The sequence below is a fragment of the Salmo trutta genome, unplaced genomic scaffold (genome assembly GCF_901001165.1).
Source record: "Salmo trutta unplaced genomic scaffold, fSalTru1.1, whole genome shotgun sequence".
NCBI classification, from domain to species: domain Eukaryota; kingdom Metazoa; phylum Chordata; class Actinopteri; order Salmoniformes; family Salmonidae; genus Salmo; species Salmo trutta.
In genome coordinates this window covers 2,513,437-2,585,525 of record NW_021822911.1, presented here as the reverse complement: position 1 = coordinate 2,585,525, position 72,089 = coordinate 2,513,437, and the positions used below count along the sequence as shown (strand labels likewise).

The window sequence follows — 72,089 nt, the reverse complement described above, 5'->3', positions numbered from 1 at the left end:
GTTCATTCTCAGATTTCCCAAAACAAATGTACTAGAGCATGACATTGGGAACTGGGCCCCAATCCAACAACATATCTAGTGAACCCTGAAATGAGAGAGAAGCTCTGCCGTGAGGTGGAAAGTTACTACGGATATTGCAGGAGTTTCCTCTTGAAACCAGACATGTCTGTGGTGAGGACAACTTGGTTGCTGATTGTCTCAAGGGTGGGCAGTTAAAAAGTTTTGTGTTTAGCCATGGATCACAATTTATTTTGACTGCATGTTTTTCTGTATTGGAGATGAGTTTTGTTTGGGCTCGTTCCAAGGGGACGAGAGTTCTAGAAGCTAGTGGGATTTAGAAAGAGGAGAGTTCTAGAATCTAGTGGGATTTAGGAAGAGGAGAGTTCTAGAAGCTAGTGGGTTTTAGGAAGAGGAGAGTTCTAGAAGCTAGTGGGATTTAGGAAGAGGAGAGTTCTAGAAGCTAGTGAGTTTTAGGAAGACGAGAGTTCTAGAAGCTAGTGGGTTTTAGGATTCTATAGAAAGAAAAAGGAGAAACAAATAATCCTATTGTATATTATTTAGAAATACGTGTTTTTTTCTTGTTTTTAATTGTTGACAGCCAGTAGACACCATGTTTATATTGGTGAAGGTGAATCATTGTAGTTGATTATAATGTGAAATGGAAGTTGTTTTCTGTTGGTGGTGAGCAAACTTGTCCAACAAAAATGTAGGATATATTTGTTGTCTTAATGGGGAAGGTGTTACAGGCTTTGGTTTTTCCATTTATGTTTTAAGGTTGGACTTTAGCACGTCTAGCTCGTTAGCACGTCTAGCTCGTTAGCACGTCTAGCTCGTTAGCACGTCTAGCTCGTTAGCACGTCTAGCTCGTTAGCACGTCTAGCTCGTTAGCACGTCTAGCTCGTTAGCACGTCTAGCTCGTTAGCACGTCTAGCTCGTTAGCACGTCTAGCTCGTTAGCACGTAGGACGCACTGATTGGTGTCACCTCGTTAGTCAGTATGTGTTACACCTGTGCTGGCTTGTCCATCTCGTTAGTGGGAAGGTGTTTCACCTGAGCTGGTCCAGGTTCTATTTAAGACTGTCTGGCCCAGTGCTCCAGTTGTCTTGATACATGTGGAGAGTCAACACCTTTAGTTGCTCCACCTTTTTGGTTTGCTTCCTGTCTTTAAGTTTGTTGTGGGTTTTTCTTTTGTTTTCCTCTTCTTGGGCAGATTTAGTGGGTCTCATGGTGGGTGTCTTTTAGGTCCCAGTTGTTGTTACTAGTCAACTTTCAGTGGACACCCCCATAGTGTCTTTCAGAGACCCTCCTAAAAAACAAGGTTGTAGTTTGGGTTGGACATTGCATCCAATTAATATTTTAATCAATGGAATTTCCTTAGGGTGCCAATTAGTCTTTAAGATGTTAATTTACTTTTTATCCTCTTATGTTTGTTGTGTACTAAATATTTGTTTTTCTCCCCTGTGAAGCCATTGTGTTGCATCCATGTCTGAAATGTGCTGTATAAATAAAGCTTGATTTGATTTGAACATATTGCAAAACAAATTAACCCAATGACTGACCAATCAACATACTCTTGCAAAACCAATTAACAAATATTGGTCCATCTTAGTATAAAAAACAGTATAAATTCAGTATATCTTCCACTGTCAAAATAGTGCAAATGGTATGCATGTTTAGTATCACTTTCAACCAACCCAGTTCATTTGTTGAAAATGAAAAATGTTGAACTCAACAATACATCAGAGGATATTATGTTGAAAAGGATTCAACTACTGAAAACTGAAACAAACAAATGGATCAAACAGATCAATCCCACTTTTCCAGCCTGCTGAAGGCGTGGTGGAGTGGTAAACACCACCCCCGGCTCTACCAGGGGCTTGAGGTGGTCTCCCACAGCTCTGCTTATGTCATGTTCTGTGGCCTTGCTGTTCCATTTCTTGACTGCCCCTGCAACACAGAAACACATTTAGTCATATTATATAAAACACTCACAGTAATGGATATGGAGCATATATGGCCTCAGTTACACCTGGCACCTAAATGTGACTTCTGTCATCTGATCACTCCAAACTGCATTAGGTTCAGATCTACCAGGATGGGCCTTTGACATAGTCTGGATGCAGTCAGGCCACTGAATATGCATAAGCAATGTAAGGAGATGGGGTTAATGAGGGGAAAAATACATTTTACACAAATTACCTTCATAATAACAAAGAACAAATGTGTGTGTCTGAAGGGAAATTAACTTTCACACAGTCAAAAGGGGTGAGAAATTACACCAATATCAGTGGACAATTTGCACTAATGTAAATAAACATAGATTATGGAACATATTCCCTTTTGCTGAGGTGATGAACCGCTAAGGGGACATAAATATTTACCATCTAAACCATGTGTGACCTCTCACCTCTCTGGCTGTAGAAGTTGTTTGAATGTTAAATGACGAGACAGAGGCATGGATGCGAGTAACCAATCTTGTTCAGTATATTGCAAAACATCCGGGTATTTCAAGCACACCGGTAAAAACACTGGAGTTGCAGTAATTAACATTTACCAACAGATGGCATCACTGTGCCATCTTACACCCATAACATCTTTCCTTTTATAAAATAGGACAGGAGCTGTCAATTCACTAACAAAACAAACCTAGTAATAATTTCCAACATGAACAGTTTAGTTTTTTTTTTGTTTTTTTTCAGGTAACAACTTAACACATTTTGATACTCTCTTCACTTTTATCTCTGTCTGTCAACAATCCCTAATGGGAAACCTACAGATTAAGTGTCACCTGACTGTCTAAGGGGAGAATTGATGGGCGAGGGAGCGGCCGACCTGTGATCCCCTGGCTCTTCGCCCAGTGCCTCAGGCCCCATGTGACTTGCTGGGGTTCTGTCTTTTGTCATGCGACCCCTTTGACCATCAGGGTTCTGAGTAGGTGCTGGCTCAGCAATCCGAAGGTCAACCCTGTTACGACGGTACCGTGATCCATTCACCTCGACCAAGTAGGAGCGTGGTGCCACTTTCTGTACGCAGGATCCGAGTCTCCAGAGGCCAGTCCGGTCCCCTGGTAGTGGCTTCATCCGCACCGTTTCACCCACCCACCCACCCACCCTGAGCTCAGGTAAGTCTTTTGCTGATTTGTCATAGATGAACTTGGAGACCTGTCTTCTGTGACGTAGCTTCACCAGCACGTCTGTCACCACACATGAATGGATCATCAACAATGGATCATTTATTTATTTACTACATCAAATAAACCATGAATTATGTATTAATCATGCATCGTGAACACAGCATCTATGTAACAACACTTACAGCGCTCTTTATCTGAGGACAGAAAACCTCACAAGAAACAGACTTCATTATAGTCAAATTACACCACACTGAATATTATGTTACTATTATCTCCGTCCTCACTTCTAGGGACAGGAACTACACAAAAGTACCTGCCCTATCCAGAATAGCCTCCTCTCTCACTGACAGTTGGGGCTGCTATCCTTTCTGTTATGTGTGTAAGATGGCACAGTGATGCCATCTGTTGGTAAATGTTAATTACTGCAACTCCAGTGTTTTTACCGGTGTGCCTGAAATACCCGGATGTATTGCAATATACTGAACAAGACTGGTTACTCTGTCTCGTCATTTAACGTTCAAACATGGTGTCAGAGTCGGATAACTAACCATGCTCTCCGCAAATTAGAGCCACCTGTTCTGGTTTACCCCCTGAAAAATGCTTATTTGAGTAAAACTTCGCCTGACGCCGGAATTGTCCTTAGCTAGAGTGAATTTGCTAGTTAGCTTCAGTGTTGTTAGCACCGATTAGACATGGCAGCGAACATTCCCCCTCCCGCCGTTATGAAGCTCAGCGGAGACTGGAGCACAAACTGGGATACGTTTAGAGGTGAATGGGAGGACTATGCACTAGCAACGGGACTTCAGGAAAAGGACGATGAGGTAGTGGCTGCCACTTTGAGGACTATAATGGGAACTGAATGCCGACACGTATACAAACACAACCTGAACCTAACAGCAGCTCAGCAAGATAACGCTACAGCTATTCTTGATGCTCTTGAACATTACTTCAAGCCAGCAAAGAACGTTATCTACGAGCGTTATGTTTTCGGTTGTTGCAAACAGGAGGACGGGGAGTCCATTGACAGCTTTGTCACTAGGCTAAGGGAAAAGGCAGCTACATGTGACTATGGTGCTTTAAGAGATGAACTGATCAGAGATAAGCTAGTGCTTGGCATAACTGATGAGGGCACCCGCAGACGTTTGCTGAGAGAACGTGACCTGACGCTGGTCTTGGCAGTGGAGACATGCCGTACAGCAGAGCTTACTGATATACGGATAAGGTCCATGGAACTAGAAAGACAACATATGGACAATGTCAATGCTACATTCAGGCAGCCAGTAAGGAAATTCCCCTTTGCCACAGCTAATGCTAATACTACAGCCAACTCTGCAGCAGACAACCCCAATACGTGCAGATATTGTGGCATTTCTCATGGACGAGGAAAAGAATACTGCCCAGCCTATGCACTCCATTGAAACAAACACCGATGAAGGGAACAACAGCACAGAGGATGTATATGCTAGCGAGTGCATAGGGGCAGTGAGGGCAAAAGGACAAAAGTGGTTTGTCACTCTGCTACTTAATAATGAACCACAGCAATGCCAGCTAGATTCAGGGGCCACGTGTAACGTTATGACCCTTAAAGACAAAAGGAGGCTCGCGCCCAGAGACAAACTCACACAGAGTAGCACCAAGCTGAAACTGTATTCAGGACAGTTCATGACCTCTTTAGGCCTGTTTGTGACAGAGTGTGTTTTACATGGCCAGAAACACACCCTTGAGTTTGACATAGTTGAGGCTAGTCAACAGCCATTACTGTCAGGTTCTACATGCGAGCGCCTTGGACTTATTAACTTCACCATCCCAGCTGATCTTAACATTATAGACAATGTTCAGGCTGGGCCCCTGAGCAAGGAGACACTCCTAAGCAAGTACCATGATGTCTTCAACACACCGGTCGAGTCAGTTCCCGGCGAAGTCCACTTTGAGTTGGACGCAGCAATCCAGCCTGTCCAGTGTGCACTCCGCAATGTACCAGTGGCCATGAAAGCAGCTACAAAGGCTCAGCTTGACAAATACGAAGCAGATGGCCACATGATATCCGTCACCGAGCCTACAGACTGGATAAGTAATATGGTCATCGTCAAGAAACCAGACAAGCTACGGATATGCATTGATCCTAAACACCTCAACCGGGCTCTGAGACGCTCACATTACATTATGCCCACGTTGGAGGATGTTCTTTACAAGCTCCCAAAGGCCAGAGTCTTCACGCTCGTGGACGCCAGAGATGCCTTCCTGCAGTGCAAGCTCGACGAGCCCAGCAGCTACATGACCACCTTTTGGACACCCTGGGGCAGGAAGAGGTGGTTGAAGCTCCCGCTTGGAGTCTCCGTGGCTCCAGAGGTGTATCAGCAGAAACAGCATGAGCTGTTGATGGGACTCAGTGGCGTGGAACCCATAGCAGATGACATCCTCGTAGTGTGGGGACAGTGATGAGGAGGCAGAATGTGACCATGACGCCAAGCTGCTGGCCCTGATGGTCAGATGCAGACAGGTCAAGCTAAGGCTAAGCATAAAAAAGCTTCAGTTTAAAGTGCCAGAGGTCCACTTTCATGGGCACATCTTGTCCTCCACTGGATTGAAGGCGGATCCTGAAAAAGTGAAGGCTGTCTTGGAAATGCCCCACCCATCTGACGTGAAGGCAGTGCAGCGCTTCGTCGGATTCGTCACCTACCTGGCCAAGTTCCTACCGCGGCTCTCTGAAGTGTGTGAGCCACTAAGGAGGCTCATGGACAAGGACACCATCTGGCATTGGCTCCCAAAACATGACGCAGCGGTGAGGGAAATAAAACAACTGGTCACCCAGACACCTGTACTGCGATACTACGATGTGTCAAAACCTGTCACGATTCAGAGTGACTCAAGCCAGTATGGACTTGGCTGTTGCCTCATGCAGGAGGGCCAGCCTGTGGCATTCGCCTCTAGGGCACTCACCCCAACAGAGCAGAACTATGCCCAGATAGAGAAGGAGTGCCTCAGCATTGAGTTTGCATGCCAACGCTTCCACCACTATCTGTACGGGCGTGACAATATTACCGCAGAGACAGATCACAAGCCCCTTATTGCTATATTCAGCAAGCCTCTCCTGAATGCCCCGAAACGACTGCAGAGCATGCTACTGGCCCTACAAAACTACAACCTCAAGGTGGTGTATAAGCCAGGGCCAGAGATGTATGTGAGTGACACGCTCAGCAGGGCTACTGCATCAGGCACTCACACACGCTCCATGCATGAACGACACGCAGTGTGCAGCTTACAAACAGAGCAAGTGGATGTTGAACACATCAACCAGGCTGACTACCTCAATGTCACGGACCAGCGCCTTATACAAATCAGACAGCACACAGACAGGGACGAGCAACTCCAGGCATTGAGGTCTGTGATTCTGATGGGCTGGCCCGACTACAAGGAAGAAACTGCTTTAGCCGTCAGAGATTATTGGCCAGTCAAAGAGGAGCTCAGTGTTCAAAACGGAGTAATATTCAAGGGTCAGAGAGTCGTTATTCCCCGGTCTCTGCGCCCTGAGATGTTGGCGCGCGTGCACTCAAGTCACATAGGAGGTGAGGCCTGTTACAGACAAGCACGTGACACACTGTATTGGCCAGGAATGCAGAGCGAAATCAAAGACTATGTCAGTAAATGCACAATCTGCAATGAATATGCCACTGAGCAACAGAGAGAGACGATGATGTCCCACGAGCTACCGATGCGCCCCTGGCAGATAGTAAGTCTAGATCTCTTCCAGCACAGTGGCAAAGACTTTCTGCTGGTAGTCGATCATTACTCAGACTTCTGGGAGATTGACCTCCTCCCCGACCTCTCAGCAGAGACAACAATCAAACGCTGCAAGGCTCAGTTTGCCCGCTATGGCCAGCCAGATAGGGTAATTTCAGACAATGGACCCCAATTCTCCGGAGTCGAGTTCCGAAAATTTGCTGCAGATTGGGAATTCGAGCACGTCACTTCATCACCACGACACCCAAAAGCTAATGGGAAGGCGGAGTCCGCAGTCAAAATCGCAAAGAACCTCTGCAAAAAAGCTCTGCGAGAGGGCAAAGATGCCTGGAAAGCAATCCTGCAGTGGCGCAATACCCCGACAGAAGGCATGGATAGCAGCCCGGCCCAGCGCCTCATGGCACGGCGCTTAAAAGCAGCTCTGCCAGTAGCCAGCACTCTCCTGGAGCCATGTGTGGTGACAGACGTGCTGGTGAAGCTACGTCACAGAAGACAGGTCTCCAAGTTCATCTATGACAAATCAGCAAAAGGGCTCAGAGTGGGTGAAACGGTGCGGATGAAGCCACTACCAGGGGACCGGACTGGCCTCTGGAGACTCGGATCCTGTGTACAGAAAGTGGCACCACGCTCCTACTTGGTCGAGGTGAATGGATCACGGTACCGTCGTAACAGGGTTGACCTTCGGATTGCTGAGCCAGCACCTACTCAGAACCCTGATGGTCAAAGGGGTCGCATGACAAAAGACAGAACCCCAGCAAGTCACATGGGGCCTGAGGCACTGGGCGAAGAGCCAGGGGATCACAGGTCGGCCGCTCCCTCGCCCATCAATTCTCCCCTTAGACAGTCAGGTGACACTTAATCTGTAGGTTTCCCATTAGGGATTGTTGACAGACAGAGATAAAAGTGAAGAGAGTATCAAAATGTGTTAAGTTGTTACCTGAAAAAAAACAAAAAAAAAACTAAACTGTTCATGTTGGAAATTATTACTAGGTTTGTTTTGTTAGTGAATTGACAGCTCCTGTCCTATTTTATAAAAGGAAAGATGTTATGGGTGTAAGATGGCACAGTGATGCCATCTGTTGGTAAATGTTAATTACTGCAACTCCAGTGTTTTTACCGGTGTGCTTGAAATACCCGGATGTATTGCAATATACGGAACAAGACTGGTTACTCGCATCCATGCCTCTGTCTCGTCATTTAACATTCAAACAACTTCTACAGCCAGAGAGGTGAGAGGTCACACATGGTTTAGATGGTAAATATTTATGTCCCCTTAGCGGTTCATCACGTCAGCAAAAGGGAATATGTTCCATCATCTATGTTTATTTACATTAGTGCAAACTGTCCACTGATATTGGTGTAATTTCTCACCCCTTTTGACTGTGTGAAAGTTAATTTCCCTTCAGGCACACACATATGTTCTTTGTTATTATGAAGGTAATTTGTATCAAATATACTTTTCCACTCATTCACCCCATCTCTTTACATTGCTTATGCATAATCAGTGGCCTGACTGCATCCAGACTGTCAAAGGCCCATCCAGGTAGATCTGAACCTAATGCAGCTTGGAGTGATCAGATGACAGAAGTCACATTTAGGTGCCAGGTGTAACTGAGGCCATAGATGCTCCATATCCATTACTGTGAGTGTTTTATATAATATGACTAAATGTGTTTCTGTGTTGCAGGGGTAGTCAAGAAATGCAACAGCAAGGCTACAGAACATGACATAAGCAGCGCTGTGGGAGACCACCTCAAGCCCCTGGTAGAGCCGGGGGTGGTGTTTACCACTCCACCACGCCTTCAGCAGGCTGGAAAAGTGGGATTGATCTGTTTGATCCATTTGTTTGTTTCAGATTTCAGTAGTTGAATCCTTTTCAACATAATATCCTCTGATGTATTGTTGAGTTCAACATTTTTCATTTTCAACAAATGAACTGGGTTGGTTGAAAGTGATACAAAACATGCATACCATTTGCACTATTTTGACAGTGGAAGATATACTGAATTTATACTGTTTTTCATACTAAGATGGACCAATATGTGTTGCTTTTGCACATATTTGTTAATTGGTTTTGCAAGAGTCTGTTGATTGGTCGGTCATTGGGTTAATTTGTTTTGCAATATGTTCAAATCAAATCAAGCTTTATTTATACAGCACATTTCAGACATGGATGCAACACAATGGTTTCACAGGGGAGAAAAACAAATATTTAGTACACAAACATAAGAGGATAAAAAAGTAAATTAACAACTTAAAGACTAATGGGCACCCTAAGGAAATTCCATTGATTCAAATATTAATTTGGTGCAATATCCAACCCAAAATATAAGCTTGTTTTTTAGGAGGGGCTCTGAAAGACACTATGGGGGTGTCCACTGAAAGTTGACTAGTAACAACAACTGGGACCTAAAAGACATCCACCATGAGACCCACTAAATCTGCCCAAGAAGAGGGAAATAAAAGAAAAAAAACCACACCAAACTTAAAGACAGGAAGCAAACCAAAAAGGTGGAGCAACTAAAGGTGTTGACTCTCCACATCTATCAAGACAACTGGAGCACTGGGCCAGACACTCTTAAATAGAACCTGGACCAGCTTAGGTGAAACACCTTCCCACTAACGAGATGGACAAGCCAGCACAGGTGTAACACATACTGACTAACGAGGTGACACCAATCAGTGCGTCCTACGTGCTAACGAGCTAGACGGGCTAACGAGCTAGACGTGCTTAAAGTCCAAACTCAAAACATAAATGGAAAAACCAAAGCCTTTAACACCTTCCCCCTTAAGGGGAGAAGCTCCAGGTGGTATCTGATTTTAAGTACCTTGGAATCATACTTGATTCCAACCTCTCTTTTAAAAAGCATGTGAAAAAGGTAATTCAAATAACCAAATTCAACCTAGCTAATTTCCGATTTATACGAAATTGTTTGACCACAGAGGTAGCAAGACTGTACTTCAAATCGATGATACTCCCCCACTTAACATACTGCTTGACTAGTTGGACCCAAGCTTGCTATACAACATTAAAACCTATTCAGTCTGTCTACAAACAGGCTCTCAAAGTGCTCGATAGGAAGCCCAATAGCCATCATCACTGTTACATCCTCAGAAAGCATGAGCTCCTGAGTGCAATACACCGACGCATGTCTTGTATTCAAGATCCTAAATGGCCTGGCTCCCCCTCCACTCAGTATTTTTGTTAAACAGAAAATCCAAACATATGGCAGCAGATCCACAAGGTCTGCCATGAGACTGTATAGTTCCCTTAAGGAAAAGCACCTTTAGTAAATCCGCTTTCTCTGTGAGAGCGTCCCATATCTGGAATACACTCCCATCAGACACACATAACTGCAACACCTATCACACTTTCACAAAAAACATGAAGACATGGCTAAAGGTCAATCAGATTTGTGAACATAATCCCTAGCTGTGTATTGCCACTTTCCATGTTGTCTGTTGTCTGTAGCTTGTGAGGTGTGGAAACACTTTGTTTTTATGGATTTTGTCTTGTTGCTTTTTGTTCTATGTTGCTCTGTCTGTATGCTACATCTTGCTTGTCCTATGTTGCTCTGTCTGTATGCTATGTCTTGCTTGTCCTATGTTACTCTGCGTGTGCTCACTGTTCTATGATTGTCTATATTGTAATTGTTTTTAATAACCTGCCCAGGGACTGCGGTTGATAATAACCTGCCCAGGCACTTTTACTTAAACGTTGATTAATGTGCACTGTCCCTGTAAAAATAAAATAAACTCAAAACTCAAACAACAAATATATCCTACATTTCTTTTGGACAAATTTGCTCACCACCAACAGAAAACAACTTCCATTTCACATGATAATCAACTACAATGATTCACCTTCACCAATATAAACATGGTGTCTACTGGATGTCAACAATTAAAAACAAGAAAAAAACACGTATTTCTAAATAATAATATACAATAGGATTAATTGATTCTCCTTTTTCTTTCTATAGAATCCTAAAACCCACTAGCTTCTAGACCTCTCGTCTTCCTAAAACTCACTAGATTCTAGAACTCTCCTCTTTCTAAATCCCACTAGCTTCTAGAACTCTCGTCTCCTTGGAACGAGCCCAAACAAAACTCATCTCCAATACGGAAAAACATGCAGTCAAAATAAATAAAGATCCATAGCAACGCACTAGCTAAACGCAAAACACAAATCTTATATCCATTTGGGGGGGAAATCAGGTTGAACCTGCTCTTGAAATTAACATAACAAAACAAAAAACACATGGAAATGGAGATATCTTTTACCTCACTGGTTAGAGGACAACCTGCAGAAGACGGTCAGCTACATTTTGGAGTGACGCATTTAAATTTAGGGGTCGCTGAACAAAGGAACTCCTTTTTCTATAGAATCCTAAAACTCACTAGCTTCTAGAACTCTCGTCTTCCTAAAACTCACTAGCTTCTAGAACTCTCATCCCCTTGGAACGAGCCCAAAAATAAACTCAAATCAAATTGTATTAGTCACATGCGCCGAATACAACAGATGTAGACCTAACAGTGAAATGCATACTTACGAGCCCCTAACCAACAGTGCAGTTTCAAAAAAATACAGAAAAGAAGAGATAAAACTCATCTCCAACACGGAAAAACATGTCAAAATAAATTGTGATCCATGGTAACGCACTGGCAAAATGCAAAACAAATCTTTTTGACTGCCAACCCCAGAGACAATCAGCAACCAAGTTGTCCTTACCACTGACATGTCTGATTTGAAGAGGAAACTCCTGCAATATCCGTAGTAACTTTCCACCTCACTGCAGAGCTTCTCTCTCTTTTCAGGGTTCACTAGAAAGGCATGTTGTTGGATCAGGGCCCAGTCCCCAATGTCATGCTCTAGTACATTTGGGTTGGCACATGTGAGAATAAACCCTGATATTCATAAAAACACGGCAACAATGTGAATACAATTGTACCAAAAAATTGTCAGTTGGTTGCATAAATAATAATCATTACTAAATCTTACATGAAATATAAATATGAAATATTTGATTGCATAGTCTTATTTTCGACGTCTTTTCAATGGCATTTTGCTAGGTGGGATATCCCCAATGTCAAAACACAGTTTTAACGTGTCCAAATCAATAACCAATATGCAGAAACAGTTTGTGATAAATTGAAAACCTAAACATAACATGTGCTATGTACACAAACATCTGCCACAATAATCATATTACTTGTATTTTTTAAAACAAGCACCTTATAAACTGCACAAGCACCAGAAACGCTGCTGTTTTGACAAGTAGCAATAAATCACTGATATCCATTAGGGGGGAAATCAGGTTGTTCGTGCTGTTGAAACTAACAACTAAAAAAACACATGGAAATGGGAGATATATTTTACCTCACAGGTTAGAGGACAACCTGCAGAAGACAGTCAGCTACATTTTGGAGTGATGCATTTAAATTTAGGGGTCCCTAAACAAAGGAACACAACACTTATTTGTCATAACTCATCGATATCATGTTGACTAGCTACATCGTGATTCCAGTGGGTAACCAACATGGTAAGTGTAACACAACTCTTTTTGTGTTAATCACTTTTTGTTAAATCTCATAAATAGTAACTCTTCCATTTCAGAGCCTGGATTTTCCCCCTGAGGCTAATATCCATATCATGTTGAAATCAATAGAACAGGGGACAAACGTTTAGGGTTCTACATTGTGACATCATTAAAATACTCCTACTACAATGTTAAAACATTCTACATTGTGACATTAATTAATTGATATCATGAAACAACTCCTTCATGTATTTTCTGATGTTTAATCAGAGATCTTTTATCAGAGTATCTCTTCCCACATTGATCACAGCTAGGAGGTTTCTCTCCTGTGTGTGTTCTCTGATGTGATACTAGGCTGGTTAGCCAAGCAAATCTTGTCCCACATTGACTACAGCTATATTGTTTCTCTCCTGTGTGTGTTCTCTGGTGTATAGTGAGATAGCTTGACGTAGAAAAACTCTTCCCACATTGAGTACAGCTATATGGTTTCTCTCCTGTATGAGTTCTCTGGTGTTTAGTGAGAATTAGGTGTATAGTCTGTACCTATCATTATACAGTGAGGTACAGCTGCTACCAGTAGGGCTGAGTGGAGGGTGTATAGTCTATACCTATCATTATACAGTGAGGTACAGCTGCTACCAGTAGGGCTGAGTGGAGGGTGTATAGTCTATACCTATCATTATACAGTGAGGTACAGCTGCTACCAGTAGGGCTGAGTGGAGGGTGTATAGTCTATACCTATCATTATACAGTGAGAATTTTAGATGTAGAAAAACTATTCCCACATTGGTTACAGCTATAAGATTTCTCTCCTGTGTGTGTTCTCTGGTGTAATTTTAGGCTGTCTGGCCGAGTAAAACTCTTCCCACATTGATTACAGGTATAAGCTTTCTCTCCTGTGTGTGTTTTCTGGTGCTTCTTCATATTCTGTGAAGATGAGAATCTTTTTCCACAATCTGAACAATGGAATGGCTTCTCTCCTGTGTGTACTCGCTGGTGTCTAGTCAGATGGCAAGATGAAATATAAGTCTTCCCACATTGATCACAGCAATAAGGTTTCTCTCCTGTGTGTGTTCTCTGTACAGTCAGTTCACTAGATGTAATAAAACTTTTCACACATTGATTACAACTAAAAGATTTCTCTCCTGTGTGTGTCCTCTGGTGTGATAACAGGTTGCTTGACTGAGTAAAACTCTTCCCACATTGAGTACAGCTGTACGGTTTCTCGGTTTCTCTCCTGTATGTGTTCTCTGGTGTATAATCAGATAGCTAGATGTAGTAAAACTCTTCCCACATTGATCACAGCTGTAAGGTTTCTCTCCAGTGTGAATTCTCAGGTGTACTTTTAGTGCTTTTAATCTTAAGTAACTCTTCCCACAATCAAAACAGTGGTGAGATTTCTCTCCTGTATGTGTTCGCTGGTGTATTTTAAGTTCTGATGAAGATTTGCAATGTTTTCCACAGTCAGAGCAGCAGATAGATTTCTTCCCTGTGGGTCTCTGCTGGTTTTTCTTGAGGGGATAGAATCTGGACAGACTCTTCTCTGACTCGTTAGCATCATGATGTTGAGGCTCCCCAGAGGATCCATGATAGTCACGTCTCTCTCCTGTGTGAACAAGTCAGACAGATAGTTAAAGGCTCACAACAGCAGAAATCCACTGTAAAAGGTGATGCCAACAGCGTAGCCATGATACTGTACAACAATTGACGTCTGTAATGAATGTTAAAATTACTTGACAATTGTCTTAAGACAGTCAAGTGAGCAACAATAGTCATATTTAGTCTTGTTTTCACATTAGTAGTAACTAGAAATAAGTAAAAGGTGTTGAACTCCTAAGCAGTGTGCCAGGCGACTTTTGTTCTCAAATATAGGCACCTTTCTGTGTTTCCTAAAATTGCGACAAGGGCGATGCGCACACAATTTGATTGCAGAAACACCTCCCTGCTAATGCAGAAACCGCTAGTTATGGATGTAGTATATCTGCCTGGAGCAAAAATGGTGAGCAAGTGGCCTAAGCTGTGCCATTAGAGATTCTGGGTTCGAGTCCAAGCTCTGTTGCCGGCAGGGATATCCTTGTCTCATCGCGCACTAGCGACTCCTGTGGCGGGCCGGGCGCAGTGCACGCTGACCAGGTTGCCAGGTGTACAGTGTTTCCTCCGACACATTGGTGCTGCTGGCTTCCGGGTTGGATAGGCATTGTGTCAAGAAGCATCGCGGCTAGGTTGGGTTGTGTTTCGGAGGTCGCATGGCTCTCGACCTTCGCCTTTCCAGAGTCCGTATGGGAGTTGCAGCGATGAGACAAGACTGTAAGTACCAATTGGGGAGAAAAAAGGGGTGAAAAAAATATATATATTTAAAAAATGGTGAGCAAAGATTTTAGTTTTCACAATGTATTCTGAATATTACAGCACTAGATCAGGAGTGCTACTCAAGGAAACTCACATTAAGCTCTGTGTCTATTCACTAATTCACCACCATGGGGGAAACTCAGGGGAGTTCTCATAGGCTGACAGCAAATAAAGCCTCCATTTACAGGTTGATTATGATTATTATTATCATAATTTGACACTACTTTGGATTATAATTGTAAGGCTCGTTTGAATGTCCTGATTTAATATAATGTTTGTGTTATTGTCGAAAATGCACTACTTTATATTTAAAAACGACTTCAACCAGTAAAATGATCATTGGCTAGTTTTCCATCAGCCTGACATCAGCCTGACAATGAGATTTTGTCCACTAAGTGTATGCCAAAATGGTCTATAATCTCACCTAAATATAACATAGACCTACTGTAGGACCCATAACTTCACCTAACAACAACATAGATCTAGGACTATAAATCATTTAATATTTTAGGTGAAACAAGGAGACTAAAATGTCTTTGTCATGACAATTCATAACCTGATCACCAGATAATTTTGTGAATAATCCCACTAGGCTACTCTGTAATGTGTTGTCATTCTAAATGTCCTGAATAAAGGAAAATAGCTCTGTGTGTTGTACAATAGCCTATCCACCAAGGAACAGTTCTCTACACATTATGAGCTAAGTATCTCCGTTTCCAAACAGACTAACGAGACCCTACTGTAAATCAAGTAGACAATAACACATTATAAACATCAATTTGTTTGGGATGTTGGATCCAACGTGGAGCACGGCATAACTGTCTTTACCGGTGTAATGAATGAAGAACTACATTTGACTGGCATGAAGAAAATGATTTCCTGGATCAGCTGATGATAGTTGAACATGTGACTGTAACTAAACAGCTACAGTATTAAGTATTATGTGTAATTATATAAGAACCGCATTAATGACAGTATCCATTTTGGTGTTGTCAATAAAGTTAAGGTGACACTCGGTTAGAACCATTGGATTTAGTAAACTGAAATGATTTAGGATTTCTGTGCCCATGAAAACTGTTTTCCCAGCGTAACATAAGGAGACACTAAATGTTACGTTTTTAGAGAGCATTTCAGAGATCTGAATACAAAAAAACTGTCCGACAGCAAGATCCAGTACTTAAGTTAAAGTTCATCATATGACAAGCTTAACGTTATGACTATAACTACTGTTCCCTGAAGGAGGGAAACTAGGTACAACATACTATTAAATCCACACGTTATGACTATAACTACTGTTCCCTGAAGGAGGGAAACTAGGTACAACATACTATTAAATCCACACCTCGCTGGAAGCCCCGCCTTCCACAGGTGATGAGCGTGAGACTCGGATATATTCCTTAAATGATTTAATCCTTAAATTTAATACCTCACTTCCCCGACCCAGGAAGTGGCGGAGCCAAACAGGTGTTGTAACTCGTTCATAACTGGCACGCAGATCGGTAGAAATGGTAAGATAAATTGGCACTTCAAACGGAAATGGAAAAAGTTTGCCTATTTTACCGGAAACTCCAGGAGCATAACGTCAGAATTAACGAAGGCCAGCAGCAGGTGGGGAATTGGTTATTTTCTTCTGGTTATATTGACCTCTGGCTTCCTCAAGTCATTTGTGTGTGTTAATTATTTAATCAAACGCTTGAAGCATCAGTTCAGTTCAAGTTCTGCACATACAGTTGATTTTATTAAAACACATGGGGTGTGTCTATATGGAAAAATACACTTCATAACATTTCAACCAATCATATGGTAGAAAGAAAATACAATTTTTTTTATTTTTTAAATCTGCCCTAGAACATACAACATACATGCATTCAGACCCCTTCCCTTTTTACACATTTGGTTATTATAAAATTGATTTTTTTTTCAATTATCAATTTTCAGACAATACCTCATAAAGACATCACAATACCCCATAAAAGTGAGAAAAAAAGTTTAGAAATGCTTGTATATATATATATATATATATATATATATATATATATATATATATATATATATATATATATATATATATATATATATATATATATATATATATATATATATATACACACACATATATATATCTAGGTCATGCCAGTAGGTTACAGTACGTTGTAACTCTCTAGGTCATGCCAGTTGGTTACAGTAGGTTGTAACTCTCTAGGTCATGCCAGTAGTCTACAGTAGGTTGTAACTCTCTAGGTCATGCCAGTAGACTACAGTAGGTTGTAACTCTCTAGGTCATGCCAGTAGGTTACAGTAGGTTGTAACTCTCTAGGTCATGCCAGTAGGCTACAGTAGGTTGTATCTCTCTAGGTCATGCCAGTAGGTTACAGTAGGTTGTATCTCTCTAGGTCATGCCAGTAGGTTACAGTAGGTTGTAACTCTCTAGGTCATGCCAGTAGGTTACAGTAGGTTGTAACTCTCTAGGTCATGCCAGTAGGCTACAGTAGGTTGTATCCAAGTGGAAACAATTATCAACCCAATGTGGAAAGTGTTGAATTTGGTCAACAACAAAATGAATGGCTTATTTGCTACGTGAGGTTTACTTGATCTAACAGAAGTTTCGTAATGATTGAGTTGTTATGTGGACACGTGACATACCGACAACTTTTATAAAAACACTATAGGAGTTGTCTCCAGATCGCTATGCATATTCATGCTAGTAGCTTAGCATCTCTCTCCATTGAATACAGGCGGTTGACGTCAACAACCCTCATAGAATATAAACAATAGATTACAATAATAAGATGTATCCACCAATCCAAAGACAGGATAGGTGGGAGATAGACAACCCACAGTGCAGCTTTGTGGACAACGACTCCCCTTGTTAGGACGGAGAGACATCTTGTCAGTATATCCATAATCTTTGGTGTAGCCAACCCAACTCTCACATGGCTCTATTGGGGGTCACGGTGTGTAGTAAAACATCACTACATTAAAATCACTACATGCCGTGGCCCCCAGTCTGCGGTCAGCAGATAGACCCTCCTCAAATATATATGTTAAGTCACTTTTTGGAAACGGAACGGAGAAAACAAGGGGTAGCTTGTTCTCTACGTCGTCTGATTCTAGACATATCAGTCATCATCCCAGGGCCCTCCGTTGAAGAGGTATTGACGAGCCAACTCCGAATATCCACAGTTAAAAACTAATTGAAGGCGGTACTTACTGGTGTTACTCAGATCTCCTGTCTCCTCTTCATCTTCCAATGTGACAGTAATCTCTCCTTCCTTCTTCACTCCAAAAACAGCATCATCCTCTTCTTCCTCTTGTTTAACTGAAACGTCTTTCTCTTCACTTTTCACTGTAACAGCCTCACCCTCTACTTGTTGTTTTACTGAGACATCCTCCTCTTCCTTCTCCTCTTTCACGACAATGTTCAGCCCCAGAGCTTCTCTCTCCGTCCAGCAGACCTCCTCTTCTTTAACAGGAGGGGAGTAGTTTAGGGAGCTCATGTTCGGGGATGTTAGCTAGCTAGCTATCATTAGCGACCAGGCTAATGCTAACTTAACCAGCCAGCTACTATAGCTGACTAATAAAAAATAACGTAATATTAAATTAAATAGGTTAACAAGTAGATACGACAGAAGTGTGTCTAAAACACAGTAGCTAATATAGACCGAAAGCGTATAAATAGCTTGAATCTTTCGGCTATGTTGGCTAGCAAGCTACCGAGGTGGTTGACGAGCTGTTTATGAAGAACCGTCCACTAGATTATACGTCACGCTGCAGCATCGCCTGAAAGACGCATATCGCCGTCTGCTGACTGGAGGGAAACGCAGTTGAGGATCACATTTTATATTCAGACTAAGATTATTTTACATGGATTTAATTAAATAATACTATTATATTGAGACATACAAAGACAGGAATGTGTTGATTGATTAGTGAGAATAAAAAATGTTTACTACAGCACATTTAAGACAGTTTCATTCAGTCAAACAACATATAAATAAGTAGCCAGTTACTGTAGGTCTATACTGCTCCTACATGGTGTTACAATACATCATGTAGATGTATATAATGAACAGACTAGGTCTATACTGCTGCTACATGGTGTAACAATACATCATGTAGATGTATATAATGAACAGACTAGGTCTATACTGCTCCTACATGGTGTAACAATACATCATGTAGATGTATATAATGAACAGACTAGGTCTATACTGCTCCTACATGGTGTAACAATACATCATGTAGATGTATATAATGAACAGACTAGGTCTATACTGCTCCTACATGGTGTAACAATACATCATGTAGATGTATATAATGAACAGACTAGGTCTATACTGCTCCTACATGGTGTAACAATACATCATGTAGATGTATATAATGAACAGACTAGGTCTATACTGCTCCTACATGGTGTAACAATACAACATGTAGATGTATATAATGAACAGACTAGGTCTATACTGCTCCTACATGGTGTAACAATACATCATGTAGATGTATATAATGAACAGACTAGGTCTATACTGCTCCTACATGGTGTAACAATACATCATGTAGATGTATATAATGAACAGACTAGGTCTATGCTGCTCCTACATGGTGTAACAATACATCATGTAGATGTATCTAATGAACAGACTAGGTCTATACTGCTCCTACATGGTGTAACAATACATCATGTAGATGTATATAATGAACAGACTAGGTCTATGCTGCTCCTACATGGTGTAACAATACATCATGTAGATGTATATAATGAACAGACTAGGTCTATACTGCTCCTACATGGTGTAACAATACATCATGTAGATGTATATAATGAACAGACTAGGTCTATACTGCTCCTACATGGTGTAACAATACATCATGTAGATGTATATAATGAACAGACTAGGTCTATACTGCTCCTACATGGTGTAACAATACATCATGTAGATGTATATAATGAACAGACTAGGTCTATACTGCTCCTACATGGTGTAACAATACATCATGTAGATGTATATAATGAACAGACTAGGTCTATACTGCTCCTACATGGTGTAACAATACATCATGTAGATGTATATAATGAACAGACTAGGTCTATACTGCTCCTACATGGTGTAACAATACATCATGTAGATGTATATAATGAACAGACTAGGTCTATACTGCTCCTACATGGTGTAACAATACATCATGTAGATGTATATAATGAACAGACTAGGTCTATACTGATCCTACATGGTGTAACAATACATCATGTAGATGTATATAATGAACAGACTAGGTCTATACTGCTCCTACATGGTGTAACAATACATCATGTAGATGTATATAATGAACAGACTAGGTCTATACTGCTCCTACATGGTGTAACAATACATCATGTAGATGTATATAATGAACAGACTAGGTCTATACTGCTCCTACATGGTGTAACAATACATCATGTAGATGTATATAATGAACAGACTAGGTCTATACTGATCCTACATGGTGTAACAATACATCATGTGGGGCTTTAAGGCGATGCTGTTAGTGTGACGTATAATGTAGTGGACGGAACGCTTCTTTCAACAGCAGCAACAGGGAATTTGTACATCAGTCAGTCTGCAATCGCCTGTCGAACAAGCCCAATACCAAACCAATCGGGTGGTTGTTTGATGAAATGAAGCTCCTGGCCCTGCTGTTTGTTTTGATGAGTCCCAGTCTGGAGTCCATTTCCATCTGAGGCAGAGTGCTTCAAGTTGTTTCTGACAGAGGAGCTGGTGGGAAACAGTACAGGAGACCAATCAAATCATCAAATGTATTTATAAAGCCCTTTTTACATCAGCCGATGTCACCAAGTGCTGTACAGAAACAGTCTATGTTATGGAAAGTGCAGGTGTCCTTAATGTTTTGTACACTCAGTATATGTTGTGAATACAAGCTCATTCCCACAGAAAACTACAGAGGGAAGCAGTACCACCCAGTCAACCATCAGACTCCATTGTGAGACGCCTCACAGAGGATATTCAACCATAATTGCAAATCCAAGATGTCAATATCAACAAGGTGCTGATCAGTAAAGAGAAGAGAGACTAACATTCTAGAATGCTCCCTTTTTTCTGCACGGTTCTCACAGTGAGAAACAACAGGATTACAAGAGTGTTCTACGCTGTCTTCATTCGATCCCATTCAAAGTTGCCAATTATTTTATAGGATGAGAATTAAGTGGAGTGACTAATCTTAGCTGGTCTGAGAAAACTGATGAGACTTCTCTCCTTTATGTATACATTGGGCCATTTAAAAAGACACCAATCTGTAAGGCTTCTCTCAAGTGTGTATCCATTGGTGTGTTTTTACATTTCCCAATCGGGAGAAACTCTTGCCACATTAAGAGAAGAAGTAAGGCTTCTCTCCTCTGTGTGTTCTCTGATGACCCTTTTAGCTCAGCTGTTGATAAAAAACAAAATCTACAGTCAGATCAGTGATAATGCTTCTCTCCTTTATGATTACCTTGGTGTCTTTTTAACTGGGCCAGTCGAGAGAAACTCTTTCCACAGTCAGAGCAGGAGTAAGGCTTCTCTCCTGTGTGTATACGTTCATGTCTTTTTAAGTGGCCCAGTCGAGAGAAACTCTATCCACAGTCAGAGCAGGAGTAAGGCTTCTCTCCTGTATGTATACGTGCATGTGTTTTTAAGTTTCCCAGTCGAGAGAAACTCTTTCCACAGTCAGAGCAGGAGTAAGGTTTCACTCCTGTATGTATACGTTCATGTGTTTTTAAGTTTCCCAGTCGAGAGAAACTCTTCCAACAGTCAGAGCAGGAGTAAGGCTTCTCTCCTGTGTGTATTCTCTGATGAACTGTCAGAGACCTTGATGTTGTGAATCTCTTCCCACAGTAATTACAGGGATACAGATTCTCTCCAGTGTGTGTTTTAAGGTGTATTTTTTAGCTTTGATAGAATTGGGAAAATCTCCTCACAATGTGGGCAGTGGTGAGACCTCTTAGCTCTGTGAACTTCCTGCTGTTGCTCTCTGGGATGTAGAGAATGGAGACCATGTTGAGACAATCTCCTCCTCCTCCTCTTCTTCTTTAATGTTGACATTCAGCTCCAGTGTTTGACTGCAGTCTTCCAGCTTCACTGATTCCATCTCTGGATCCTGCAGTGCAAACTGATCTCCACTGTCACAATCAGGACCCAGTGACTGTAGGTTTGGACTCAGTGTGGAAGGAGAGTGGCAGGCTGGGATTGTCCTCACTGTTGACGTTACCGACCTCAGACTGTAGTAATAAAGAGAAAAGGACAGCACAGTTCTTGCGTTTTCCTTATTCTAAAGAATGGTGTGCGCCTACCGGAACTTCCTGTCCCCCCCCACTACTACAGTGCAACAGCGACATCTATTGGACTTCATCCTGAAGTGATTTGTCTGTGTTTCTAGTCTAGAGGTTAACTGATCATTTCATGGTATGACTGTAAACACTGATAAAGTATCATATACATCATGTTGGTATGACTGTAAACACTGATAAAGTACCATATACATCATGTTGGTATGACTGTAAACACTGATAAAGTATCATATACATCATGTTGGTATGACTGTAAACACTGATAAAGTATCACATCCAAATAATCTCAAAATTAAAATTCAAGTATTATATGGCATTTTAAAGATAATCTACTCGTTAATCCAATCACATTGTCTTATTTCAAAAAGGCTTTACGGTGAAAGAAAAACAGATTATTTTAGCATCTCAGCAAAAAAAAAATTAAAAAGCCATTTTCCAAGCACGATAGCCATCACAAAACCAGATATACAGCTAAAATTTAGCACAAACCTTTGACAATCTGAATCAGATGACACTCCTAGGACATCATGTTAGACAATACATGCATTTTTTGTTCGATCAAGTTTATATTTACATCCAAAAAAAAACAATTTCTACATTGGTGCGTGACGTTCAGAAAATGTTTCCTCCCCATAACATCCGGTGAAAAGACACATTTAATTTACCGAAGAACTCATAAAACGTTGAAAAAAAATACAACAATTATTTAAAGAATTAGAGATAATCTACTCCTTTATGCAACCACTTTGTCAGATTTCAAAAATAACGTTACGGAAAAAGCAACATTGTTCAATATTCTGAGTCCAGAATTTAGCCTTCAATGCTAAGCTATACAGTTAGCCTTCAACCACGGCGTCGACAAATCTCTAACAATATGTTGGAAATATTTACTGACCTTTTGCTGATCTTCTGGCGGAATGCACTCGGATGGGCTCCCACTTCCACAAGAAAAATGTTCATTTGTTCTGCAAAAGTCCATCATTTATGTCCAAAATAGGTCCGTTTTGTTGACCCGTCCAGAACTACATGTTACCATGCCAATGTGGCGTGGACGCAAATCCGTAGACGAAATGGCCAAAAAATTCCATTACCGTTTGTAGAAACACGTCAAACGATGTTTCCAATCAATCCTTTAGGGTATTTTTTAACGTCAAATGGGGATAATTTAACAACGGGGCTATAGGTATTCAGTCATACAAGAACAAATAAAAACAACAGCTAAGTCACGTGGATGCGCGTCATAAGACACCTGTTCTCTGATTGGCCAGGGATTGAACGAGACAGATATTTTCTGCCCGGTAACAGATGACGGAATGAAAGAAGTTCCTAAAGATTGTTGACAGCCAATGGAAGAGTCAGGATTTACGTTGCACCTACGATGTCATTGTAGTTTTTTCAAGGTGTTTCAAAAGAAAAACTACATTTCGAATTTCTCCCACTTCCTGATTCAATTTTTTCTCAGTTTTTTTTGCCTGCCGTATGAGTTCTGTTATACTCACAGACACCATTCAAACAGTTTTAGAAACTTCAGAGTGTTTTCTATCCAAATCTACTTATAATATGCATATTCTATTTTATGGGCCAGAGTAGTAACCTGAGGAGGAGAATCACTTAGCCTTTCAACTAATTTTCAAATGATAGGATGCCTATTTAAAAACAGTTTTTCAACATTTCAAGATAGCAGTTAATAAGATCAAACTGAACTAAAGACAGCTGTATCATTTTTTAATTCATTTTGACATATTGTTTGGGACCACTTTTTTTGCTCTGTTTGAAGGCTGTCAGCTTCTTCTCAGGAAGAGAATCCCTTAGCCTTTCGACTAATTTTGGGTTAGTTCGACTAATTTTGGGTTAGTTCTCTCAAGAAGAACTAACCCATCTCAACACGACAGAAAGTAAGACAGGGAAACCAATCTCAACATGACAGAAAGTAAGACAGGAGAACCTATTTCAACATGACAGAGAGTCAGTCAGGAGTCCCTGACCTTATCTTCTCTCAAGAAGATGTCTGGTAGGCCCATTTAAATACATTTTTTGGACATTTCAAGATAGCAGATGTTTGAGTTGGGTCTATTAACACAGCTGTGAGTTGTTATTTTTTTCAATTTTTCATTTTTGACAAAATGAGCAGTCCTGGAAGTGACAGATTTTGACTCATATTGAGTGATAAGACTGAGCTATTTAAAAACACTTTTTCAACATTTCAAGATAGCAGTTAGTTCAGTTTGATCTTATTAAAGACAGCTGTATATTATTTTTTTGGACCCCAAAATATTCTATGTTCACGCCCACTTTTTTTGCACTATGTTCTCCTCCTGAGAAGAAGTTGACAGCCTTCAAACATAGTGACAGGCCAGCTTTAGTGACAGGCCAGCTTTAGTGACAGGCCAGCTTTAGTGACAGGCCAGCTTTAGTGACAGGCCAGTTTTTGTGACAGGCCAGTTTTAGTGACAGGCCAGTTTTAGTGACAGGCCAGTTTTAGGGGTGTGAATACTTTCTGAATGCACTGTATATCAGTATATTAGACTCTCTCTCTCGATGCAGTGATGTTGTTTTCATCACTTCTGGTTTAACACTGCCATCAAGTGGTGATTGTCCAAACTGCACCCCTGTTAAGATATAAAAAGCAAGAGAGATTGGGGGAGAGAGAGCAGAGAGAGAGAGAGAGCAGAGAGCAGAGGGAGAGGGAGAGGGAGAGAGAGAGCAGAGAGCAGAGGGAGAAAGAGAGCAGAGAGAGGGAAGAGAGCAGAGAGAGAGCAGAGAACAGAGAGAGGGCAGAGAACAGAGAAGAGAGCAGAGAGAGCAGATGGAGAGAGAGCAGAAAGATTGCAGAGAGCGAGAGAGAGTGCAGAGAGAGAGCGCAGAGAGAGAGAGTAGAGAGGGAGAGAGAGGAGAGCAGAGCAGACAGTAGAGAGAGCAGAGGACAGAGATGGCAGAGAGAGAGCAGAAAACAGAGAGAGAGAGCTGTGAGAGAGAGCAGAGGGCAGAGAGAGCAGAGAGAGAGAGAGTGCAGAGAGCAGAGCAGATAGAGCAGAGAACACAGAGAGACAGCTGTGAGAGAGAGGCAGAGAGCAAAGAGAGCAGAGAGAAGAGAGAGCAGAGGGAGAGAGAGAGCAGAGGGAGATCGCAGAGAGTGAGAAGAGAGCAGAGAGAGAGAAGAGAGAGGGCAGAGAACAGAGAGCAGAGAGCAGGCTGAGAGAGCAGAGAGAGACTAGAGAGTGACAGAGGGCAGAGAGAGAAGAGAGGGCAGAGAGAGCAGAGAGCAGAGAACAGAAAGTGAGAAGAGAGCAGAGAGAGCAGAGGGAGAGAGAGCAGAGAACACAGAGAGAGCAGAGATCAGAGAGAGCAGAGAGAGAGCAGAGAGTGAGAAGAGAGCAGAGAGTGAGAAGAGAGCAGAGAGAGAGAGAGCAGAGGGAGAGAGAGCAGAGAGAGAGAACAGAGAGAGAGAGCAGAGGGAGAGAGAGCAGAGAGAGAGAACAGAGAGAGAAAGAGCAGAGAGAGAGCAGAGAGAGAGAGAGAGCAGAGAGAGAGAGAGCAGAGAGAGAGAGCAGAGAGAGAGTGAGAAGAGAGCAGAGAGTGAGAAGAAAGAGGTCAGAGAGAGCAGAGAGAGAGCAGAGAGAGCAGAGAGGGCAGAGAGGGCAGAGAGGGCAGAGAGAGAGCAGAGATAAGAGAGAGAGCAGCAGAGCAGAGAGCATTGAGAGCAGAGAGAGATAGCAGAGAGAGAGCAGAGAGCAAAGAGAGAGAGAGAGCAGAGAGTGAGAAAGAGAGAGCAGAGAGTGAGAAAGAGAGAGCAGCAAAAGCAGAGAGCAGAGCGAGAGAGCAGAGAGAGTACAGAGGGAGCAGAGAGATAGAGAGCAGAGAGAATAGAGAGCAGAGAGAGAGCAGAGAGAGAGAGCAGAGAGCAGAGAGAGAGCAGAGAGGGAGCAGAGAGAGAGCAGAGAGAACAGAGAGCATAGAGAGCAGGAAAAGCAGAGAGCAGAGAGAGAGCAGATAGCAGGCTGAGAGAGAGAGCAGAGAGCAGGCTGAGAGAGCAGAGAGAGAGCAGATAGCAGGCTGAGAGAGAGAGCAGAGAGGGCAGAGAGCAGAGAGAGCAGAGAGAACAGAGAGCAGAGAGGGAGAGCAGAGAACAGAGAGAGCAGAGAGAGAGAGAGCGGAGAACAGAGAGCAGAGAGAGAGCAGAGAGAGCAGAGAACAGAGAGAGCAGAGAGAGCAGAGGGAAAGAAAAGAGAGAGAGAGCAGAGAGAGCGAGAAGAGAGGGCAGAGAGAGCAGAGAGAGAGCAGAGAGAGAGAGCACAGAGAGAGAGAGCACAGAGAGAGAGAGCACAGAGAGAGAGAGCACAGAGAGCAGAGAGGGCAGAGAGAGCAGAGATAAGAGAGAGCAGCAGAGCATTGAGAGCAGAGAGAGAGCCGAGTGAGAGAGCAGAGAGCGAGCAGAGCAGAGAGAGCAGAGAGTGAGAGAGAGAGAGCAGAGAGTGAGAAAGAGAGAGCAGAGAGAGAGAGCAGAGAGGGAGCAGAGAGGGCATAGAGAGCAGGAAAAGCAGAGAGCAGAGAGAGAGTACAGAGGGAGCAGAGAGATAGAGAGCAGAGAGCAGTGAGAGAGAGATAGAGAGCAGAGAGAGAGAGCAGAGGGAGCAGAGAGAACAGAGAGCATAGAGAGCAGGCAAAGCAGAGAGCAGAGAGAGAGAGTACAGAGGGAGCAGAGAGATAGAGAGCAGAGAGCAGTGAGAGAGAGATAGAGAGCAGAGAGAGAGAGCAGAGGGAGCAGAGAGAACAGAGAGCATAGAGAGCAGAGAGAGAGAGCAGAGGGAGCAGAGAGAACAGAGAGCATAGAGAGCAGGCAAAGCAGAGAGCAGAGAGAGAGAGCAGAGAGGGAGCAGAGAGAGAGCAGATAGCAGGCTGAGAGAGAGCAGAGAGAGCAGAGAGAGCAGAGAGAGAGAGGGAGAGCGGAGGGCAGAGAGAACAGAGAGAGAGGGAGCAGAGAGAGAGAAGAGTGAGAAGAGTGACCTTGCATCACAACACTCTGTTGCTATAGTGACCCTACATCACAACACTGTTGCTATAGTGACCCTACATCACAACACTGTTGCTATAGTGACCCTGCATCACAACACTCTGTTACTATAGTGATCCTGCATCACAACATTATGTTACTATAGTGATCCTGCATCACAACATTATGTTGCTATAGTGACCCTGCATCACAACACTCTGTTGCTATAGTGACCCTGCATCACAACACTTTGTTGCTATAGTGACCCTGCATCACAGCACTCTGTTGCTATAGTGACCCTGCATCACAACACTCTGTTGCTATAGTGACCCTGCATCACAACACTCTGTTGCTATAGTAACCCTGCATCACAACACTCTGTTGTACATATTTAATTGTTTTGTATTTCATTTCATATTTGACAGAGACATGATGTAAAATCAATAACTAAACTGTTTTCACAATTAACACGTCTTTTCTTGTTTCAAGTATGTTTTATTATGAAAAGTACAATATATCCATGTATACTTGTACAACTATGGAGCGTATGTCCACATATAATTGTACAATTTGTTTTTCAACATAAAAGACAACAAATGATCACATTGGTATTTTAACGGTGTTATTGTAAGAGGTCCTGGGTCAAGGTCCACAATTATAGGAAGACGCGCGTGTGTGTGTGTGTTTGTCCAGTGTGTGTGTGTGTGTGTGTGTGTGTGTTTGTCCAGTGTGTGTGTGTGTGTGTCCAGTGTGTGTGTGTGTCCAGTGTGTGTGTGTGTGTGTCCTGTTTGTCCAGTGTGTGTGTGTGTTTGTCCAGTGAGTGTGTGTGTGTGTGTCCAGTGTGTGTGTGTCCAGTGTGTGTGTGTCCAGTGTGTGTTTGTCCAGTGTGTGTTTGTTTGTCCAGTGTGTGTGTGTTTGTCCAGTGTGTGTGTGTGTGTTTGTGTGTGTGTGTGTGAGTCCAGTGTGTGTGTGTGAGTCCAGTGTGTGTGTGTCCTGTGTGTGTGTGTGTGTGTGTGTGTGTGTGTGTGTGTGTGTGTGTGTGTGTGTGTGTGTGTGTGTGTTTGTCCAGTGTGTGTGTGTGTGTGTGTTTGTCCAGTGTGTGTGTGTGTGTTTGTCCAGTGTGTGTGTGTGTGTGTCCAGTGTGTGTGTGTGTGTGTGTGTTTGTCCAGTGTGTGTGTGTGTGTGTGTGTGTGTGTTTGTCCAGTGTGTGTGTGTGTGTGTTTGTCCAGTGTGTGTGTGTGTGTGTTTGTCCAGTGTTTGTCCAGTGTGTGTGTGTGTGTGTGTTTGTCCAGTGTGTGTGTGTGTGTGTGTTTGTCCAGTGTGTGTGTGTGTGTTTGTCCAGTGTGTGTGTGTGTGTGTGTTTGTCCAGTGTGTGTGTGTGTGTGTGTTTGTCCAGTGTGTGTGTGTGTGTGTTTGTCCAGTGTGTGTGTGTGTGTTTGTCCAGTGTGTGTGTGTGTGTGTGTTTGTCCAGTGTGTGTGTGTGTGTGTGTTTGTCCAGTGTGTGTGTGTGTGTGTGTGTTTGTCCAGTGTGTGTGTGTTTGTCCTGTGTGTGTGTGTCCTGTGTGTGTGTGTGTGTGTGTGTGTGTGTGTGTCCTGTGTGTGTGTGTGTGTGTGTCCTGTGTGTGTGTTTGTCCAGTTTGTGTGTGTGTGTGTGTGTGTGTGTGTGTGTGCGTGTGTGTGTTTGTCCAGTGAGTGTGTGTGTGTCCAGTGTGTGTGTGTCCAGTGTGTGTGTGTCCAGTGTGTGTGTGTGTGTTTGTGTAGTGTGTGTGTGTGTGTGTGTTTGTCCAGTGTGTGTGTGTGTTTGTTTGTCCAGTGTGTGTGTGTTTGTCCAGTGTGTGTGTGTGTGTGTGTGTGTGTCCTGTGTGTGTGTGTGTGTGTGTGTGTGTGTGTGTCCTGTGTGTGTGTGTCCAGTTATTATTTCAGGGACACTGAGTCACCGTCATTCCAAACTGCAAACCATGGATAGAGGGGCTCAGTGAATGTGGAGGTGAATGTGATCAGGTGGGTTAGTGTGTCAGAGGAGGCTCTATAGAAGGACAGAGTGCCGGCTGGCCAGTCCAGATACACTCCTACTCTGTGGGAGCTGGAGGAGGGGACGTCTATGGTAGTGTCATTATTATTGTGCCTGGCAGTGTAACTGCTGTCATCGCAGAACAGACACCAGGACTTGTCATTGTATCCAAGACCACAGTCCTCACCCCATCCTCTCCTGCTGATTCCTTTATATGTCACTCCTATAACAGCCCCCCCACTCCACTCTACCTCCCAGTAACAGCGCCCAGTCAGACCCTCTCTACACAGCACCTGTCCCCAGTCCTCAAATCTCTCTGGGTGATCAGGATACGGCTGCTCCTCTCTCCTACATGTCACCTTTCTGTTCTCCTCAGACAGAGAGAGGTGTCTGTTTACTGTGTTTGGGTCCAGTGTGAGATCACAGACATCTGATGGATGAAACCAGACACAATATTAGAAATCATCATCATTCACATTAGAATGTTAACTCACTTTTCACTAATTCATTTAATCTAGATGTTTCTAGGTATCAAAATGAGAAGTTAAGGTAACTTGAGACTTGTTGAATGATCATATGTTATACTGTATGGTAATATAAAACACACTTATTCCCATTAATTACACACACACACACACACACACACACACATTGTCAAAGCAACTCTTTGTAAACGTTGGTGTCCCTGGTTTCTGCTTCTGTAGAACTACAGATGATATTTATTATGACCAAGTCAGTAATGATGATGGTCTTTGACTTGAATTAAGACTTATTCTTAGTCATATTCTTCACAGCAGTCAAACACTCACATTTTCTAATCCCAGGTTTCATTGTGTACTCTCCACCATGTTCCACACTGTAGCGGTAAGCAGAAAAACAGACAGTCATTGAGGGATACACCTGAACTCTCACACACACACACACACACACACACACCTTTGGCCAAGTGGTGGTAAGAATGTTTGTCTTAACTAGCCTGAAAAGTCAAACATGTCTGATATGAACATTGACATAAACCCTCTACATACTTGAGTTTCTCCAGTCTGCAGTGTGGATCCTCCAGTCCAGCAGAGAGCAGTCTGACTCCTGAGTCTCCTGGGTGATTGTAGCTCAGGTCCAGCTCTCTCAGCTGTGAGGGGTTTGACTTCAGAGCTGAGACCAGAGAAGCACAGCCTTCCTCTGTCACTTGACAGCGTGACAGCCTGCAAAGAGTCAAATCATATTAAAACCACACTGCTATTCTTCGGTGGTGAAAATAATGGCAGTATATTTTTTCAACATATTCAGATACATCAGTGTCCTGAAACCTGCCATATCTATTCATAAATTAATGTAGCATTATTAGAAATGACAAATTATCAAAGTTTTGCCTGCAGATAGAAACATGTATAGTACAAATATTTGAGTACACCCTTGCTGTCTCTGCCTTGTCGGTTCCCCTCTTCCCACTGGGATTCTCTGCCTCTAACCCTTTTACAGGGGCTGAGTCACTGACTTACTGGTGTTCTTCCATGCCGTCCATGGGAGGGGTGCGTCACTTGAGTAGGTTGAGCCACTGACGTGGTCTTCCTGTCTGGGTTGGCGCCCCCCCCTTGGGTTGTGCCGTGGCGGAGTTCTTTGTGGGCTATACTCGGCCTTGTCTTCGGACGGTAAGTTGGTGGTTGTAGATATCCCTCTAGTGGTGTGGGGGCTGTGCCTTGGCATAGTGGGTGGGGTTATATCCTGCCTGTTTGGCCCTGTCCGGGGGTATCATCGGATGGGGCCACAGTGTCTCCTGATCCCTCCTGTCTCAGCTTCCAGTATTTATGCTGCAGTAGTTTATGTGTCGGGGGGCTAGGGTCAGTCTGTTACATCTGGAGTATTCTCTTGTCTTATCCGGTGTCCTGTGTGAATGTAAATATGCTCTCTCTAATTCTCTCTTTCTCTCTTTCTTTCTCTCGGAGGACCTGAGCCCTAGGACCATGCCTCAGGACTACCTGGCATGATGACTCCTTGCTGTCCCCAGTCCACCTGGCCATGCTGCTGCTCCAGTTTCAACTGTTCTGCCTGCGGCTACGGAACCCTGACCTGTTCACCGGACGTGCTTGTTGCACCCTCGACAACTACTATGATTATTATTATTTGACCATGCTGGTCATTTACGAACATTTTAACATCTTGACCATGTTCTGTTATAATATCCACCCGGCACAGCCAGAAGAGGACTGGCCACCCCTCATAGCCTGGTTCCTCTCTAGGTTTCTTCCTAGGTTTTTGGCCTTTCTCAGGAGTTTTTCCTAGGGACTTTTTCCCAGACACCGTGCTTCTTTCACATGCATTGCTTGCTGTTTGGGGTTTTAGGCTGGGTTTCTGTACAGCACTTTGAGATTTCAGCTGATGTACGAAGGGCTATATAAATACATTTGATTTGATTTGATTTGAGTAGACTGACCAGACCAGTTTAAAAGCAGTATCAGTCAAAAGACAGACAGTGAGGTATCAGATTTAGATTGTATTGAGTATACAGTCCACACCATATCTATTTTGACAGTGAAGCTAACATTTTAAATGTGGCTCTAAACTCCAACATTTTGGATTTCAGATCAAATGTTTCAAATGAGATGACATTGACGCATTTGCAGTTTGTTTTGGTTGTGTTTTGGGTTATGTTTTGCCAAATAGAAACTGAATGGTGGATGATGACTGGATTAATTTTCTGTCTAAGTGAATAGATAACATGTTTCTAACATGTTTCATTTCTACTAAATGAATCCTGATGACAACATGATTAATACAAATCATGAATGAATCATGAATAATAATGATGAGAAAGTTAGAGGCTACAACAAAACATGCTAACCTCTCACCATTACCAATAACAGAGGCTACAACAAAACATGCTAACCTCTCACCATTACCAATAACAGAGGATACAACAAAACATGCGAACCTCTCACCATTACCAATAACAGAGGCTACAACAAAACATGCTAACCACTCACCATTACCAATAACAGAGGCTACAACAAAACATGCTAACCTCTTAACATTACCAATAACAGAGGCTACAACAAAACAGGCTAACCTCTCACCATTACTAATAACAGAGGATACAACAAAACATGCTAACCTCTCACCACTACCAATAACAGAGGCTACAACAAAACATGTTAACCTCTCACCATTACTAATAACAGAGGATACAACAAAACATGCTAACCTCTCACCATTACCAATAACAGTGGATACAACAAAACATGCTAACCTCTCACCACTACCAATAACAGAGGCTACAACAAAACATGCTAACCTCTCACCATTACCAATAACAGAGACTACAACAAAACAGCTAACCTCTCACCATTACCAATAACAGAGGCTACAACAAAACATGCTAACCTCTCACCATTACCAATAACAGAGGATACAACAAAACATGCTAACCTCTCACCATTACCAATAACAGAGGATACAACAAAACATGCTAACCTCTCACCACTACCAATAACAGAGGCTACAACAAAACATGTTAACCTCTCAACATTACCAATAACAGAGAATACAACAAAATATGCTAACCTCTCAACATTGCCAATAACAGAGACTACAACAAAACATGCTAACCTCTCACCATAACCAATAACAGAGGATACAACAAAACATGCTAACCTCTCACCATTACCAATAACAGAGGCTACAACAAAACATGCTAACTTCTCACCATTACCAATAACAGAGGCTACAACAAAACATGCTAACCTCTCACCATTACCAATAACAGAGGCTACAACAAAACATGCTAACCTCTCACCATTACCAATAACAGAGGCTACAACAAAACATGCTAACCTCTCACCATTACCAATAACAGAGGCTACAACAAAACATGCTAACCTCTCACCATTACCAATAACAGAGGCTACAACAAAACATGCTAACCTCTCACCATTAACCTCAAATAAAAGGTGACATTCTGTACTGTCACCTAATATGAAACATTCTACCTCAAATCCAAAATGCTGGAGCATAGCACCAAATTTAAAATGTAAGCTTCACTGTCCAAACACATATGGTGTGGACTATGTGTGTCTGGTAAACACATGTGGATCTGGTGAACAGTTATCACTTGTTGACCAACTACAGGAATACTTACCTCAGAGTCTCCAGTTTACAGTGGGGATTCCCTAGTCCAGCAGAGAGCAGCTTCACTCCTGAATCCTTCAGGTCATTGTTACTCAGGTCCAGCTCTCTCAGGTGTGAGGGGTTTGAACTGAGAACTGAGGCCAACACTTCACAGAATGAGTCTGTGAGTTTACAGCCAGCTAGTCTGCCAACACAGAAGAAATACAATGACAGACAGGTTGTATTAAAAGTTATTCTCAGCTTTCCTAGCTTACACAGTTATGGTGCACGAATAATGTACACGCTGTGCATTCATGGCTCAATGCTACAACTTTACTGATCAGTTTGTATTGTAGTTTAAGAGTTTTCAGCTGATAGAAAGTTTAGTCAGCCAATGAAAATACTGTTGTTCCTACATTCAGTAAAGTTTGGTCTGAGGGATAGTCACATGAGTACTTACAGAGCCAGTTAGCCAGTGAAAATACTGCTATAACTACAATTTATTTTGGTGTGCGATATTTACAGTGATACTTACAGCGCTTTCCTGCAGCCTCTCACCGCTGGGAGCAGTCTCCTACGACCCTCCTCTGATGTCTTGTATTCCTTCAGGTTAAACACATCCAGAACCTCCTCTGATATCTGCAGCATGTAGGCCAGCGCTGAACACTGAGCAAGGGAGAGGTTTTTGGATCTGTTCTCTGACCTCAAGTACTCTTGGACTTCCTCCTGTACTGAATGGTCTTTCATCTCTATCAGACAGTGGAAGAGATTGATGCACCTCTCAGGGGACATGTTCTTCCTCTGCATCACCTTAAGAGATCGGATTGTTTTCTGGATGCTCTCCGGACTGCTTTCTGTCTGTGTCACCAGACCTCGTAGGAGTTTCTGATTGGACTCCAGTGACATGCCATGAAGGAAGCGGACAAAAAGGTCCAGGTGTCCATTCTTACTCTCCAAGGCTTTATCCACGGTACTCTTCAGCAGCTCATGCAAGGTTAGCTCTTCAGACACACCTCTAGACTTTCTCTTGAGGAAGGGCTTCAGTGCATCCATGTTCCTGGTTGTGTAACAATGGTACATGTAGACAGCTGAGAGAAACTCCTGAATGCTCAGATGAACAAAGCAGTACACCACTCTCTGAAATAACACAGACTCTTCTTTAAAGATTTGTGTGCACACTCCTGAGTACACTGAGGCTTCTTTGACATCAAGGCCACACTCTTTCAGGTCTTCTTCATAGAACATGAGATTACCCTTCTCCAGATTGTCAAACGCCAGCTTCCCCAGCTTCAGAAGAATTTCCTTATCTGACTCCATTAGCTCCTCTTGATCCATCTCATCTCTTCCATGATATTTCTGGTTCTTCAGGCTGGTCTGAATGAGCAGGAAGTGTATGGACATCTCAGTCAGAGTCGTGGGCATCTCTCTCCTCTTGTCTGTACTCAACATGTGTTCAAGGACTATTGCAGAAATCCAACAGAACACTGGCATGTGGCACATGATGTGGAGGCTCCTTGATGTCTTTATGTGTGAGATGATTCTGTTGGCCAGGTCCTCATCACTGAATCTCTTCCTGAAGTACTCCTCCTTCTGTGGGTCATTAAACCCTCGTACCTCTGTCACCTGGTCAATACACTTAGGGGGGGATCTGATTGGTTGCTGCTGGTCGGGAGGTTATCCATAGGAGAGCAGAGGGAAGCAGATTCCCCTTGATGAGGTTTGTCAGCAGAACATCAACAGATGATGTCTGGGTGACATCAGACACCTTTTCATTGTGCTGGAAATCCAAAGGAAGTCTCCTTTCATCCAAACCATCAAAGATGAACATAGCTTTACAGGCAGTGAGTTTCTTTGCATTGCCTATGTCTAGTTCTGTGTGGAAGTCATTTAAAAGCCTGAGAAGACTGTACTGGAGATCTTTGATCAAGTTCAGCTCCCGGAAAGGAAGCACAAATATGATCTCCACATCTTGGTTTGCCTTCCCTTCAGCCCAGTCTAGGATGAACTTCTGCACAGAGACTGTTTTTCCGATGCCAGCGATGCCCTTGGTCAGCACAGTTCTGATGCTTCTCTCTTGGCCAGGTAAGGGTTTAAAGATGTCATTGCAGTGGATTGCTGTGTCATGTGAGGTTGGTGTCCTGGATGCTGTCTCTAGCTGCCACACCTCATGTTCATTGTTAACACCTTCACTCTCTCCTTCTGTGATGTAGAGCTCTGTGTAAATCCTGTTGAGGGGAGTTTGGTTCCCTGCTGTTTCCATGCCTTCTATCACACATTCATACCTCCTTTTCAGACTGTCTTTATGGTTTACTATAGCTCTCTGCAGGCTGTCATCCACTACAAGGGAAGTGTAAAAGGATGTAGGGATGTGTATCAGACACATTCATTGACAGGTGGATCTTCCACAACTACAGTAACTTATATTATCTCATATTATTGTAGTTAACTACATTTAAATCATATTGAGGTATTGACTTAGCACAGGTCTGCAAGTGTTCTTACTGTTTTCAGAGCCTCTTGCATCATTGGGTTCCCCCAGGTGCTGTAGTACAGGAAGTGTTCTGGATCTCTTTCTACACTGAGGACAGTCATAGTCTCCTGAAGGAGCAGGTTTCTCCCAGTATCTGGTGATGCACTGTCTGCAGAACCTGTGTCCACAGGTGATAGAGACTGGATCCCTCAGAACCTGCTGACACACTGCACACCTGGACTGATCCTCTGGCAGAGTAGACCATCCACTACAGAGATAAAGGAGAGAGAGAGATACTGATCCTCTAACAGAGTAGACCATCCACTACAGAGATAAAGGAGAGAGAGAGATACTGATCCTCTAACAGAGTAGACCATCCACTACAGAGATAAAGGAGAGAGAGAGATACTGATCCTCTGGCAGAGTAGACCATCCACTACAGAGATAAAGAAGGGTGCAGTAATTCCTCTAATAAACACAGGTACAAGAAATGACACATTACTACAACAACAACAACAACAACAAACATCTAGTGACCTAAAGCCTTGACACTAATTATTTAACCCGTCTCCTCCCCTTCATCTACACTGACTGAAGGGGATTTAACAAGTGACATCAATAAGGGATCATTCACCTTGTCAATCTACGTCATGGAAAAAGCTTGTGTTCATAATGTTTTGTACACTCACTGTATAAAATATATGACATAAACAACAAATGATAAGCAGATGCTTTACAGTATATACTCAGATACACAAAATACATCAGGTTTCAGATCTTGAAGGTTCTCCTCTTCAATAGAAATATCATCAATTCTGACCAGTAACTTACCTGGGGTCAAAGGTCCCTGATCCATCACTAAAATGTATAGGATGATGCATAGAGGAGTCACTCTTCATGGACAGATGACTGGGTACAGGAGAGACTGGTCTCAGAGTTTGGTTGGAGAATCTGGAAAACATAATGAATCACCATCAAACTACATTATATAATAAATAAAACCATATTTCAATAGATAAAATACATTACATAAAGCACTAAAATATATGCTGACATAAAGCATTACATTATGTGCCATGACATAAAGCATTACATTATGTGCCATTACATAAAGCATTACATTATGTGCCATTACATTAATTAAGCATTGAATTATGTGACATTACATAAAGCATTACATTATGTGCCATTACATAAAGCATTACATTATGTGACATTACATTAATTAAGCAAAGAATTATGTGCCATTACATGAATTAAGCATTGAATTATGCAACATTACATGAATTAAGCATTGAATTATGTGCCATTACATTAATTAAGCATTGAATTATGTGCCATTACATTAATTAAGCATTGAATTATGTGCCATTACATTAATTAAGCATTGAATTATGTGACATTACATTAATTAAGCATTGAATTATGTGACATTACATTAATTAAGCATTGAATTATGTGCCATTACATTAATTAAGCAAAGAATTATGTGCCATTATATTAATTAAGCATTGAATTATGTGACATTACATTAATTAAGCATTGAATTATGTGACATTACATTAATTAAGCATTGAATTATGTGACATTACATTAATTAAGCATTGAATTATGTGACATTACAATAATTAAGCATTGAATTATGTGACATTACATTAATTAAGCATTGAATTATGTGACATTACATTAATTAAGCATTGAATTATGTGACATTACATTAATTAAGCATTGAATTATGTGACATTACATTAATTAAGCATTGAATTATGTGACATTACATTAATTAAGCATTGAATTATGTGACATTACATTAATTAAGCATTGAATTATGTGAAATAACATTAATTAAGCATTGAATTATGTGACATTACATTAATTAAGCATTGAATTATGTGACATTACATTAATTAAGCATTGAATTATGTGACATTACATTAATTAAGCATTGAATTATGTGACATTACATTAATTAAGCATTGAATTATGTGACATTACATTAATTAAGCATTGAATTATGTGACATTACATTAATTAAGCATTGAATTATGTGACATTACATTAATTAAGCATTGAATTATGTGACATTACATAAAGCATTACATTATGTGACATTACATAAATCAACAAACAGCAACAAACAAAATAAATGTAAAAACATTAAGAACACCCTCCTAATATTGAGTCACATACAGATACTGATTCACTTCATCTCAGTTCCACTTGAATCCTTAAGAGTCTATTGATGCACATACTTTATAGTATGTCTATATATACAGTACCAGTCTATGAGACTATAAGGAGTATCAGTACTGAGTCAATGTGCAGGGGTACCAGGTAGTTGAGGTAATAATGAGACTATAAGGAGTACCAGTACTGAGTCAATGTGCAGGGGTACCAGGTAGTTGAGGTAATAATGAGACTATAAGGAGTACCAGTACTGAGTCAATGTGCAGGGGTACCAGGTAGTTGAGGTAATAATGAGACTATAAGGAGTACCAGTACTGAGTCAATGTGCAGGGGTACCAGGTAGTTGAGGTAATAATGAGACTATAAGGAGTACCAGTACTGAGTCAATGTGCAGGGGTACCAGGTAGTTGAGGTAATAATGAGACTATAAGGAGTACCAGTACTGAGTCAATGTGCAGGGGTACCAGGTAGTTGAGGTAATAATGAGACTATAAGGAGTACCAGTACTGAGTCAATGTGCAGGGGTACCAGGTAGTTGAGGTAATAATGAGACTATAAGGAGTACCAGTACTGAGTCAATGTGCAGGGTACCAGGTAGTTGAGGTAATAACGAGACTATAAGGAGTACCAGTACTGAGTCAATGTGCAGGGGTACCAGGTAGTTGAGGTAATAATGAGACTATAAGGAGTACCAGTACTGAGTCAATGTGCAGGGGTACCAGGTAGTTGAGGTAATAATGAGACTATAAGGAGTACCAGTACTGAGTCAATGTGCAGGGGTACCAGGTAGATGAGGTAATAATGAGACTATAAGGAGTACCAGTACTGAGTCAATGTGCAGGGGTACCAGGTAGTTGAGGTAATAATGAGACTATAAGGAGTACCAGTACTGAGTCAATGTGCAGGGGTACCAGGTAGTTGAGGTAATAATGAGACTATAAGGAGTACCAGTACTGAGTCAATGTGCAGGGGTACCAGGTAGTTGAGGTAATAATGAGACTATAAGGAGTACCAGTACTGAGTCAATGTGCAGGGGTACCAGGTAGTTGAGGTAATAATGAGACTATAAGGAGTACCAGTACTGAGTCAATGTGCAGGGGTACCAGGTAGTTGAGGTAATAACGAGACTATAAGGAGTACCAGTACTGAGTCAATGTGCAGGGGTACCAGGTAGTTGAGGTAATAATGAGACTATAAGGAGTACCAGTACTGAGTCAATGTGCAGGGGTACCAGGTAGTTGAGGTAATATGTACATGTAGGTAGGGGTAAAAGTGACTAGGCTATCAGGATATAGATTACATCTCCTCATCCAAGGAGTGAACACACACACACAGAGGGAATGTGGTGTTTGTTTAATATTGTTTTAGGACTATGAAAATGGATAAAAGGATTAGCCTATGGATTATGAAAACAACCAAAAGAAATGTGAAAATGGGAGAGGAGAAATGACTAGAGACAGTGTTGTTTAACTCACTGACCATGACCCATGAGTTCTTCTTACCTTTGTTCAGTAGAAAAGTCTCCCTCTCTAAAGTCAATAGATAGACCCATAGACTGGTCACTCTTCATGGACACACAGCTGGGAACAGGGGAGGCTGGTCTCTCCTGCTTGATTGGTCTTCAACACAACAGAGACAAACATTACATCTCTCATCTACTCTGATCTCAGATGGGAAACATAAGAAGAGTTCCAAAACGCAACATATCACTTTACAGAAATGTTGGTAAATGAGATTTTATTGTTTAAAGAAATTAGGAAAGATATAGTTTTTTTTCTTTCACTATCTAATCATGGCATGGGGTTGATCAATGACAGACATGTATTTGTTTAAAATCTATCACTTGATGGTTTCATTTCAGAGAGACAAATAATAATGGTTTTTTTGCAAAATGCTGTATATCTGCCTGAATCTAAATTGACTTGATTTGCCCTGATGAAATATGTATCAACCCCAACAAGAAAAATCCCTTAATTATAATCCACATTATTTTCCTGCAGTGAGAAACTGGGTCAAATTAAGATATGGCATCTGTAAATGCATTCATCTTTAGATATCTAGGTGAGACAACCACATATCAAAGTCAAATAAACAGGATACTAACATTCCATTCCTTATAAACAATGGACATATTGCGTTTCGCAAATAAAAAACTGTTTTATACACATCTCAAATCTATTAATAAAAAATGTGATAACATTAATATTGAAGGAACACACCCATAAGCAATCTGATGAAAAAACAAATGTGATTTTTGGGGGGGATAAAGCTTTTTGGAAATAAACTTAATAATTATTCAACAAAATTGTAATCTCACCTCTTAGCTTTGGTGTCATGTTCCCCAGAGAGACTCATTTTAGAGGCAGGGCCCCCTTCCTTCCTCTCCCCAGAGAGACTCATTTTAGAGCACTGACCCCTGTAAACAGAGATCCAACATGTTGGTTGTGGTTAACACAGTGACAACTAAACAGAGATCCAGCATGTTGGTTGTGGTTAACACAGTGACAACTAAACAGAGATCCAGTATGTTGGTTGTGGTTAACACAGTGACAACTAAACAGAGATCCAGCATGTTGGTTGTGATTAACACAGTGACAACTAAACAGAGATCCAGCATGTTGGTTGTGGTTAAAACAGTGACAACTAAACAGAGATCCAGCATGTTGGTTGTGGTTAACACAGTGACAACTAAACAGAGATCCAGCATGGTGGTTGTGGTTAACACAGTGACAACTAAACAGAGATCCAGCATGTTGGTTGTGGTCAACACAGTAATAACTAAACAGAGATCCAGCATGTTGGTTGTGGTTAACACAGTGACAACTAAACAGAGATCCAGCATATTGGTTGTGGTTAACACAGTGACGTCCTAAACAGAGATCCAGCATGTTGGTTGTGGTTAACACAGTGACAACTAAACAGAGATCCAACATGTTGGTTGTGGTTAACACAGTGACAACTAAACAGAGATCCAGCATGTTGGTTGTGGTTAACACAGTGACGTCCTAAACAGAGATCCAGCATGTTGGTTGTGGTTAACACAGTGACAACTAAACAGAGATCCAGCATGTTGGTTGTGGTTAACACAGTGACAACTAAACAGAGATCCAACATGTTGGTTGTGGTTAACACAGTGACAACTAAACAGAGATCCAGCATGTTGGTTGTGGTTAACACAGTGACGTCCTAAACAGAGATCCAGCATGTTGGTTGTGGTTAACACAGTGACAACTAAACAGAGATCCAGCATGTTGGTTGTGGTTAACACAGTAACAACTAAACAGAGATCCAGCATGTTGGTTGTGGTTAACACAGTGACAACTAAACAGAGATCCAGCATGTTGGTTGTGGTTAACACAGTGACAACTAAACAGAGATCCAGCATGTTGGTTGTGGTTAACACAGTGACAACTAAACAGAGATCCAGCATGTTGGTTGTGGTTAACACAGTGACAACTAAACAGAGATCCAGCATGTTGGTTGTGGTTAACACAGTGACGTCCTAAACAGAGATCCAACATGTTGGTTGTGGTTAACACAGTGACAACTAAACAGAGATCCAACATGTTGGTTGTGGTTAACACAGTGACGTCCTAAACAGAGATCCAGCATGTTGGTTGTGGTTAACACAGTGACAACTAAACAGAGATCCAGCATATTGGTTGTGGTTAACACAGTGACGTCCTAAACAGAGATCCAGCATGTTGGTTGTGGTTAACACAGTGACAACTAAACAGAGATCCAACATGTTGGTTGTGGTTAACACAGTGACGTCCTAAACAGAGATCCAGCATGTTGGTTGTGGTTAACACAGTGACAACTAAACAGAGATCCAGCATGTTGGTTGTGGTTAACACAGTGACAACTAAACAGAGATCCAGCATGTTGGTTGTGGTTAACACAGTGACAACTAAACAGAGATCCAACATGTTGGTTGTGGTTAACACAGTGACAACTAAACAGAGATCCAGCATGTTGGTTGTGGTTAACACAGTAACAACTAAACAGAGATCCAACATGTTGGTTGTGGTTAACACAGTGACAACTAAACAGAGATCCAGCATGTTGGTTGTGGTTAACACAGTGACAACTAAACAGAGATCCAGCATGTTGGTTGTGGTTAACACAGTGACGTCCTAAACAGAGATCCAGCATGTTGGTTGTGGTTAACACAGTGACGTCCTAAACAGAGATCCAGCATGTTGGTTGTGGTTAACACAGTGACAACTAAACAGAGATCCAGCATGTTGGTTGTGGTTAACACAGTAACAACTAAACAGAGATCCAGCATGTTGGTTGTGGTTAACACAGTGACAACTAAACAGAGATCCAGCATGTTGGTTGTGATTAACACAGTGACAACTAAACAGAGATCCAGCATGTTGGTTGTGGTTAACACAGTGACAACTAAACAGAGATCCAGCATGTTGGTTGTGGTTAACACAGTGACAACTAAACAGAGATCCAGCATGGTGGTTGTGGTTAACACAGGGACAACTAAACAGAGATCCAGCATGTTGGTTGTGGTCAACACAGTAATAACTAAACAGAGATCCAGCATGTTGGTTGTGGTTAACACAGTGACAACTAAACAGAGATCCAGCATGTTGGTTGTGGTTAAAACAGTGACAACTAAACAGAGATCCAGCATGTTGGTTGTGGTTAACACAGTGACAACTAAACAGAGATCCAGCATGGTGGTTGTGGTTAACACAGGGACAACTAAACAGAGATCCAGCATGTTGGTTGTGGTCAACACAGTAATAACTAAACAGAGATCCAGCATGTTGGTTGTGGTTAACACAGTGACAACTAAACAGAGATCCAGCATATTGGTTGTGGTTAACACAGTGACGTCCTAAACAGAGATCCAGCATGTTGGTTGTGGTTAACACAGTGACAACTAAACAGAGATCCAACATGTTGGTTGTGGTTAACACAGTGACAACTAAACAGAGATCCAGCATGTTGGTTGTGGTTAACACAGTGACGTCCTAAACAGAGATCCAGCATGTTGGTTGTGGTTAACACAGTGACAACTAAACAGAGATCCAGCATGTTGGTTGTGGTTAACACAGTGACAACTAAACAGAGATCCAACATGTTGGTTGTGGTTAACACAGTGACAACTAAACAGAGATCCAGCATGTTGGTTGTGGTTAACACAGTGACGTCCTAAACAGAGATCCAGCATGTTGGTTGTGGTTAACACAGTGACAACTAAACAGAGATCCAGCATGTTGGTTGTGGTTAACACAGTAACAACTAAACAGAGATCCAGCATGTTGGTTGTGGTTAACACAGTGACAACTAAACAGAGATCCAGCATGTTGGTTGTGGTTAACACAGTGACAACTAAACAGAGATCCAGCATGTTGGTTGTGGTTAACACAGTGACAACTAAACAGAGATCCAGCATGTTGGTTGTGGTTAACACAGTGACAACTAAACAGAGATCCAGCATGTTGGTTGTGGTTAACACAGTGACGTCCTAAACAGAGATCCAGCATGTTGGTTGTGGTTAACAAAGTGACAACTAAACAGAGATCCAGCATGTTGGTTGTGGTTAACACAGTGACAACTAAACAGAGATCCAGCATGGTGGTTGTGGTTAACACAGGGACAACTAAACAGAGATCCAGCATGTTGGTTGTGGTCAACACAGTAACAACTAAACAGAGATCCAGCATGTTGGTTGTGGTTAACACAGTGACAACTAAACAGAGATCCAGCATATTGGTTGTGGTTAACACAGTGACGTCCTAAACAGAGATCCAGCATGTTGGTTGTGGTTAACACAGTGACAACTAAACAGAGATCCAACATGTTGGTTGTGGTTAACACAGTGACAACTAAACAGAGATCCAGCATGTTGGTTGTGGTTAACACAGTGACAACTAAACAGAGATCCAGCATGTTGGTTGTGGTTAACACAGTGACGTCCTAAACAGAGATCCAGCATGTTGGTTGTGGTTAACACAGTGACGTCCTAAACAGAGATCCAGCATGTTGGTTGTGGTTAACACAGTGACAACTAAACAGAGATCCAGCATGTTGGTTGTGGTTAACACAGTAACAACTAAACAGAGATCCAGCATGTTGGTTGTGGTTAACACAGTGACAACTAAACAGAGATCCAGCATGTTGGTTGTGATTAACACAGTGACAACTAAACAGAGATCCAGCATGTTGGTTGTGGTTAACACAGTGACAACTAAACAGAGATCCAGCATGTTGGTTGTGGTTAACACAGTGACAACTAAACAGAGATCCAGCATGGTGGTTGTGGTTAACACAGGGACAACTAAACAGAGATCCAGCATGTTGGTTGTGGTCAACACAGTAATAACTAAACAGAGATCCAGCATGTTGGTTGTGGTTAACACAGTGACAACTAAACAGAGATCCAGCATATTGGTTGTGGTTAACACAGTGACGTCCTAAACAGAGATCCAGCATGTTGGTTGTGGTTAACACAGTGACAACTAAACAGAGATCCAACATGTTGGTTGTGGTTAACACAGTGACAACTAAACAGAGATCCAGCATGTTGGTTGTGGTTAACACAGTGACAACTAAACAGAGATCCAGCATGTTGGTTGTGGTTAACACAGTGACGTCCTAAACAGAGATCCAGCATGTTGGTTGTGGTTAACACAGTGACAACTAAACAGAGATCCAGCATGTTGGTTGTGGTTAACACAGTAACAACTAAACAGAGATCCAGCATGTTGGTTGTGGTTAACACAGTGACAACTAAACAGAGATCCAGCATGTTGGTTGTGGTTAACACAGTGACAACTAAACAGAGATCCAGCATGTTGGTTGTGGTTAACACAGTGACAACTAAACAGAGATCCAGCATGTTGGTTGTGGTTAACACAGTGACAACTAAACAGAGATCCAGCATGTTGGTTGTGGTTAACACAGTGACGTCCTAAACAGAGATCCAGCATGTTGGTTGTGGTTAACAAAGTGACAACTAAACAGAGATCCAGCATGTTGGTTGTGGTTAACACAGTGACAACTAAACAGAGATCCAGCATGGTGGTTGTGGTTAACACAGGGACAACTAAACAGAGATCCAGCATGTTGGTTGTGGTCAACACAGTAACAACTAAACAGAGATCCAGCATGTTGGTTGTGGTTAACACAGTGACAACTAAACAGAGATCCAGCATATTGGTTGTGGTTAACACAGTGACGTCCTAAACAGAGATCCAGCATGTTGGTTGTGGTTAACACAGTGACAACTAAACAGAGATCCAACATGTTGGTTGTGGTTAACACAGTGACGTCCTAAACAGAGATCCAGCATGTTGGTTGTGGTTAACACAGTGACAACTAAACAGAGATCCAGCATGTTGGTTGTGGTTAACACAGTAACAACTAAACAGAGATCCAGCATGTTGGTTGTGGTTAACACAGTGACAACTAAACAGAGATCCAGCATGTTGGTTGTGGTTAACACAGTGACAACTAAACAGAGATCCAGCATGTTGGTTGTGGTTAACACAGTGACAACTAAACAGAGATCCAGCATGTTGGTTGTGGTTAACACAGTGACAACTAAACAGAGATCCAGCATGTTGGTTGTGGTTAACACAGTGACGTCCTAAACAGAGATCCAGCATGTTGGTTGTGGTTAACACAGTGACAACTAAACAGAGATCCAACATGTTGGTTGTGGTTAACACAGTGACAACTAAACAGAGATCCAGCATGTTGGTTGTGGTTAACACAGTAACAACTAAACAGAGATCCAGCATGTTGGTTAACACAGTGACAACTAAACAGAGATCCAGCATGTTGGTTGTGGTCAACACAGTGACAACTAAACAGAGATCCAGCATGTTGGTTGTGGTTAACACAGTCACAACTAAACAGAGATCCAGCATGTTGGTTGTGGTTAACACAGTAACAACTAAACAGAGATCCAGCATGTTGGTTGTGGTTAACACAGTAACAACTAAACAGAGATCCAAGCATGTTGGTTGTGGTTAACACAGTGAACAACTAAACAGAGATCCAGCATGTTGGTTGTGGTTAACACAGTGACAACTAAACAGAGATCCAGCATGTTGGTTGTGGTTAACACAGTGACTACTAAACAGAGATCCAGCATGTTGGTTGTGGTTAACACAGTGACAACTAAACAGAGATCCAGCATGTTGGTTGTGGTTAACACAGTGAACAACTAAACAGAGATCCAGCATGTTGGTTGTGGTTAACACAGTGACAACTAAACAGAGATCCAGCATGTTGGTTGTGGTTAACACAGTGACAACTAAACAGAGATCCAGCATGTTGGTTGTGGTTAACACAGTGACAACTAAACAGAGATCCAGCATGTTGGTTGTGGTTAACACAGTGACAACTAAACAGAGATCCAGCATGTTGGTTGTGGTTAACACAGTGACAACTAAACAGAGATCCAGCATGTTGGTTGTGGTTAACACAGTGACGTCCTAAACAGAGATCCAGCATGTTGGTTGTGGTTAACAAAGTGACAACTAAACAGAGATCCAGCATGTTGGTTGTGGTTAACACAGTAACAACTAAACAGAGATCCAGCATGGTGGTTGTGGTTAACACAGGGACAACTAAACAGAGATCCAGCATGTTGGTTGTGGTCAACACAGTAACAACTAAACAGAGATCCAGCATGTTGGTTGTGGTTAACACAGTGACAACTAAACAGAGATCCAGCATATTGGTTGTGGTTAACACAGTGACGTCCTAAACAGAGATCCAGCATGTTGGTTGTGGTTAACACAGTGACAACTAAACAGAGATCCAACATGTTGGTTGTGGTTAACACAGTGACAACTAAACAGAGATCCAGCATGTTGGTTGTGGTTAACACAGTGACAACTAAACAGAGATCCAGCATGTTGGTTGTGGTTAACACAGTGACGTCCTATACAGAGATCCAGCATGTTGGTTGTGGTTAACGCAGTGACGTCCTAAACAGAGATCCAGCATGTTGGTTGTGGTTAACACAGTGACAACTAAACAGAGATCCAGCATGTTGGTTGTGGTTAACACAGTGACAACTAAACAGAGATCCAGCATGTTGGTTGTGGTTAACACAGTGACAACTAAACAGAGATCCAGCATGTTGGTTGTGGTTAACACAGTGACAACTAAACAGAGATCCAGCATGTTGGTTGTGGTTAACACAGTGACAACTAAACAGAGATCCAGCATGTTGGTTGTGGTTAACACAGTGACGTCCTAAACAGAGATCCAGCATGTTGGTTGTGGTTAACACAGTGACAACTAAACAGAGATCCAACATGTTGGTTGTGGTTAACACAGTGACAACTAAACAGAGATCCAGCATGTTGGTTGTGGTTAACACAGTAACAACTAAACAGAGATCCAGCATGTTGGTTAACACAGTGACAACTAAACAGAGATCCAGCATGTTGGTTGTGGTCAACACAGTGACAACTAAACAGAGATCCAGCATGTTGGTTGTGGTTAACACAGTCACAACTAAACAGAGATCCAGCATGTTGGTTGTGGTTAACACAGTAACAACTAAACAGAGATCCAGCATGTTGGTTGTGGTTAACACAGTGACAACTAAACAGAGATCCAACATGTTGGTTGTGGTTAACACAGTGACAACTAAACAGAGATCCAGCATGTTGGTTGTGGTTAACACAGTGACAACTAAACAGAGATCCAGCATGTTGGTTGTGGTTAACACAGTGACGTCCTAAACAAAGATCCAGCATTTTGGTTGTGGTTAACACAGTGACGTCCTAAACAGAGATCCAGCATGTTGGTTGTGGTTAACACAGTGACAACTAAACAGAGATCCAGCATGTTGGTTGTGGTTAACACAGTAACAACTAAACAGAGATCCAGCATGTTGGTTGTGGTTAACACAGTGACAACTAAACAGAGATCCAGCATGTTGGTTGTGGTTAACACAGTGACAACTAAACAGAGATCCAGCATGTTGGTTGTGGTTAACACAGTGACAACTAAACAGAGATCCAGCATGTTGGTTGTGGTTAACACAGTGACAACTAAACAGAGATCCAGCATGTTGGTTGTGGTTAACACAGTGACGTCCTATACAGAGATCCAGCATGTTGGTTGTGGTTAACACAGTGACAACTAAACAGAGATCCAACATGTTGGTTGTGGTTAACACAGTGACAACTTAACAGAGATCCAGCATGTTGGTTGTGGTTAACACAGTAACAACTAAACAGAGATCCAGCATGTTGGTTAACACAGTGACAACTAAACAGAGATCCAGCATGTTGGTTGTGGTCAACACAGTGACAACTAAACAGAGATCCAGCATGTTGGTTGTGGTTAACACAGTCACAACTAAACAGAGATCCAGCATGTTGGTTGTGGTTAACACAGTAACAACTAAACAGAGATCCAGCATGTTGGTTGTGGTTAACACAGTAACAACTAAACAGAGATCCAACATGTTGGTTGTGGTCAACACAGTAACAACTAGTTCTTGACTGTCAATTGTTCTATTTTATTCATTATCTCTTTGAGAAATAAAACATTTACTAACAGACATAGAAACAGTCAGGTGATTTAATGCATCACATGAACATGTAGTTGTGACATTTCATCTCCATGGTAACTGTCAATAATAATAATAAGTCACTGTTTGTTAAGGTAGTTATAGACAGTACAGCAACAATAATAATAATAATAATAATAATAAGTCACTGTTTGTTAAGGTAGTTATAGACAGAACAACAACAATAACAATAATAATAATAATAATAATAATAATATTTCACTGTTTGTTAAGGTAGTTATAGACAGTACAGCAACACAAGGCCATGTCTCACACGTATTTGTATTCACTAACAGTAGAATATTTATTGTCTTTCAATCTGTTCTTTTCTAAACGTATCTGAGAATGTAGACAGAAGGGCTAAAACGGACATGATTGATCCGAGGGGGAAATCATTATATTATGTAAAGTAGGCTAGGTTATAATGTATAATGGCGTTTTGTTAGTGATATGCAGATCAAGGTCTATACCTCGGCTATAGCCTACATATCATAGATGACCAGTCTAAACCTGTTCAGATCAACATAATGTTATAGTCCTACCAGTAGCAGGACAGAGAATGTACTGTATATAACCTATATATCATAGATGACCAGTCTAAACCTGTTCAGATCAACATAATGTTATAGTCCTACCAGTAGCAGGACAGAGAATGTACTGTATATAACCTACATATCATAGATGACCAGCCTAAACCTGTTCAGATCAACATAATGTTATAGTCCTACCAGTAGCAGGACAGAGAATGTACTGTATATAACCTACATATCATAGATGACCAGCCTAAACCTGTTCAGATCAACATAATGTTATAGTCCTACCAGTAGCAGGACAGAGAATGTACTGTATATAACCTACATATCATAGATGACCAGCCTAAACCTGTTCAGATCAACATAATGTTATAGTCCTACCAGTAGCAGGACAGAGAATGTACTGTATATAACCTACATATCATAGATGACCAGCCTAAACCTGTTCAGATCAACATAATGTTATAGTCCTACCAGTAGCAGGACAGAGAATGTACTGTATATAACCTACATATCATAGATGACCAGCCTAAACCTGTTCAGATCAACATAATGTTATAGTCCTACCAGTAGCAGGACAGAGAATGTACTGTATATAACCTATATATCATAGATGACCAGTCTAAACCTGTTCAGATCAACATAATGTTATAGTCCTACCAGTAGCAGGACAGAGAATGTACTGTATATAACCTACATATCATAGATGACCAGCCTAAACCTGTTCAGATCAACATAATGTTATAGTCCTACCAGTAGCAGGACAGAGAATGTACTGTATATAACCTACATATCATAGATGACCAGCCTAAACCTGTTCAGATCAACATAATGTTATAGTTCTACCAGTAGCAGGACAGAGAATGTACTGTATATAACCTACATATCATAGATGACCAGCCTAAACCTGTTCAGATCAACATAATGTTATAGTCCTACCAGTAGCAGGACAGAGAATGTACTGTATATAACCTACATATCATAGATGACCAGCCTAAACCTGTTCAGATCAACATAATGTTATAGTCCTACCAGTAGCAGGACAGAGAATGTACTGTATATAACCTACATATCATAGATGACCAGTCTAAACCTGTTCAGATCAACATAATGTTATAGTCCTACCAGTAGCAGGACAGAGAATGTACTGTATATAACCTACATATCATAGATGACCAGTCTAAACCTGTTCAGATCAACATAATGTTATAGTCCTACCAGTAGCAGGACAGAGAATGTACTGTATATAACCTACATATCATAGATGACCAGTCTAAACCTGTTCAGATCAACATAATGTTATAGTCCTACCAGTAGCAGGACAGAGAATGTACTGTATATAACCTACATATCATAGATGACCAGTCTAAACCTGTTCAGAACAACATAATGTTATAGACCTACCAGTAGCAGGACAGAGAATGTACTGTATATAACCTATATATCATAGATGACCAGTCTAAACCTGTTCAGATCAACATAATGTTATAGTCCTACCAGTAGCAGGACAGAGAATGTACTGTATATAACCTACATATCATAGATGACCAGCCTAAACCTGTTCAGATCAACATAATGTTATAGTCCTACCAGTAGCAGGACAGAGAATGTACTGTATATAACCTACATATCATAGATGACCAGTCTAAACCTGTTCAGATCAACATAATGTTATAGTCCTACCAGTAGCAGGACAGAGAATGTACTGTATATAACCTACATATCATAGATGACCAGTCTAAACCTGTTCAGATCAACATAATGTTATAGTCCTACCAGTAGCAGGACAGAGAATGTACTGTATATAACCTACATATCATAGATGACCAGCCTAAACCTGTTCAGATCAACATAATGTTATAGTCCTACCAGTAGCAGGACAGAGAATGTACTGTATATAACCTACATATCATAGATGACCAGTCTAAACCTGTTCAGATCAACATAATGTTATAGTCCTACCAGTAGCAGGACAGAGAATGTACTGTATATAACCTACATATCATAGATGACCAGTCTGAACCTGGTAGAGTTTCACTCCAACCCTGTTCCTGGAGCGCTACCCTCCGGTAGGGTTTCACTACAACCCTGTTCCTGTAGCGCTACCCTCCGGTAGGGTCTCACTCCGACCCTGTTCCTGGAGCTCTACCCTCCAGTAGGGCTACACTCCAACCCTGTTCCTGGAGCGCTACCCTCCGGTAGGGTCTCACTCCAACCCTGTTCCTGGAGCGCTACCCTCCGGTAGGGTTTCACTCCAACGCTGTTCCTGGAGCGCTACCCTCCGGTAGGGTCTCACTCCAACCCTGTTCCTGGAGCGCTACCCTCCGGTAGGGTTACACTACAACCCTGTTCCTGGAGCGCTACCCTCCGGTAGGGTCTCACTCCAACCCTGTTCCTGGAGCGCTACCCTCCGGTAGGGTCTCACTCCAACCCTGTTCCTGGAGCGCTACCCTCCGGTAGGGTCTCACTCCAACCCCAGTTGTAACTAACCTGATTTATCTTAGAAACCAACTAATTATTTTAATCAGGTGACTAGTTTTGAATAGGAATGAAAACCTACAGGATGGTATCTCTCCAGGAACAGGATCGGAGAGCCCTGTTTTAGAAGATGCATAAAATCCATCTCCCAATTTTTTCTGACTATTCAGCTTCAGCTAACCGTGCTAAAATCTTATTAGAAATCAGGTTTTTTTGTAACAGTAACGTTACCATTTACCTGGTAATTAAATATAATTTATTTAGAATTGATCAGAATAATGTTTGTTGTATTCTCAAATTGAAAGTGCTCCCTCGCACTCCTCAGCACCACACCCATGGGGATAAGAGATCATAGATCAAACCTACTCTTGACTATTAAATGTCTGACTACGACCTAACTTTATAATAGTGTGTAAGTAGCTTCTAGACTTACCAGTCTGCTCGTCTTTCCTTCAAATCAATACTTTTACCCGACTTCTAATGTTGCCGAGAAATGTGCTCCACAGTTTCAACATCCCTTTTGTACATCAGCCCACAAACTTCCTTTCAACCTCATGAGGAAATGACATAACAGAATTCCTAAACCCAGAGACCAACATCCCTGGTCTACTGGGACCGCTGGGGAAGCAGACTGTAGGAAGTAGACCGATGCTGTGATTTGGGGTTTGAGAAGTCAGAAGTGAAAAATTCCTCCTTAGTTGTACATTTTCTCTAAATCTAAAGGTAAAACCCAGATTCCAGCCAATGTCTTAAGTATTTGAACATGTTATTACTCCAACTTCGTGAAAGAGACAAACTGACACGTTATTATTTTAGTCAAAAACGACTTTATATCGAAGGAGTGTCTTTGGTTTGACGGCTTGCACATACGCAGTTCTACATACTTTTGTATATCTTGTGTGTGTGTATATATATATATATATACACACACACACACGCACACGCACACGCACACACACACACTAGATATGCAAAAGTATGTAGACACCCCTTCAAATTAGTGGATTCGACTATTTCAGCCACATCCGTTGCTGACAAGTGTATAAAATCGAGCACACAGCCATGCAATCTCCATAGACAAACATTAGCAGTAGAATGGCCTTACTGAAAAGCTCAGTGACTTTCAACGTGGCACCGTCATAGGATGCCACCTTTCCACAAAGTCAGTTCATCACATTTCTGCCCTGCTAGAGATTCCCTGGTCAACTGTAAATGCAGTTATTGTGAAGTGGAAACATCTTGGAGAAACAACGGCTCAAGCGTGAAGTGGTAGGCCACACAAGCTCACAGAACGGGGCAGCCAAGTGCTGAAGCGCATTTTCTGGAGTAATGAATCACGCTTCACCATCTGGCAGTCTGACTGTCACGTCTGGGATTGGCGGATGCCAGGAGAACACTACCTGCCCCAACGTATACTGCCAACTGTAAAGTTTGGTGGAGGAGGAATAATGGTCTGGGGCTGTTTTTCCATGGTTCGGGCTAGTCTCCTTAGTTCCAGTGAAGGGAAATCGTAACGCTACAACATACAATTACATTCTAGATGATTCTGTGCTGGCAACTGTGGCAACATTTTGGGGAAGGCCCATTCCTATATCTGATTGACAATGTCCCTGTGCACAAAGCGAGGTCCATAGAGAAATTGTTTGTCGAGATTGGTGTGGAAGAAATTGACTGTCCTTCACAGAGCCCTGACCTCAACCCCGTTGAACACCTTTGGGATGAATTGGAACGTCAACTGCGAGCCAGGCCTAATCCCCCAACATCAGTGCCCGACCTCACTAATGCTCTTGTGGCTGACTGGAAGCAAGTCCCCGCAGCAATGTTCCAACATCTAGTGGAAAGCCGTCCCAGAAGAGTGGCGGCTGTTATAGTAGCAAAGGGGGGACCAACTCCATATTAATGCCCTTAATTTTGGAATGAGATGGTCGGTGAGCAGGTGTTCACATACATTTGGTCATGTAGTGTATATTTGATGCTGTTTGTAAAAATCATGCCACCATTTTAGTTATAGTTATAACATACTGTAGTCTAAAACCATTTTAGTTACAGTATAACATACTGTAGTCTAAAACCTTTAACTGGTACATTTGGGAACATGACATAATGTCATATTTTCCAAATGGTTTCGTTATCAGAAATGACCAACTTCATGACATGACACTTACTTGGGTGACTTCCTCATGTCTCCTTTTCGTTAAATTCGTAATCTATGCTGGAGATCCCCCTTAACAAAGCCTTGCCTTAGTCTATCCAGTGGACAAGCCTTCTGCCATGCCTGGATATTTTCAGAAAAAAGTACCAACACTTCAAAATTAAATATCACTTGGGATAATCTTCCAAAGACATTGACTTTTATTCAAATAACAGATTGTACCTGTCCAGCTCCAGGTTCCCCAGAAGGACCAGACACCACCATCTCCTCAGACCAGGCTGAAGGACCAGACACCACCATCTCCTCAGACCAGGCTGAAGGACCAGACACCCCCATCTCCTCAGACCAGGCTGAAGGACCAGACACCACCATCTCCTCAGACCAGGCTGAAGGACCAGACACCCCCATCTCCTCAGACCAGGCTGAAGGACCAGACACCACCATCTCCTCAGACCAGGCTGAAGGACCAGACACCACCATCTCCTCAGACCAGGCTGAAGGACCACACACCCCCATCTCCTCAGACCAGGCTGAAGGACCACACACCACCATCTCCTCAGACCAGGCTGAAGGACCACACACCACCATCTCCTCAGACCAGGTATATCAGGCTGAAGGACGAGAACAGTCACAATGCATTTCCAATTACTCATTTTGAGCATCTGTAAATACTAAATTAATACCTTTTCTGCATTTGACATAATACCACTTACGATCGAGTAATCAAATGGAGTGTCTGTGGCAAAATATCATGTGTACTGGAAAGAAAACACATAATGAATAAAACACAATGTTAATTACTCATTATAAATGTATGTTAGTGAAACATATTGTAAAGGGTGCGTGTTGGCGGCAGGGAAGTCAGGCGCAGGAGAACGAACTTGATATAAACAGAATCGTTTATTAAGTGCTCACAAATTCCGAAAACCAACATATACAAAATAAAGGAAGTGGGTAGAAAACCCGTCGCACACCAGAGCATAAATGCACCATTACATACAACAAACAATCACCGACAAGGACATGAGGGTTAAATACACAACATGTAATTGATGGGTTTGGAACCAGGTGTGATGGAAGACAAGACAAAACCAATGGAAAATGAAAAGTGGATCAGTGATGGCTAGAAGGGTGGTGACTTCGACCGCCGAACACCGCCCGAACAAGGAGAGGGACCGACTTCGGCGGAAGTCGTGACAATAATGAATAAACAATGTTAATTACTCATTATAAATGTAGGTTAGTAAAACATAATGTTAATTACTCATTATAAATGTAGGTTAGTAAAACATAATGTTAATTACTCATTATAAATGTAGGTTAGTAAAACATAATGTTAATTACTAATTATAAATGTAGCTTAGTAAAACATAATGTTAATTACTCATTATAAATGTATGTTAATAAAACATAATGTTAATTACTCATTATAAATGTAGGTTAGTTAAACACAATGTTAATTACTCATTATAAATGTATGTTAGTAAAAAATGATGATACTAGAACAGTGAAATCTGACCATGAGCATAAAGACACCACAATCACTGCTTTATGGTTCCAGGAAGTCCCTGTTTCAAGAGTTAACAGTTACAGTTACAAAATATGCAACAAAATATTTGAAATCAAATAATAACATTGAATGCAAAAAACACTCAATGCTAAATATTACCTTTAATAAAGTTCAGGTCAGTTGTTTCAGTCCATGTCCCAGTGACAAGCTGTTTCGCCAGTTCACTGAGAAACCAAGAGACCAAAAGTCATGTTATTAAATATAATCATATAAAAACTGTAGCCTCCATGAAGAACACAATGTCCAACACAGATGGGGGCATGGTGGCAGGTAGCCTAGTGGTTAGAGTGGAGGGGTGGCAGGTAGCCTAGTGGTTAGAGTGGCGGGGAGGCAGGTAGCCTAGTGGTTAGAGTGTTGGGCCAGTAACCGAAAGGTTGCTAGATTGAATCCCCAAGCAGACAAGGTAAAAATCTGTTGTTATGCCCCTGAACAAGGCAGTTAACCCACTGTTCCTAGGCCATCATTGTAAATAAGAATTTGTTCTTAACTGACTTGCCTTGTTAAATAAAAGTACAATTATTATTTTTTACATCAACAGAGCATGTGATTCTGCAGAGAGTAGACATCATCTGTAACAAACATGCAGAGAACACTATAAACAAGGTTAATGTCACATGACCAGAACCAATAAATAGATTAGATCCTGCAACCATGGAGAAGTAAATACTTGTCTATTTATGGAAAAATGCCCTGATTAACTCCTTAGTCTTATCTCAGTTTATGCCCCTGCTACTCCTGATGATTTGTTTTTCAAATCCAATGAGCAAAAAATATTTTCTTTATCTGGGATGCTAAACCAGACAAAATAAAGCGTGACTATCTATATAATGAATATGATTTGGGTGGGTTGAGATTATTAAATATAAAAGCACTAAACCTCTCTCTAAAAGCTTCACTTATTCAACAGTTTTATTTGAACCCTAAATGGTTCTCCAGTAGATTACTAAGAAAAGCTCATCCATTGTTTAAAAATGGCCTTTTTGCCTTTGTGCAGATTGCCATGTCTCATTTTCAATTAATTGAGAATTATACTTTTTTCAAAGTATCTCTTTTTCAAACAAGCATTACAGAGTTGGCTACAATTTCAATTTCATCCCCCCTGAAAAGATAAAACAAATATTATGGCTGAACTCAAATGTGCTGGTTGATAAAATACCTGTATTTATGGGAAAGATGTTTGAAAAGGGTATTCTGTTTTTAAATTATATTGTAAATTGGAATGGTAGAGTTATGTCCTTCATAGAGTTATCAGAATTGTTTGGGAAGGTCTGTTCAATCCAAGATTACAACCAATTGATTACAGCATTACCCCAAAAATGGAGGAGGCAGGTGGCAGCGGGAGGATATAGGGAACTGGTCTGTCTGACCAATATAAAGGATCAAAACTGGCGGAGGAATAAAAATAGCATAAATAGGAAAGTATACCAGTTTCATTTGAGGACCAGGATGTTGACAGCTGTGCCATACAGATTGCAAAATAGTTGGGAAGAGATTTTTGATGTACCGATTCCATGGTACAAGGTGTATGAGTTGATATATAAAACGACGCAAAATTCAAGACTTCGTGGTTTGAGCTGAAATTATTATTTTGAATTCTTGCTACCAACAAAATGTTGAATATTTGGGGCATATCATCAAATCAATCATCAAAGCTCTGCAGATTCTGTTGTGAGACTACATATTCAAGAGACCATTTATTTTGGTATTGCCCTCACGTAGCCTGTTTCTGGTCTCAGGTTCAGGATTGGCTGAAAATGCATAGCATTGATCTAAAATTGACCCTAGAAATAGTACTGTTAGGAGATCTGGAGAGACCGGGTCAGTCAATTGCTAATACTCCTCGTAAAAGTATTTATCTTCAATACGCATTCTGTAGATTATATTCGATAGAAATTGTATGATGTAACGGCTGTCTGAAGCAGTAGACCAAGGTGCAGCGTGGAATTTGTTCATCTTTTATTTTAGATGAAAAAAGGCACTTCACAAAGAAAAACAGACGACAGCCAAACAGTCCTGTCAGGTATCCTAACACACTAAACAGAAAACATCTACCCACAAAACCCAAAGGAAAAACATGCTGCCTAAGTATGACTCCCAATCAGCAACAACGATGTACAGCTGTTCCTGATTGGGAGCCATACCCGGCCGAAACAAAGCAATCCCCAACATAGAAATACAGACATAGAATGCCCACCCAAATCACACCCTGACCAAACCTAAATAGAGACATAAAAAGGCTCTCTCAGGTCAGGGCGTGACAATGTTAAACTTTACATCATCATTGAAAGATATATGTTGCGTAGAAATCCGAAGAGGCTGGCATGCAGAGATAGGTGGGATGGGCTGAGGGAAGCTGAGACAAGTGGGAGTGGAGTTGCAGGGTACGGGATAGAATGACGGTCAAAGATAAAAGTATAAAAAATAAAGTCAAAATAAACATAACAAAAAGCCAGTTTGAATGACACTGAGGGGCAGTGTTGTTACAGCTAATGTTGGTTTGTCTGAGGCTGATGCCGTGCAGGTGTTTGTACACATGTATATACACACACTCTCATTCAAATGCACACATTCAAATGCACACATGTGCACATACACAGACACACACACACACATGTAAATAGTGCCATACATGCACAACATATTCAGTTTGCCTTTCTGTTATGATTTTTGTTGTCCTGGATGTCTTTTGTTTTTTGCATGGTTGTTTTCTGTTTTCCTTTGTCTTTCTCTTTTTTCTCTTTTGTTCATTTTGTTGGTTGTTGGTGAATGAGGGGGTGGAGATCTTGGGGTGGGGAATGGAATATATATATATATATATATATATATATAGTATTTTCTTTTTCTTTGGGGGGGCTGTGGGTGGGTCTTGGATGGTTGAGGGGCAGCTCTTGGGGAACTGTGGGGGGGATCTTGGAGGGCTGGTGGCCTGGCGGTTGGGAGCTTGGGCCAGTTGCTAATGGATCGCTGGTTCGGGTCCCCGTTTTTGACCCTGTGGGAGATCTGTCAACGTGCCCTTGAGCAGGGCATTGACCCTGGTTGCCTCTGTGTGTCGCTCTGGATGGGAGTCTGTTAGATGACCAATATGATGTAGTTGTTGAGCGGCTTCACTGCAAGTATATTGTGTTAAAAAAAACTCAATATACTTATGAATATAATAAAGGTTTTAAAGAATACTGGATCCAATGCAATTCAGGCCTGCTTCTCCACAAAGCCTTCAGACTTTGTTCCTCTGCTGTGTTGATCCGGAAAATCCCACACAGCTGATCTCCACTTCTCCCTGAGCTTTGAAGGCAGCTTGGAGACAATGGTTCTGAGAAGGTCTGGATTATCTCCTCCATGTGCTTAATGTCCTGCACTGGTTAGAGCATTGGGCCAGTAACCGAAAGGTTGGTGGATTGAATCCCCGAGCTGACAAGGTAAACATCTGTCATTCTGCCAATGAACAAGGCAGTTAACCCACTGTTCCTAGGCCGTCATTGTAAATAAGAATTTGGTCTTTTAACTGACTTGCCTAGTTCACTGACTTGTCTAGTTTAAATAAAGTTTACATAAAAAAAATGCTTAGACCTGTCAATTTGATTGATCTGAGTTAACTTATAGCTAGATACCTCAAGATGACAAATGTATAGCTAGCAACTTCTAGATGACCAACTACCTAGAGTGTTAATGGTTTTTGAAAAATGGTTGTTCATAGCTAAATCCTTCCAGTCATGTAATAGAAGTGTACTGGTGCCTTCCTTGAATAGTGAATTTCTGACCCCTACGAATGTTGTGCTTCTTGTCGAGATCATTGGTGCCTTCATAGTACTTTGCCTGGTTGGAAAGATAAAATAACATCTCCTCGAGAGATGCCATTTAAGTGCAAACTAACGTTACATACAAAATGAAAGCTACAAAAACAATTAGCTAGCTAGCTAACGTTGGCTAAACATAACTGTCTGGCTAGCTGACTAGGCAGGCTGATGTAAACCTGCTAAAATATTGTTAAATAGGAATAAATAATTGAAGCTCTTTTTGGATTTAGATTGCTAGCTAACGTTACTTACATTGAGTTGATTAGATTCGAATCTGGCTGTTTTCCTGCCTTTTGTTATAACTAGCAAAGTGCAAAGAAGTCTTAATTCAGGTTGGGCGTGAGTTTCTGCTTGAATTTGGTTAAAAGGACAGTGAATTTGTTCAAACTTTGAGAACTTGCTACCAAGCTCGTGTGTATCAGACACACATCGTGTTTTCTCTTAGAGACTATTCTGAACTGAAGACATGTGTTACCACATTGTTTAAGCCTATTGGTGATAGTCATATACTCTGTGTAATTCGTCCCGCAGACGTTAGTAAGGCGTTGGTGTCATGTCAGGTGGTACGGTTGCCTTGGCTTATATATGTCTCTTATCACCCCCCATTAGTAAGGCGTTGGTGTCATGTCAGGTGGTACGGTTGCCTAGGCTTATATATGTCTCTTATCACCCCCCATTAGTAAGGCGTTGGTGTCATGTCAGGTGGTACGGTTGCCTAGGCTTATATATGTCTCTTATCACCCCCCATTAGTAAGGCGTTGGTGTCATGTCAGGTGGTACGGTTGCCTAGGCTTATATATGTCTCTTATCACCCCCCATACAGGAACGCCCCGAATTCCGGGCTCCAGTTGCACACTATTGTATTCCAACGGCTCGGGTTATCGCACCACACCCAAAGATGTTCTAATCTGTGCCACACCCGTACACTTTTATAAATGCCGACAGACAATTTGTTCATTCAACATGGTGGGATCATTTTGTGTCTAAAGTAAATTTTGCGAGAAATGGCGGTGGAAATTCCTTTATGCGCAAATATTGATATAATAACCCTCATATCGAATGGGTCCTCCCATTACGACTCGGGAAACCATCTAGTTTATTACTCTACAGATGAAATAAGTTAAGATGAACTTCACAGGGTGGTGAAAGTGCAGGTGATGAGCTTGATGCTCCTTTCCAATAAATATTGAGGGTCTTATTCTGGTGATATTATGATCGATGCATGGCTTCCCTTTTACAAGTTATCCATAATCATCTCATAATGTAGGTAGCCTACCAGCAGTGTATCTGAGAGCTGTTGGCTAGACCTAGCTACTGATGGTAACCTAGTAATGTAGGTAGCCTACCAGCACTGCATCTGAGAGCTGTTGGCTAGACCTAGCTACTGATGGTAACCTAGTAATGTAGGTAGCCTACCAGCACTGCATCTGAGAGCTTTTGGCTAGAGCACACATGCCAAGACCAGAGTGTCCATCAGAGCTACTGATGGACACCTAGCTACTGACGGAAACCTAGCTACTAGTCTTCCCTGTGGCTCAGTTGGTAGAGCATGGTGTTTGCAACGCCAGGGTTGTGGGTTCCATTCCCATGGGCGGCCAGTACGGGGGGGGAATGCATGAAATGAAATGTATGCAAATGACTAGAATGTAAATGATGGACACCTCGCTACTGTTGGAACTTCTTCTTCTCTTTTTAATTAATTCTTCTTAGTAATTCACACTGAGAAATTATCCCGCCCTAAATATGCTGGATGTTTGTTTTGTTTTAGTCGTCTAGCCGACACTCTTATCCAGAGCGACTTACAGTAGTGAATGCATACATTTCATTTCATGCATTTTTAATTTTTTTCCCGTACTGGCCGCCTATGGGAATGGAACCCACAACCCTAGTGTTGCAAACACCATGCTGGCGTTGCAAACACCATGCTCTACCAACTGAGCCACAGGGAAGGCCAGTATGTATAACACACCATGCTGGTGTTGCAAACACCATGCTGGCGTTGTAAGCACCATGCTGGCGTTGCGAACACCATGCTCTACCAACTGAGCCACAGGGAAGGCCAGTATGTATAACACACCATGCTGGCGTTGTAAACACCATGCTCTACCAACTGAGCCACGGGGAAGGCCAGTATGTATAACACACCATGCTGGCGTTGTAAACACCATGCTCTACCAACTGAGCCACGGGGAAGGCCAGTATGTATAACACACCATGCTGGCGTTGTAAACACCATGCTCTACCAACTGAGCCACGGGGAAGGCCAGTATGTATAACACACCATGCTGGCGTTGTGAACACCACGCTCTACCAACTGAGCTACGGGGAAGGCCAGTATGTATAACACACCATGCTGGCGTTGTAAACACCACACTCTACCAACTGAGCCACAGGGAAGCCGATGTGTTTGTTCAGTTTTTTTACTTTAGTGAGCGAGTGCGTGCTTTGGGAAAATGTGACAACTATAATTTGATCAGGAATTGAAATGTTAATTAGACCTTGAGGTAGAGGAAATGTGAATATTGCCTATGTAAGAGAGCTTTTGGGGAAAGAAATTGCATGGCGACAGTCTGGGGTTGAGAGGAGAGTAGGTGTTGTAACAGGAAATAAGCAGCAGCCTGTTTGTCAGCAGTTAGGAGTTTACTGAGGAAATGTGTTTTGTATACTTAGAAAAACAGTGAATATTGGAAAAGGAACAGTATTTTCTACCCAGAAAAATAGTATCTGCTCACTTAAAATACATCAAATAGAATATAAAAAGCCAAATAATGAGCCATCTGGAGCTCTGTACTGTTGGGGCCTTTGTAGAGATTGTTTGCTTACAGTCCTACTGTGCTCTGAGACTAAGATAAACATCTGCCAGGATGGGAGGGGTTCTCTTTCATTTTCATTCTCACTCTAGGATAGGGGTTCTCATTCTCTTTCATTCTCTGTCTGTCTGTCTGTCTGTCTGTCTGTCTGTCTGTCTGTCTGTCTGTCTGTCTGTCTGTCTGTCTGTCTGTCTGTCTGTCTGTCTGTCTGTCTGTCTGTCTGTCTGTCTGTCTGTCACTCTCACACAATAACATGTATTTGTATGTTTTATTTAACCTTTATTTAACTAGACAAGTCAGTTAAGAACAAATTCTAATTTACAATGACAACCTATACCAGCCAAACTCGGACGACATGACTGTGACGCCGCAGTAAATGTCCATTACCAGAAATATAAGGATCTTCTTTCAATAATTACAATATATTATGTTTGTTTTGGAATAACTTCTGAAATAAATCTTTGTTGAACCAAATATTTAGGTGCTACTGATGTGGTGGAACAGAAAGTCAAGTGTTCTTGACAATTTATCAAACTCGAATGGATTTGAAATACATAAAAGAGTAAAATATATTTGTAACTGTTTTCTAGGTAACAGCAATTGTCTTTAATTTGGTAAGGTTCAGTACACATTTGGCGTTTTAGACATTTGGACTTCTGAAGAATACAAAAATATGTTTTCATGAGTTCACTCATGTTCCGTAGATTGAGACTTGAGAGAAAGAGATGGGGAGCAATTGCTCCAAAGGGAGGAGAGAGGAGAGGGACATTACCACTTTCTCCAAAAAGAGAAGTTTGTCTTTGGGAAGAAAAAAGGAGTACACTGAAGGGAGGATAGCAGAGGGCAACAGTGGAGAAACGCTCTTTCAACAAAGGTCAGACCAATTTCCCTGAAATGGTTCAAGTCAGTTTTGCCTTGTGTTGTAGTACCAGGTTGAGGACGTAGAGGCCAGTGTTACCTCTATCTCTCTCTGTCTCTCCTAGTCTTCCTGGCCTACAATCCACAGTCTCCCCGCCCTACAATCCCCAGTCTCCCTGGCCTACAATCCCCAGTCCACCCAGCCTACAATCCCCAGTCCCCCCAGCCTACAATTCCCAGTCCCCCCAGCCTACAATCCCCAGTCTCCCCAGCCTACAATCCCCAGTCTCCCCAGCCTACAATCCCCAGTCTCCTTAGCCTACAATCCCCAGTCCCCCCAGCCTACAATCCCCAGTCCCCCCAGCCTACAATCCCCAGTCTCCCCAGCCTATAATCCCCAGTCCCCCCAGCCTACAATCCCCAGTCCCCCCGGCCTACAATCCCCAGTCTATCCAGCGTACAATCCCCAGTCCCCCCAGCCTACAATCCACAGTCTCCCCAGGCTACAATCCCCAGTCCCCCCAGCCTACTATCCCCAGTCCCCCAGCCAACAATCCCCAGTCTCCCCAGCCTACAATCCCCAGTCTCCTCAGCCTACAATCCCCAGTCCCCCCAGCCTACAATTCCCAGTCCCCCCAGCCTACAATCCCCAGTCTCCCCAGCCTACAATCCCCAGTCTCCCTAGCCTACAATCCCCAGTCTCCCCAGCCTACAATCCCCAGTCTCCCTAGCCTACAATCCCCAGTCTCCCCAGCCTACAATCCCCAGTCTCCCCAGCCTATAATCCCCAGTCCCCCCAGCCTACAATCCCCAGTCCCCCCGGCCTACAATCCCCAGTCTATCCAGCGTACAATCCCCAGTCCCCCCAGCCTACAATCCACAGTCTCCCCAGGCTACAATCCCCAGTCCCCCCAGCCTACAATCCCCAGTCTCCCCAGCGTACAATCCCCAGTCCCCCCAGCCTACAATCCCCAGTCTCCCCAGCCTACAATCCCCAGTCTTCCCTCCCAGCTGAGGGTGGAAGCAGTCTATGTGCCCCAGTGATCAGCAATCAGTGATCAGAGGTAACATCAACATCACTCAGAACAACACTCAGAACAACGGTAAAAACATAACTCTTCCACTTTCTTTACATGCTGTGAGGAAAAAGTTTCCTCTGACACATTATTATATTCATACTTTATTCAATCAAGTCACCTTCAGAACTGTAGGAGAATATAATATATTTTCCTATTTTGTTCCATTTCTAGATGACTCCTCCCAGGTTGCACAATGCAGTGCCACGCTAAAAGGGTAAGTTGTCAAACGTTTTACTTTGTGCGCGTGTGATGTGGTGTGGGTGTAAATTAATCTTTTTTTTTGGTTAAACCATCTCTCTTTTTCCACAGTGAGTTGCGTGGTGGTCTGTCCCCAGTGTCCAGAGAGACCCAGAGCGCATCAAGGAACACACACTACCACCACAATATGAAGATAAAGACAAAACAAAGAAGACAAAATACATAATGAATGATAAACACATATGCTTAATGCATTATTATGATGCATGACATAGGAGCTAATAGGTTATATTGCATTGCGTATTATGCAGATGGAGCACATATAATGCATTATGAAGAGGGTATTCATAGGAGGTGTTACCATAGGAGGTGTTACCATAGGAGGTGTTACCATAGGAGGTGTTACCATAGGAGGTGTTACCATAGGAGGAGTTACCATAGGAGGTGTTACCAGAGGAGGTGTTACCAGAGGAGGTGTTACCATAGGAGGTGTTACCATAGGAGGTGTTACCATAGGAGGAGTTACCATAGGAGGTGTTACCAGAGGAGGTGTTACCATAGGAGGTGTTACCATAGGAGGTGTTACCATAGGAGGTGTTAACATAGCCATAGGAGGTGTTACCATAGGAGGTGTTACCGTAGGAGGTGTTACCATAGGAGGTGTTACCATAGGAGGTGTTACCAGAGGAGGTGTTACCAGAGGAGGTGTTACCATAGGAGGTGTTACCATAGGAGGTGTTACCATAGGAGGTGTTAGCATAGGAGGTGTTACCAGAGGAGGTGTTACCAGAGGAGGTGTTACCAGAGGAGGTGTTACCATAGCCATAGGAGGTGTTACCATAGGAGGTGTTACCATAGGAGGTGTTACCATAGCCATATGAGGTGTTACCATAGGAGGTGTTACCACAGGAGGTGTTACCATAGGAGGGTTACCATAGGAGGTGTTACCATAGGAGGTGTTACCAGAGGAGGTGTTACCAGAGGAGGTGTTACCAGAGGAGGTGTTACCATAGGAGGTGTTACCAGAGGAGGTGTTACCATAGGAGGTGTTACTATAGGAGGTGTTACCATAGGAGCTGTTACCATAGGAGTTGTTACCATAGGAGGTGTTACCATAGGAGGTGTTACTATAGGAGGTGTTACCATAGGAGCTGTTACCATAGGAGGTGTTACCATAGGAGGTGTTACCATAGCCATATGAGGTGTTACCATAGGAGGTGTTACCATAGGAGGTGTTACCATAGCCATAGGAGCTGTTACCATAGGAGTTGTTACCATAGGAGGTGTTACCATAGGAGGTGTTACCACAGGAGGTGTTACCATAGGAGGTGTTATCATAGGAGGTGTTACCATAGCCATAGGTGGTGTTACCATAGGAGGTGTTACCATAGGAGGTGTTACCATAGGAGGTGTTACCATAGCCATAGGCGGTGTTACCATAGCCATAGGCGGTGTTACCATAGGAAGTGTTACCATAGCCATAGGAGGTGTTACCATAGGAGGTGTTACCATAGGGGGTGTTACCATAGGAGGTGTTACCATAGCCATAGGAGGTGTTACCATAGCCATAGGAGGTGTTACCATAGCCATAGGAGGTATTACCATAGCCATAGGAGCTGAACCATAGAAGTTACTACCATAGGAGGTGTTACCATAGCCATTTGAGGTGTTACCATAGGAGGTGTTACCATAGGAGGTGTTACCAAAGGAGGTGTTACCACAGGAGGTGTTACCATAGGAGGTGTTACCATAGGAGGTGTTACCATAGGAGGTGTTACCATAGCCATAGGAGGTGTTACCATAGCCATAGGAGGTGTTACCATAGGAGGTGTTACCATAGGAGGTGTTACCAGAGGAGGTGTTACCATAGCCATAGGAGGTGTTACCATACATAGGAGGTGTTACCATAGGAGGTGTTACCATAGGAGGTGTTACCATAGGAGGTGTTACCATAGGAGATGTTACCATAGGAGGTGTTACCGTAGGAGGTGTTACCATAGCCATAGGAGGTGTTACCAGAGGAGGTGTTACCATAGCCATAGGAGGTGTTACCATACATAGGAGGTGTTACCATAGGAGGTGTTACCATAGGAGGTGTTACCATAGGAGGTGTTACCATAGGAGGTGTTACCGTAGGAGGTGTTACCATAGCCATAGGAGGTGTTACCATAGCCATAGGAGGTGTTACCATAGGAGGTGTTACCATACATAGGAGGTGTTACCATAGGAGGTGTTACCATAGGAGGTGTTACTATAGGATGTGTTACCATAGGAGGTGTTACCATAGGAGTTGTTACCATAGGAGGTGTTTCCATAGGAGCTGTTACCATAGGAGGTGTTACCATAGGAGGTGTTACCATAGGAGGTGTTACCATAGCCATAGCAGGTGTTACCAGAGGAGGTGTTACCATAGGAGGTGTTACCATAGGAGGTGTTACCGTAGGAGGTGTTACCATAGGAGGTGTTACCATAGGTGGTGTTACCATAGCCATAGGAGGTGTTACCAGAGGAGGTGTTACCATAGCCATAGGAGGTGTTACCATAGGAGGTGTTACCATAGGAGGTGTTACCATAGCAATAGGAGGTGTTACCAGAGGAGATGTTACCATAGCCATAGGAGGTGTTACCATAGGAGGTGTTACCGTAGGATGTGTTACCATAGGAGGTGTTACCATAGCCATAGGAGGTGTTACCATAGGAATTTTTACAATAGGAGGTGTTACCATAGGAGGTGTTACCATAGCCATATGAGGTGTTACCATAGGAGGTGTTACTATAGGAGGTGTTACCATAGGAGGTGTTACCATAGGAGGTGTTACCATAGCCATATGAGGTGTTACCATAGGAGGTGTTACTATAGGAGGTGTTACCATAGGAGGTGTTACCATAGGAGGTGTTACCATAGGAGGTGTTACCATAGGAGGTGTTACTATAGGAGGTGTTACTATAGGAGGTGTTACCATAGGTGGAGTTACCATAGGAGGTGTTACCATAGGAGGTGTTACTATAGGAGGTGTTACCATAGCCATAGGAGGTGTTACCATAGCCATAGGAGGTGTTACCATAGCCATAGGAGGTGTTACCATAGGAGGTGTTACCATAGGAGGTGTTACCAGAGGAGGTGTTACCATAGCCATAGGAGTGGTTACCATACATAGGAGGTGTTACCATAGGAGGTGTTACCATAGGAGGTGTTACCATAGGAGGTGTTACCATAGGAGGTGTTTCCATAGGAGGTGTTACCATAGGAGGTGTTACCATAGGAGGTGTTACCATAGCCATAGGAGGTGTTACCATAGGTCTAGGAGGTGTTACCATAGGAGGTGTTACCATACATAGGAGGTGTTACCATAGGAGGTGTTACCATAGCCATAGGCGGTGTTACCATAGGAAGTGTTACCATAGCCATAGGAGGTGTTACCATAGGAGGTGTTACCATAGGGGGTGTTACCATAGGAGTTGTTACCATAGGAGGTGTTACCATAGCCATAGGAGGTGTTACCATAGCCATAGGAGGTATTACCATAGCCATAGAAGCTGTTACCATAGGAGTTGCTACCATAGGAGGTGTTACCATAGCCATAGGAGGTGTTACCATAGGAGGTGTTACCATAGCCATAGGAGCTGTTACCATAGGAGTTGTTACCATAGGAGGTGTTACCATAGCCATATGAGGTGTTACCATAGGAGGTGTTACCACAGGAGGTGTTACCATAGGAGGTGTTACCATAGGAGGTGTTACCATAGGAGGTGTTACCAGAGGAGGTGTTACCAGAGGAGGTGTTACCAGAGGAGGTGTTACCAGAGGAGGTGTTACCATAGGAGGTGTTACCATAGGAGGTGTTACCATAGGAGGTGTTACCATAGGAGCTGTTACCATAGGAGTTGTTACCATAGGAGGTGTTACCATAGGAGGTGTTACTATAGGAGGTGTTACCATAGGAGCTGTTACCATAGGAGGTGTTACCATAGCCATAGGAGGTGTTACCATAGGAGGTGTTACCATAGGAGGTGTTACCATAGCCATAGGAGCTGTTACCATAGGAGTTGTTACCATAGGAGGTGTTTCCATAGGAGGTGTTACCACAGGAGGTGTTACCATAGGAGGTGTTATCATAGGAGGTGTTACCATAGCCATAGGTGGTGTTACCATAAGAGGTGTTACCATAGGAGGTGTTACCATAGGAGGTGTTACCATAGCCATAGGAGGTGTTACCATAGGAGGTGTTACCATAGCCATAGGCGGTGTTACCATAGGAAGTGTTACCATAGCCATAGGAGGTGTTACCATAGGAGGTGTTACCATAGGGGGTGTTACCATAGGAGGTGTTACCATAGCCATAGGAGGTGTTACCATAGCCATAGGAGGTATTACCATAGCCATAGGAGCTGAACCATAGAAGTTACTACCATAGGAGGTGTTACCATAGCCATATGAGGTGTTACCATAGGAGGTGTTACCATAGGAGGTGTTACCATAGGAGGTGTTACCACAGGAGGTGTTACCATAGGAGGTGTTACCATAGGAGGTGTTACCATAGGAGGTGTTACCATAGCCATAGGAGGTGTTACCATAGCCATAGGAGGTGTTACCATAGGAGGTGTTACCATAGGAGGTGTTACCAGAGGAGGTGTTACCATAGCCATAGGAGGTGTTACCATACATAGGAGGTGTTACCATAGGAGGTGTTACCATAGGAGGTGTTACCATAGGAGGTGTTACCATAGGAGGTGTTACCATAGGAGATGTTACCATAGGAGGTGTTACCATAGGAGGTGTTACCATAGCCATAGGTGGTGTTACCATAGGAGGTGTTACCATAGCAGGTGTTACCATAGGAGGTGTTACCATAGGAGGTGTTACCATAGGAGGTGTTACCATAGGAGGTGTTTCCATAGGAGGTGTTACCATAGGAGGTGTTACCATAGGAGGTGTTACCATAGGAGGTGTTATCATAGGAGGTGTTACCATAGCCATAGGTGGTGTTACCATAAGAGGTGTTACCATAGGAGGTGTTACCATAGGAGGTGTTACCATAGCCATAGGAGGTGTTACCATAGGAGGTGTTACCATAGCCATAGGCGGTGTTACCATAGGAAGTGTTACCATAGCCATAGGAGGTGTTACCATAGGAGGTGTTACCATAGGGGGTGTTACCATAGGAGGTGTTACCATAGCCATAGGAGGTGTTACCATAGCCATAGGAGGTATTACCATAGCCATAGGAGCTGAACCATAGAAGTTACTACCATAGGAGGTGTTACCATAGCCATATGAGGTGTTACCATAGGAGGTGTTACCATAGGAGGTGTTACCATAGGAGGTGTTACCACAGGAGGTGTTACCATAGGAGGTGTTACCATAGGAGGTGTTACCATAGGAGGTGTTACCATAGCCATAGGAGGTGTTACCATAGCCATAGGAGGTGTTACCATAGGAGGTGTTACCATAGGAGGTGTTACCAGAGGAGGTGTTACCATAGCCATAGGAGGTGTTACCATACATAGGAGGTGTTACCATAGGAGGTGTTACCATAGGAGGTGTTACCATAGGAGGTGTTACCATAGGAGGTGTTACCATAGGAGATGTTACCATAGGAGGTGTTACCATAGGAGGTGTTACCATAGCCATAGGTGGTGTTACCATAGGAGGTGTTACCATAGCAGGTGTTACCATAGGAGGTGTTACCATAGGAGGTGTTACCATAGGAGGTGTTACCATAGGAGGTGTTTCCATAGGAGGTGTTACCATAGGAGGTGTTACCATAGGAGGTGTTACCATAGGAGGTGTTACCATAGGTGGTGTTACCATAGGAGGTGTTACCGTAGGAGGTGTTACCATAGCCATAGGAGGTGTTACCATAGCCATAGGAGGTGTTACCCTACATAGGAGTTGTTACCATAGGAGGTGTTACCATAGGAGGTGTTACTATAGGAGGTGTTACCATAGGAGGTGTTACCATAGGAGTTGTTACCATAGGAGGTGTTTCCATAGGAGGTGTTACCATAGGAGGTGTTACCATAGGAGGTGTTACCATAGGAGGTGTTACCATAGCCATAGCAGGTGTTACCAGAGGAGGTGTTACCATAGGAGGTGTTACCATAGGAGGTGTTACCGTAGGAGGTGTTACCATAGGAAGTGTTACCATAGGTGGTGTTACCATAGCCATAGGAGGTGTTACCAGAGGAGGTGTTACCATAGCCATAGGAGGTGTTACCATAGGAGGTGTTACCATAGGAGGTGTTACCATAGCCATAGCAGGTGTTACCAGAGGAGGTGTTACCATAGGAGGTGTTACCATAGGAGGTGTTACCGTAGGAGGTGTTACCATAGGAGGTGTTACCATAGGTGGTGTTACCATAGCCATAGGAGGTGTTACCAGAGGAGGTGTTACCATAGCCATAGGAGGTGTTACCATAGGAGGTGTTACCATAGGAGGTGTTACCATAGCAATAGGAGGTGTTACCAGAGGAGATGTTACCATAGCCATAGGAGGTGTTACCATAGGAGGTTTTACCATAGCCATAGGAGGTGTTACCATAGGAATTGTTACAATAGGAGGTGTTACCATAGGAGGTGTTACCATAGCCATATGAGGTGTTACCATAGGAGGTGTTACTATAGGAGGTGTTACCATAGGAGGTGTTACCATAGGAGGTGTTACCATAGCCATATGAGGTGTTACCATAGGAGGTGTTACTATAGGAGGTGTTACCATAGGAGGTGTTACCATAGGAGGTGATACCATAGGAGGTGTTACCATAGGAGGTGTTACTATAGGAGGTGTTACCATAGGTGGTGTTACCATAGGAGGTGTTACCATAGGAGGTGTTACTATAGGATGTGTTACCATAGGAGGTGTTACCATAGGAGTTGTTACCATAGGAGGTGTTTCCATAGGAGGTGTTACCATAGGAGGTGTTACCATAGGAGGTGTTACTATAGGAGGTGTTACAATAGGAGGTGTTACCATACGCATACAACACACAATTAATCTTCTCCTTTCCCCCTTCTGATAACCAAGTAGCGAATCGCATCTCTTCATATCTGGCAGACATATCAGTGTGGATGACGGATCACCACCTCAAGCTGAACCTCGGCAAGACGGAGCTGCTCTTCCTCCCGGTGAAGGACTGCCTGTTCCATGATCTCGCCATCACGGTGGACAACTCCATTGTGTCCTCCTCCCAGAGTGCTAAGAACCTTGGCATGACCCTGGACAACACCCTGTCGTTCTCCGCTAACATCAAGGCGGTGACCCGATCCTGTAGGTTCATGCTCTACAACATTCGCAGAGTACGACCCTGCCTTACACAGGAAGTGGCGCAGGTCCTAATCCAGGCACTTGTCATCCCCCGTCTGGGTTACTGCAACTCGCTGTTGGCTGGGCTCCCTGCCTGTGCCATTAAACCCCTACAACTCATCCAGATCGCCGCAGCCCGTCTGGTGTTCAACCTTCCCAAGTTCTCTCACATCACCCCGCTCCTCCGCACACTCCACTGGCTTCCTGTTGAAGCTCGCATCTGCTACAAGACCATGGTGCTTGCCTACGGAGCTGTGAGGGGAACGGCACCTCCGTACCTTCAGGCTCTGATCTGTTCCTACACCCAAACAAGGGCACTGCGTTCATCCACCTCTGGCCTGCTGGTCCCCCTACCTCTGAGGAAGCACAGTTCCCGCTCAGCCCAGTCAAAACTGTTCGCTGCTCTGGCACCCCAATGGTGGAACAAGCTCCCTCACGACGCCAGGACAGCAGAGTCAATCACCACCTTCCGGAGACACCTGAAACCCCACCTCTTTAAGGAATACCTGGGATAGGATATAGTAATCCTTCAACCCCCCCCCCCCCCCCAAAAAAAGTGATGACGCTGTTCTCAGAGTGACATACAAAGGAATCAAAAGAAAAGGCAGCACCAGCCATGACTTTGGCATTGGAAGCAATGACAAGTCCTGGTGTATACAGCGCAAATGCATTTTCATCATAATGGCACTGTTATTAAATTCCTCCCCTTTAGGGACCCCTCCAAGCACAGAATAGGAGTGTATCTGGACTGGCCGGCCAGCATCCTGTCCTTCTACACTGTCTTCTCTGACACATTGACCCACATGTACACATTTCACACCACATTCACTAAGCCCCTCTCTCCAGCTTTTGGACTAGCCGGCTGTTACCCTTGCTCAGTGTCTTTGTGCCTTCTAGACCAGAT

At 42.5% G+C, this 72,089-nt stretch overlaps 3 long non-coding RNA genes and 1 pseudogene across 3 annotated transcripts; 1 reads left to right on the top strand and 3 right to left on the bottom strand.

Annotated features, from left to right (window-relative positions):
- Positions 1-21,758: 21,758 nt before the first annotated feature.
- On the bottom strand, positions 21,759-23,375 carry LOC115186720 (uncharacterized). The gene is made up of 2 exons (XR_003875855.1): positions 22,979-23,375; positions 21,759-22,014 (listed from the first exon to the last, which is right to left on the bottom strand). It is a non-coding gene; the product is annotated as an uncharacterized LOC115186720 (long non-coding RNA).
- A 10,341-nt stretch (positions 23,376-33,716) lies between these two features.
- Positions 33,717-39,444, bottom strand: LOC115186546 (NLR family CARD domain-containing protein 3-like; annotated as a pseudogene).
- Positions 39,445-53,608: 14,164 nt separating this feature from the next.
- On the bottom strand, positions 53,609-53,877 carry LOC115186736 (uncharacterized). The gene is made up of 2 exons (XR_003875866.1): positions 53,795-53,877; positions 53,609-53,695 (listed from the first exon to the last, which is right to left on the bottom strand). It is a non-coding gene; the product is annotated as an uncharacterized LOC115186736 (long non-coding RNA).
- Positions 53,878-63,664: 9,787 nt separating this feature from the next.
- Positions 63,665-64,086, top strand: LOC115186650 (uncharacterized). Its single transcript, XR_003875820.1, has 3 exons — positions 63,665-63,707; positions 63,855-63,897; positions 63,993-64,086. It is a non-coding gene; the product is annotated as an uncharacterized LOC115186650 (long non-coding RNA).
- Positions 64,087-72,089: the final 8,003 nt, after the last annotated feature.